The following is a 72,089-nucleotide window of genomic DNA, read 5'->3' as shown; positions in this document are numbered from 1 at the left end:
GTCACCCGTAGGAAGCCACAAGGTACAAGTCTGTCCCGGTGGATGTGGGAATCCCTTGTCTCACAAAAAGGTGGTGAAGAGTACAGCGTCGGAGGAGGACCGGAGGAAGAAGAAGACCAGAGGAGGCAAAAGAGCAGAAGGGCAAAAGAGCAGAAGAGCGGAGGGGAGAAGAGCAGAGAGGAGAAGACCAGAAGAGCGGAGAGGAGAAGACCAGAGCGGAGAAGACCAGATGAAGATTTTTAATAAACTTTTCAAAACGTCTCCTGTCATTATTTACATACACTGCCTTTTATGGGGTGAATGGGTAGGGGTACAATGTACCCCTACCCATTCACATGGGGAGGGGGTCCGGGATCTGGGGGGCCCCCTTGTTAAAGGGGGCTTCCAGATTCCGATGAGCCCCCTGCCCGCAGACCCCCACAACCACCGGCCAGGGTTGTGGGGATGAGGCTTTTGTCCTCATCAACATGGGGCAAGGTGCTTTGAGGTGGGGGGGTGCAGAACCCCCCCTGCCCCAAAGCACCCACACCCCCATGTTGAGGGCGTGTGGCCTGGTATGGTCCAGGGGGGTTAGGCCGCTCTCTCGTCCCCTCCCCTTTCCTGGGCTGCCGGGCTGCATGCTCGGATAAGGGTTTGGTATGGATTTTGGGGGGGACCCCACGCCGTTTTATCAGGCTACCCTCAAATTCCATACCAGACCTGAAGGGCCTGGGGGGGAAACCCGCGCCGTTTTTTTCCCCATTTTTGGCGTGGAGTTCCCCCTCAAGATTCTCACAGCGCAAGTCACACCGCAAGTCGGCGGTGCGTCTTCCATTCAAGTCAATAGGCTCCCATAGGGAACCATTGATTTTGAATGGAAGAAAAAAAACGCATAACGTGGCTTAACGCACGTTAAGCCACGTTATTCAGCCTTTAGCAGCGTCAGACGTTTTTACAGCTTGACGCTGCAGCTCCAGAACGCACAGTTCCTGGGGTTTTTTTTTTGCAGCTGTTAAACGCCTATGCCACTTGGAGCTCCTAAAGCTCTATGTGTGCATGAGGCCATAGAATAACATGGATGGGCGTTCTGCAGCTGCAAGAAAAAACGTTTGACGCTGCTAACAGCAGCTCCAAAAACGTCCAGTGTGCATGGGGGCTAAAACGAAATTGAAATTTGCTGCCAAAATTTACACTGGTCAGGAGGACCAAGACACACTAATCAGAGCAGTAAAGCTGCAAGAGAGCCAGGAGGCTGAATGTTGTGTTGTGTTTATATTGATGGTGAGAACCACCTGCATAGGAAGACATACCTGTATAAAAATTACTTTTACTATTTTTTTTAAATAAAAGTGGGCAGGAAAAGCCCTGAAAACGACTTCTGGCGTGGAGTAAACTCACTGTTTTAGCGCTACCATTGAGCTACAAAACCCCGACATGTCACAATGGTTAAGGATTGGAGTCACATTTTTGCATTGATGTGTTTGCAGGTGTATTTGCAATGCAGTGCAATTCACACTGAACACACATGTACAGTAAAAAAAAAAAAGTCAAATTGTCAAATATAGTGCAACACATTGATAACCTCTTAAAAAATGAACAAGTTGCCCTAAAGCAGTATTGAACCCATAACTAAAAATGTAATATATTGCAACTTACTAATCATTACATGTGATGGCTGCATTACTTTTCTTTGGCCTTTTACCTTCTGTTTCATTTTTCAGTTTTGCATTAATAAAGGAATTTTTGAGTATATACCGTGGTTGCCATGCCCCCTCCATCCCCTATAGAACTGTTTTCACCTGGTGATCAGGCTAGTAAAACACCTCCTATATTGGTGAGACACAACTCTGGAGGAATGAGAACAGGAGGCACAGCAAACATGATCAGTCTTGGGGGGGGGGGGGGTCAAATGTATTAGCAAATTTAGATCCACTAACAAATTAAAGCCAGCTCACACTTCTTTTTTTTTTTTTTAAGCAGTTACAAGAAAGTTTTTTTTTTTCCTTTTGGGATAAAGTTTTTGCATGAGTAAATAAAAGCTGATCATTTCAATTACCTCTGCCAGTGTTATTTGGTTCGTCTCAGCTTTATAAACCGATACGTTCTACGGGAGAGCTTGAGCCTGTGGAAAACAACAGACTTACTGGCCAGATCACCAGATGAAAGTTGAAGAAAGAAAAAGGAAACTAATGCAGCCATCACAGGTAAGAATTGGTAAGCTGCAATATAATAAATGTTTGCTTTTGGGTTTAACCGCTTGCCGACCGCCGCAAGTAAATTTACTGCGGAGGTCAGCCCCTGCTGACCGTTAATTAACGTCACTAGCCTGGGAGGGTCTGGGGAGCGAGCGCGTGCGGAGGCGCGCTCCCGCTCCCGCGCGGTCACGGACCCCCCCCGCGCGTGTGACTGGCGGACCCGATGTCCGCCGGTCACTCGGCGATCGTCGGGGGAGAGGGAGAAAGTCAGGCGGCTTGTGTGTCATTCTCCTCGGTGTAAAAACACTGATCAGACGGATCTACTATGTAGATCCGTTGATCAGTGTTCTTACACCTCAAGCCACAGCCAATCACAGTAGAAAGCACGCCCCTAGGGACACACACAGCCCCTCCCTCCCAAATAAAGTTAACCCCTTCACTACCAGTGTATTTTTACAGTAACAGTGCATATATATAGCACTGATTAGTGTAGAAATGTCACTGGTAACCCCAAAAGTGTCAAAAATGTCAGTCAAGGGTCCGATCTGTCCGCCGCAATGTCGCAGTACCGCAAAAAAAAAATCGCAGATCGCCGCAATTACGCGTTAAAAAAAAAAAACAACAAAAATGACAAAAATCTTTCCCTTTGTTAGTAAACGCGATAACTTTTGTGCGCAAACCAATAAAAATACTCTTTTTGCGATTTTTTTTACCAAACATAGGTAGGATAAAACAAATTGGCCGAAAATGTTAAAAATTTTTGATTTTTACATTTTTTTTTGGGGAATTTCATATAAAAAAATGTGAAAAATATTGTTATTTTTGCAAAATTTATGCTCTTTTTTTGTTTATAGCGCAAAAAGTAAAAAGCGCACGGGTGATCAAATACCACCAAAAGAAAGCTCTGTTTGTGGGAAAAAAAGGACGTCAAATTCATTTAGGTACAGCGTCGCACGACCGCGCAATTGTCCGTTAAAGTCACGCAGTGCCGAATCGCAAAATACCCCCTGGTCGTTTAGCAGGAAAATCCTCCGGGGCTTAAGTGGTTAATACCACTTTAACACAACACACCTCTACACATGAAAACATGTGTTATTACATGCATACATGTAAATGGACCTTAACCACTTCCCGACCACCCGCCGCAGATTTACTGTGGCAGGGTGGCTCTCCTGCGCAAACCGACATAGATCTACATCGGCCGCGTGGTGGAAGCTAGGGGAAGCCAGGGCACGGGGCAATTGCCGCCTGACACCCGCGATCGTTCCCCGCTGAGAGAGAACGGTCAGTTGTTGTAAACACAGCTGACCGTTCTTCTCCCTGGGATGATCATAGGGCCCCTGTGATCCTTCTATATAGGATCACATGTCTCTATGGTCATCTCAGAAGCCACGACCCCCCCCCCACAGTTAGAATCCCTCCCCTAGGGTCACATTTAACCCATTGATCACCCATAGGGTTAACCCCTTCCCTGCCAGTGCCATTATTACAATAACAGTGCATATTTTTAGCACTGATTACTGTAGTAATGTCACTGGTCCCCCCAAAAGTGTCAGTCAAGGGTCCGATCTGTCCGCTGCAATGTCGCAGTCCCGCTAAAAATCGCAGATCACCGCCATTATTAGTAAAAAAATAAAATAAAATTCAACTGACATAAATATCTTTCCCCCAGTTAGTAGACGTGATAACTTTTGCGCAAAACAATCAAAATACGCTTATTGGGATTTTTTATACCAAAAATATGTAGCAGAATACAAATTGGCCTAAAATGATAAAAAAAAATTAGATTTTTACATTTTTTTTATTGGGAATTTTATATGGCAGAAAGTGAAAAATATTTTTTTTTTCAGAATCGTCACTTTTTTTTATTTATAGGGCAAAAAAATAAAATAAGATAAAAATAAAAATCGCAAAATAGGGCCTGGTCATTAAGGGGGCAAATCCTTCCAGTCTTAAGGTGGTTAATGGCTGGAAGTGATAAAGAGAAGATTGAAAAAAGGTTCAAAAGACCATACACTTAAAGTGGTACTAAACCTAAAACAGTAACGTCACTCTGTATATGCAGTAAAGCATGCTTTTTACACTCACTGTGGAATATAAGGGGTTAATCCTCCACATTGTGTTAAAAGGCTGTTTGATCCTGTCTTCTCTGATCCTCCCCTCCTTCCACTGTCCCCAAACCATCTCCTGATAAGACAGAGCCTTTGGAGTCACTCTGCACATGCTTAGTATGATGTGTACAGCTAGAGATTTCTTTTTTTTTCTTAGGAGGGCACATGTGATTAGCACAGGGCCAATCAGCACTGTCCAGAGGGTCAGGGGTCATGCAGCCTCATAGAACAGTCAGAGGAGAATGAAAACTCCACCTACAAGCTTTAACTAGACACTGCTAGAAATAATAGGACTGCTATATACTGATGAGAAAAGGTATTTAGCAGTTTATGTTTACTAAAATAATTGCATTTCCATGCTCTGTGTACTGTTGGAGACCAAATATAGTGATTGCAGGTTCCTGGGGAGACCAGATATAGTGACTGCAGGTTCCTGGGGAGACCAGATATAGTGACTGCAGGCTCCTGGGGAGACCAGATATAGTGAATGCAGGCTCCCGGGGAGACCAGATATAGTGAATGCAGGCTCCCGGGGAGACCAGATATAGTGAATGCAGAGTCCTGGGGAGACCAGGTATAGTGAATGCAGGCTCCTGGGGAGACCAAATATAGTGAATGCAGGCTCCCGGGGAGACCAGATATAGTGAATGCAGAGTCCTGGGGAGACCAGGTATAGTGAATGCAGGCTCCCGGGGAGACCAGATATAGTGAATGCAGGCTCCCGGGGAGACCAGATATAGTGAATGCAGAGTCCTGGGGAGAGCAGATATAGTGAATGCAGGCTCCTGGGGAGACCAAATATAGTGAATGCAGGCTCCTGGGGAGACCAGATATAGTGAATGCAGGATCCCGGGGAGACCAGATATAGTGAATGCAGGCTCCTGGGGAGAGCAGGTATAGTGACTGCAGACTCCTGGGGAGAGCAGGTATAGTGACTGCAGGCTCCTGGGGAGACCAGGTATAGTGACTGCAGGCTCCTGGGGAGACCAGATATAGTGAATGCAGGCTCCTGGGGAGAGCAGATATAGTGACTGCAGACTCCTGGGGAGAGCAGGTATAGTGACTGCAGGCTCCTGGGGAGAGCAGGTATAGTGAATGCAGGCTCCTGGGGAGACCAGATATAGTGAATGCAGGCTCCTGGGGAGAGCAGGTATAGTGAATGCAGGCTCCTGGGGAGAGCAGGTATAGTGAATGCAGGCTCCTGGGGAGAGCAGATATAGTGAATGCAGAGTCCTGGGGAGACCAGGTATAGTGAATGCAGGCTCCTGGGGAGACCAAATATAGTGAATGCAGGCTCCCGGGGAGACCAGATATAGTGAATGCAGAGTCCTGGGGAGACCAGGTATAGTGAATGCAGGCTCCCGGGGAGACCAGATATAGTGAATGCAGGCTCCCGGGGAGACCAGATATAGTGAATGCAGAGTCCTGGGGAGAGCAGATATAGTGAATGCAGGCTCCTGGGGAGACCAAATATAGTGAATGCAGGCTCCTGGGGAGACCAGATATAGTGAATGCAGGATCCCGGGGAGAGCAGATATAGTGAATGCAGGCTCCTGGGGAGAGCAGGTATAGTGACTGCAGACTCCTGGGGAGAGCAGGTATAGTGACTGCAGGCTCCTGGGGAGACCAGGTATAGTGACTGCAGGCTCCTGGGGAGACCAGATATAGTGAATGCAGGCTCCTGGGGAGAGCAGATATAGTGACTGCAGACTCCTGGGGAGAGCAGGTATAGTGACTGCAGGCTCCTGGGGAGAGCAGGTATAGTGAATGCAGGCTCCTGGGGAGACCAGATATAGTGAATGCAGGCTCCTGGGGAGAGCAGGTATAGTGAATGCAGGCTCCTGGGGAGAGCAGGTATAGTGAATGCAGGCTCCTGGGGAGAGCAGATATAGTGAATGCAGGCTCCTGGGGAGACCAGATATAGTGAATGCAGGCTCCAGGGGAGACCAGATATAGTGAATGCAGGCTCCTGGGTTTAGTAACACTTTAAGTTACAATTTGATTGTAAATCTCCTTCACATTACTTAAAACGATATAATTTGAGAGTCTACCTAAACAAACCACTGAATTTTTATTCAATCATATAGGCCCTTAAAGTGGATGTACATTGCACACCAAAAAAAAAAAAAGAAAACCGGGGCCTCCAGGAGCTTTTCACCATAATATATATGCAGAGCATGTTAGTACATTATGGCAGACTTACCCACCCAAAGTGATTCCTTTCACCAGTACGATGTCCGCACTACCCTCTTCCATGGCACTTCTACTCTTCCGTTCTTCTTCCATGTTTAGTCTTCAGCTGCTTGATTGTGTAGCACCCTCCTAGGTAGGTGCTAGAGAGAGAGTATAGTTTTTGGCTCTGTCTGCTTACCAGAGGGGCTGCAGGTAAATCTATATTATTCTTTGATTACCAGAGAGCAGGATCTGTTAGTGAGGTCTGCTCAGTATGTGATTCATTGTGTCTAGAGAGTGTTTCCATTAGGGAGGCATGTTGGACAGTGGGAGGAAATCTGATGAATGAATACATAAGCTTTGATACAGTCCTGGTGATTGGCAGTGGCGGGTCGCCTCAGTGCATTCTGGGATACTGTATAAAAACCAGGAGCACATGTGCTGGGGGGGGGGGTCTTTGGCTGGAGAGCAGAGTAACGGAGGGAGGGGGCAGCTGCCTCCTCCTCTATAGAGGTGTCATGCAGTCGCAGGAGGTTGTCCTGAGGGCCAGAGGAATGGATGAGAGGAGCTGAACCCAGAGGTCCAGGAGAGCTGACTGAAGGGGAGACACTGGAGTGGAGACCCTGGAAAAAAACAGTATCATGAGTACAGGGACTCGTGTCAAGGGGCCTGACCTGAGGGGGGCCACCCCACGTGTAGGATAATCAGTGGATGGGTGTCAGCAGTAAAGAGAGAGAGAAGATGCTGAGGAGAGTGTCCTAAAGATAATTAATAGTTCACCAAGTCGTCTTAGGAAAGAGGGCCAGAGGAATGGATGAGAGGAGCTGAACCCAGAGGTCCAGGAGTGCTGACAGAAGGGGAGAAACTGGAGACCCTGGAAAAACAGTATCGTGAGTACAGGGACTCGTGTCAAGGGGCCTGACCTGGGGGGGGCCACCCCACGTGAAGGGTAGTCAGAGGACGGGTGTCAGCAGTAAAGAGAGAGAGAGGATGCTGAGGAGAGTGTCCTGAAGACAATCAATAGTTCACCAAGTCGTCTTAGGAAAGAGACTTAATTCAAATTCACCTTTAGTGGCAGGATGAATAAACAGCCTGGCTGTACATGAAGATAGAAGTCCTCCAACATTGTACATAGTTAATTCGGAGTATCCCACTATTCCCTTCTCCCATCCCTAACTTATAATAAAACACAAAACAACTAAATACCCCTGGACTGATTATTGGTGCGAGCCAAGGAGGAAAAGTGAGAAACTGTTCATGTCGAAGTTGCTGTTGGTAACTCAGGGGGACCCACAAGTGTGAAATCTGGCAGTCCTTTCGGGGGCAGTGCTTCAATTGGCTAATCCCAGATTAAGTAACCTCCACATGGGCGCATGGTTTTTACTTTGCCCTGGCACAGAACCTGCGCCAAGGCTGTACACTGAGCTGCACATGCCCGGTTCAGTGTACGTTCACAAGGAGTGACAAAAAGTGCTGACAGGCAAGGAGAAATATCTATGATAGACCAGACATAGATAGTCTCTTCTGCCAAAAAAAAAAAAAGGGTCTACTCACTTCTATAAAAGCGACTTTACCTCCACTTTAGAATTGACACACACATTACGATCTGACAATTTACAAACAATTATGTAATGCAAGTGCCTGCCTTACTCGATAAAAATAAATTGGATTTTTTTTTTTTTTTTTTACATGGGTTTGGTAAATCGAAAGAGGACTGTAATGTCAGACTGTATCATGTATGGCCATCTTTCGGCTACATAGCTGTGGGCAGATCCAAAGTGGATTGTATAATTATATTGTAAACTATATAGTCCAGCTATGTCCAAACTATGGCTTTCCAGCTGTTCAGGAACTACAATCCTCATCATGCCTAGTTATGTCTGTGAATGTCAGAGATTTACAATGCCTCATGAAAATTTTAGTTCCTGAACAGCTGGAGGGCCATAGTTTGGACACCCTTGATATAGTCTAATTACCACTCCACCAAACAAGAATGGAAATTTGCCAACAATCCAGATGCTTTTTTCTTTTTTTTTTTACTGTACTGGAGCCCGGTGCATTTGTGATGATTTTTACCACATTCCAGAACAGTTCTGTACAGGAAGAAAGCAGCATGGTGTACTTTTTTTTCTGGAATTGAAAAGCACTGCACTGGTGTGAACAATGCCATTGGAACGCATATAAACTCATTTCCATGCGTCTTTGATGCAGAAAAAAAAGCACTGCACTGCATGTGGTGTGAATGAGCCCTGAAAATTTCAATCAAGTCCTAACAAAAAAAAAGTATAAATTCCAGCGCTTGGCGGGCCTCCCAGCACACACCATTAGCCGTGCATTCAGCACTGGTGCTTATGTGAAGGAGCCCTAAACAATTGGATCGTAACCTGTGAGCTCACGAAGATTCAGCAACCTACCATCGAACATCTGTCATTCTTCCAATCACTCTAAACCAGGGATTATCAAACTATGGCTCTCCAACTGTTGTGGAACTACTCATCCCATGAGGCATTGTAAAACTCTGACATTCACAGACATGATGGGAATTGTAGTTCCTGAACAACTGGAGGGCCATAGTTTGAAGAACCCTTGCTCTAGTTTGAAGAACCCTTGCTCTAAACCAGGGATCCTCAACCTACGGCCCTCCAGCTGTTGCAGAACTGCACATCCCATGAGGCATTGTAAAACTCTGGCATGCCCAGGCATGATGGGAATTGTAGTTCTTGAACAATTGGAGGGCCATAGTTTGAAGAACCCATGCTCTAAACCAGGGATCCTCAAACTATGGCCCTCCTGCTGTTGCAGAACTACACATCCCATGAGGCATTGTAAAAAACTCTGACATGCCCAGACATGATGGGAATTGTAGTTCCTGAACAACTGGAGGGCCATAGTTTGAAGAACCCTTGCTCTAAACCAGGGATCCTCAAACTACGGCCCTCCAGCTGTAGCGGAACTACACATCCCATGAGGCATTGTAAAACTCTGACATGACCAGGCGTGATGGGAATTGTAGTTCTTGAACAACTGGAGGGCCATAGTTTGAAGACCCCTGATCTGAACCAATGAAAGGCATTGTAAAACTCTGACATGCCCAGGCATGATGGGAATTGTAGTTCTTGAACAATTGGAGGGCCATAGTTTGAAGAACCCTTGCTCCCAGGGATCCTCAAACTACGGCCCTCCAGCTGTTGCGGAACTACACATCTCATGAGGCATTGTAAAAATCTGACATGCCCAGGCATGATGGGAATTGTAGTTCTTGAACAATTGGAGGGCCATAGTTTGAAGAACCCTTGCTCCCAGGGATCCTCAAACTACGGCCCTCCAGCTGTTGCGGAACTACACATCCCATGAGGCATTGTAAAACTCTGACATGCCCAGGCATGATGGAAATTGTAGTTCTTGAACAATTGGAGGGCCATAGTTTGAAGACCCCTGATCTAAACCAATGAAGGATATAAACCCAAGCAATGGTAAAGGTTCTACAATAAGCACATCACCCTTATTAGATGAGCGACATTCACAGACATGACAAGGCATGATGGGAATTGTAGTTCCTGAAGAACTGGAGGGTCATAGTTTGAAGAGCCCTGCTCTAAACCAATGAAGGATATAAACCCATGCAATGGTAAAGGTTCTACAATAAGCACATCACCCTTATTCGATAAGCCCAGATAAAAAAATTGTGACCGCTCAGCGACACTTCTAATTATTGATACATAACCCTATTAGGTGACATTATGAAGCCCAGCTCTTGGTTAACAAATCGATACAATTATGATAAAGCAATTAAATGTATCAATTACATTGTACTTTAACCCCTTGAAAAGCTGCGGAACAGCTCCTTGACCCACTTGGCCGATAATGAATCGTCTTTCTCTCTCTCCGGCAGTGACTGCCGGAAAAATGTCAAGCAATGGGGACCCTTTTACATCCCAATGAATGGACAGGAGCCTTTTTAGAACCATGTTACAGCAAGGACTGCAGCAGTGAGGAGGCAGGATGAGGGGAGGGAAGGAGATGAACAAGGCGAATGGGCAGCCATATAGAATGGAGGAGGACATTATCCCAGAACTCGCAGCAAATTCCTCCCCCCCACCTCCATGAAAATGAGCAAGATCCTGGCAGGGGTGACCGGCGTACCACATGACAACTATGAAGGTATAAATCAAGACAACCTGACGATCCTTTACCCTTTTTTTCCGGTAAATCAAGACACTGCATCACGTTCATTTCTTCTGCTACTCGGGAGGTCGGAGAGAATTCGATTTTTTTACCCCACGAAACGCATTGTGGGTGTTTCACCAAGAGCACCGTTGTGCTGCCATAGAAGTCATATTTCTTCAGTCTATAAATCCACCTCCTTGTGTACAGAGGAAAAAAAAAAACACGTCAGTAATGTAAATGGTTGCAAATACGATTTTATTCTCTGAGCTAAGACAATATGGCGGTATTTTTATCCATCTGAGGATTTCATTAAAAAAAAAGTCCATTGAGTTGAACCAAATAGGCAGTGACAGTCATTATGTAAAAAATGTCTGAAGGAGGACCGTACTGCGTACAGCAGCTGATCAAATCCCTCTCAATAACCCATCCGCCTTATAAACGTGGCCAGAAGAATCTGATTTATTCATGCGTGTTGCGGTGATCTCCAAGAGATGATTCATCATATGGTTACGCTCTTTAGGACCTCTCGCACACAAACACAATCATTTATGGATGTTTATACAGAGGATCGTGCTGGCAGGAAGATGCTGAGTAAAAAAACGCAAGTTGTGTTTTGTAAAAACCTTGCGTATACATACATACAGGCGTGCAAACGTGCATATGCACTCATGCACACAGCTGTGTGCATTGTCCTATAGAAGGGGTGTCAAACTCAATTTTATTGCAAGCTGCATTAGCAGTATGGTTGCCCCTAAAGGGCGGGTTGTATCTGGGGTGCGTTATGTACAAAGTGCAGGGTTCAGGAGTGCAGTACATACAAAGTGCAGCGTTCCTGTGTGTGCTGTGTACAGAGTGCAGGGGTGCGCTATGTACAGAGTGCAGGGTTCAGGAGTGCGCTATGTACAGAGTGCAAGGGTTCAGGAGTGCACTATGTACAGAGTGCAGGGTTCAGGAGTGCACTATGTACAGAGTGCAGGGTTCAGGAGTGCGCTATGTACAGAGTGCAAGGGTTCAGGAGTGCACTATGTACAGAGTGCAGGGTTCAGGAGTGCATTACATACAAAGTGCAGAGTTCAGGGTGTGCTATGTACAGAGTGCAGGGTTCAGGAGTGCATTACATAAAAAGTGCGGGGAGCTGGAGAAAAAAGAGAGTGCCAGAGATGGAAGAATAGAGTTCAAGCACAATGCGGCTCCAAATCTGGTGTGAGGGCCACATGACAAGTCCTGAAGGGCCACATTCGGGCTGTGGGCCTTGTGTTTGACATATGCGTCCTATAGACACAAGACACCAGTATTCAGATTCGCAAAAACAGAGTGGATGCCCACAGCAGGCAGACACCTTGTTTTAAAGTGTATGTAAACCTGAACACTAAAATCTCATATAGGGCCTAGTTCATACGGAGCGTATCAATGCATACCTGATGCGAGGGCCATGATTACCTGCACATGAGTTCTGTGCCTTCCCATGCACGCAGTCCCACTGATGTCAATATGGGAACAACAGCTTCACAGGGACATCTGCTGCTCCCATTATGACATCCATGTGGGTGTGGGTCCAGGGCCTCGAACGCAGACAGGGAGAGTTCAGAGTCTCACACCTGCCCCACACCACTGTAATATTGGGAGATGTGGCTCTGTCCGTGCAGCCGCAGCATTCCCATTTGAAATCAATGGGGCTGCCTACATGGGATGCACCGCAGCATTCCCATTTGAAATCAATGGGGCTGCCTACATGGGATGCACCGCAGCATTCCCATTTGAAATCAATGGGGCTGCCTACATGGGATGCACCGCAGCATTCCCATTTAAAATCAATGGGGCTGTCTACATGGGATGCACAGAACACCAAGGCACCCCAAGCAGGTAAACATGGCACCACTGTCATGTGACACTGCGGTCTCAAGCCTTCCCTCCTCTTCTGTTTACATCCGGTGGGATGTTTCCTATTGACTAGCCAGCAGTGGGGTCTTCCCAGGGTCCAAAGAGGTGTAATGTCAGTGTAAGTGGACTGTCGGCGATGGAGCATTTACAGCACTTGATTAGCGGTCTCCCGCACCCAGAAAAGGTGCTCCTGAGAGACCTTAACCATAAAATTACTTTACCAGGTAATAAATAAAAAGAACCTTGCAGGATGTGTTAAGGAGCGGTGGTAAAGGGTTCATAATTTGCCCAGAACGGGGCTTTAATATCAATTTACAAGTAGTTTTCAATCTCTTTTAATGTGTAACTCTGATCAAATAATCCTGCCATGAGGGACCTTGTATAGGAACTTGCTGTTACGGAGTGACTACTAGGAATCAACCAATTATCGGCAAAGCTGATATATCGGGGGCCGATATGCACTTTCCCCGATATATCGGAATCGGCCACCAAGGTGACCAATATTGCCTATATTTCGGGAAAGTGCTTGTACCGGAGTGATGCCTGCAGCTAGAGGTATTACCCCGGTACCGGCGTCCATAGCCGACGGTCGGCTGTCTTGTAATAACAACCAATGCGGCTGAGAAGCCACTCGGCTGTCATTACAAGGAGCAGGAGGGGGCGTCCCCCCCCCCCCGCCACCTTCAGCGGGTCTCCCTTCCTACCGGGAGACCCAGGCAACCAGCCTGAACGGCCGCCGAAGACCCGATCAAAGCCGCATTCGGCTCTGATTGGGTCTCCATGTAGAAACTCGGAAGTGATGTCATGACATCACTTCCAGGTATTCAAAAGAATGACAGCATTACAAACGGCCAAACTTGGTTTAGGGTCTTTTAGACCCCCAGACCCCTCCACAAGAGTACCTGTCAAGTGAACAAAAAAAAAAAATGGCCAAAATATCGGTATCGGCAACAATACTGGTTGATCGCTAGTGACTACACTGACTCCCAATTATGCTTTTACATCGTCCCTGTGTTGCACATGACTCCAGTAAAAGACATTAAGTGGCTATGCCAATGCATATTGTGAAGCAGTGTTTCTCAACCTTTTTTCACTTGAGGCACCCTTTAATATTATAGAAAAACTCAAGGCCCCCTTTAAAATTATGGACGGTCTCGAGGCACCCCATTCTAACATGTAAAAACTATTCTAATAGCTTTACATAATGCAGCAACATCCACATGTAGGACACCCAATGTTAGAGGTGATTTATTCTTCCAAAGCAAAAATGCTTTTAAACACATAATGACTAGTATTCCAATGTTTCTGTTCTCCCTCAATTTATCTCTATCAGTCAGATAATGTCACCCCAGTGCTGAGGAAGAGGGGCACAGGAGGGTCAAACAAGGATGCTGTGGAGGCAACAGACATCCTCCTCACCAACTGATGATGTCATTGGTTGTTAGGATGCCGGTGTCTACAAAGTTGTAATGGTGCACAATGAAAACCCATGGCTTTGTGTAACTAAAAGGCAGGCTTGGTCCAACTGCTGGCTTGTATACAATTTTTAATAATTTTGTTAGGCATTTTGCCAAGGCACCCTGGTTGAAAAAGGCTGTTGTGAAGGCATGTTCCGTCATCACCATCAGGAAGCCCACCATACAGCCACTGCTGCAGGAAGTGGCTGATAAGAAACTGCAAGAGATCAGCAGTACTAAGATGCATACATGGATGAAAAATTGTGGAAACTTTAATTTTTATTAAGAAAACACAGCCATTGTTTATAATACACAGTGCTTTAGCAAACCGAATAGCATCCAGTTATTGTTTATAGCTACTTAAAATAGGTGACTGCTACACTTTTTATGAGCCCTGGGAAACCTCATGAGCACTTGCTCACTATTGTATTTTGACCTCAAGACCGATACAGCTGACAGTGCTTTGTGTCACTTTCATTGCCTTGAAAAGGAAGAAGATGGTTTTCTTTTGTCCTAGCAGCAGAAAAGGGAAAAAGCAGATTGGTTGCTAGGAAGGGAACACAGACACTTGGTATAGGACCACAATGGCTGCTCCCACGTGTGTAGGTAAACGGTAGCATATCTCAATCTGATTTCGGGAGGAAACATGCCATAATAACGCATTATTTTAAAGGAAGCACAAAGAAGGCAATTGGTAGGCAGTTTCAAAATGTGACATGAGGATGTGACAACAGTTCACAATGACATTTTTTTTTCTTGCATACACACCCCGCTAATTATAACTGACAGCAAATTAATTTAATTAGGTACCCCTAGATGTAATAAGTGACATAGAATATAAGGCCGCTAATAAATGAGATGTCCCAGATGTCACCAAACGGATGGCTCTGACCTATTCACACAGCAGCTGCCCTGGCGGTATGGTTATGTAGACATGTCCTTTTCAGAATTTAAGTCACTTTACAAGGAACCGCCACTGGAGCTGATGAAGACACCGTGAAAAATCCCCTCCCCACTTGGAACATCATGATTGGATTAAAGCAAATCACAAGGTCTTCACTATCCTCCGTGTAATGTGGAGATGAATACAATGTTGTCTTGGTCTTGCAGTTTGTAATCCAGCTCACCCTGCAAAGAGAATGACCTATATATGAGGGTGGTATAGGAAGAAAAACAGCAAAGACATCACAAGCGTTCATATAGAACTTCACACAGCTACTGGCTGATTGCTTATTATGCGGCTATTTCAGTTTGGCCATCAAAGTGAACCCAAACCTAAAAGTCACGCTGGGGTAATAAATAAAAAGTAACAGAAGAGCTGTAATACCTTTCCTGGAGAAAACACTGCTCCAGATTCTCTCCAGTTCTGCTTTATAGAGCAGTCTGTGAATTAGTGGCTATAACAAGTATCGATGAGGTGCTGCCTCCAAATGCCTTTAAACATGAACACGTGTTAATTACACAGGTTCCAAGGCTGAATAAGGTGGCAATTAAAGCGGAGTTCCACCCTCAAAATGTACTTTTCACCATCCGCTTGCTTTTTTTTACCTGAAAAAGAATTTGATAATTCCAATTTTTTATTTCTTTCACTTACCTTGTTTTTAAAGAAAATATACTTACCTTCCTTCCTCATCCTCTGCGGACACGGCCTCCGACGTCACTTCCTGCTTGCATTGACTCCTGGGAGATGAACGTCATCAATCCCAGGAGTCAATGCGTCTGCACCGGCCCTGCTTGTCACTTCCGATGCAGGCGCATTATTCCCTGCTGAACAGCTTCTGGGCATGCTCGGGAAGCTGTGCAGGGATGACGCGCCTGCACTGGAAGTGACGAGCAGGGCATTCTGGGACTCCGACATCACCGAAGAGGACGCTCTGGCTTCAGCTGCCCACACCTGAGATGGCAGCGCTGGACAAGACATTTTCAAGGTAAGTATTTCTTTTAAAAGGTAAGTGAAACAGGACAGTTCAGAGGCTATCGTTGCTTAACCGCTTGCCGACCGCCGCACGACTATTTACTGCGGCGGTCAGCTCCTCACAGGTAGAGCGACGTAGTACTACGTCGCTAGCCTGTGAGGGTCTAGGGAGCGAGCGCGCGCCCCCGGAGGCGCGCTCCCGCGCGGTCACGGACCCCCTCGCGCATGTGACCTGCGGACCCGATGTCCGCCGGTCACTTGGCGATCGTCGGTGCAGAGGGAGAAAGGCAGGCGGCTGATGTAAACAAGCCGCCTGTCATTATCCCCTGTGTAGAAATAGCGATCATACGGTTCTACTATGTAGGACCGTTGATCACTGTTCTTACACCTCAAGCCACAGACAATCACAGTTAGAATCAATCCCCTAGGGACACACACAGCCCCTCCCTCTCAAATAAAGTTAACCCCTTCACTGCCAGTGTAATTTTACAGTAACAGTGCATATGTATAGCACTGATTACTGCAGTAATGTCACTGGTAACCCCAAAAGTGTCAAAAATGTCAGTCAAGGGTCCGATCTGTCCACCGCAATGCACCACAAAAAAAAAAAAAAAACGCAGATCGCCATTACGCGTTAAAAAAAAAAAAACAGCAAAAATGACAAAAATCTTTCCCTTTGTTAGTAAACGCTATAACTTTTGCGCAAACCAATCAAAATACGCTTTTTGCGATTTTTTTTTTACCAAACATATGTAGCATAAAACAAATTGGCCGACAATGTTAAAAAATTTTGATTTTTACATCTTTTTTGGGGAATTTCATATAAAAAAATGTGAAAAATATTGTTATTTTTGCAAAATTGACGCTCTTTTTTTGTTTATAGCGCATGATCAAAAAATCGCACAGGTGATCAAATACCACCAAAAGAAAGCTCTGTTTGTGGGGAAAAAAAGGACGTCAAATTCGTTTAGGTACAGCGTCACACGACCGCGCAATTGTCTGTTAAAGTCACACAGTGCCAAATCGCAAAATAGGCCCTGGTCAGGAAGGGGGTAAAATCTTCTGGGGCTTAAGTGGTTAAATGCACTAGCCCTGACTGTCCCCGGGGTATTTTTATAAAAAAAAAAACATTTTTCAGGGTGGAACTCCACTTTAAGCTCACTTAGTGCCTTACCTGCATAAACTAAGCCTCAGAACCTGTGTAATTAATATGTTTGGGATTAAACGGATGAGGTGGAAACCCTAGCTGGATCGGGAGCATCAGACTATAACAGGGAACAATGGCTGTGGTGAGGCACTCAATCAGGAGGACCAGCTTTACACGTACAGTCCAATGAGAGCCCCAAATGGTCTAAAGTTGGGTACACACTATAAGAAAATCGGGCGAACGATTTTCTGATTTTCCTCGTTGTTTCACAGCAAATCGGAACCGATGAAAGAATTTTCTTACGAAACTTCGTACTAAAATTCTCGTACAACAAAAGGCTTTTTCTGTTGTTTATTGTTTATGATCATGCGCAGTCTTTTTTTTCTGATTTTTCTTGTACAAAAATCGTACGAAAATGGTACACATTAAACTAAAATCGTTTGTTTTTTTCCAATACGAGAAAAATTTTGGAGTTTGTCCCTTCGAGAATTTTCGTCTGTAGAAAGTTCTGTACACACTATACGAAAATCGTACGAAAATTCTTTGGACGAAAATGTTCGCCCGATTTTCTTATAGTGTGTACGAGCCTTAAGCGTCGAAAACCCTTTATAATAATATCTGTTCACAAATTACAACACAGAACAGCCAATGCATTTCCGGGGCTCAGAAAGAGACTTCCCCCTTCTTAATTGCTTAAACATTGGTAATCAAAAGAACTTAGAATTTGTACAATTTGGGCGGCTGTTGGGCCCCTCCTCTTTCCTTCCGCACCGGTGGTCAAGTCCTTTCCCTTCCCCTGCCCCCCCCTTTTTTTTTTTCTCCTTCTCTCTCTATCCATATCTCTGCTTCTTTTCTATCTACTACTCTCCTTTTTCTTTTCCTATACTGAAAACACTTGAAAATGTCCATGGTGTGCTTCCTCTTTTTGCTGAAAATGTTTTGAATATGCTTGTGATGTCCCAGATGCATGGGGATTTACGGTCTCCGTACGCCGGCCAGGAGACAGATGCCGGTGGAGGCCGTGGCCCTGCTTGGGGACCCTTGGGTCAGCATCTTCTTTCCACCTATGCATATTACATGGCAAGGAATGTTGATATATGTGCCTGCTATTTCGTACTATATCTCATATCTTGTTTCTGTGTGAATGGGGGGAGGGGGGGGGGGTCTGCGGAGGTCATTACTAATCGGCCAGGGCAGACGTTCCTTCAGGTGTTAAACTTGTAATTTTGTACTGAGATTTATGATCCAGTGTTATGTTACAATAGTTGTATTTTTTTTTTTTTTGGCATACCTTTAAATAAAGAATTTATAAAATAAAATACGTACAAATTATCACAAGTAATTTGTTTGCTGCAAAGGGTTTAGCCAGAATCACATAATCAGCCAAACTACTAAGTCCTTTTGATTACCAATTATGTTAAAGCCCTGAAGAAGGAGGTCTCTAAGCCCCAAAAATGCGTTGGAGGTTCTGTGTTAATGTTTGTGAACCAATACAGGAGGTCCCTGGGTTACAAACAAGATAGGGACTGTAGGTTTGTTCTTAAGTCGAATTGTAAGTCAGAACAGGTACATTTTTTAGGTTTAGCTCCAGCCAAAAGAATCATTTTTAAGTTTTTTGGATAGCATAGGGAGGGGTTAACACCCCTGTGCCATTTGTTTTGCTGTCTGTACCCATGTTTCACCTCACTTTCTGTCCCTAGGACAACTGGATTTTGAAAATTTTGGGTTGTTGTGGAAACAAGGATTAGTGATAAAGCTTCAGTGGAGACACCTTTTTCCAATGAGAACTCTTACAGGAGTGAATTTCTATTCCTAGGGGGGAGATTTCTCCTCACTTCCTGTTGTCTCTCTCCGTTTGTAAGTAGGAGTCGTTTGTAAATCAGAAGTTTGTAACCCGGGGACTGCCTGTACAGCTTTTAAATGTTTCGTAACTCTCAGATGCTTTGGTTCTCTCATTTGACTTCGTATATGAGAACTAGCAAATGTACTTTCTGCATTAATGATCTTCAGAAGGAATCCATTTTTAATTACTGTAAATTGGAACAAACCTTTAAGGAGTTTACAAACGAGAAAAAAACAATGAAGGGTAGCACGTGATATACACTTGAACTGATTTATGTGCCACCACATACCTTCATTATTGTTACCATAGCCCATCTCCCCCCCAGATCTAGGAGCTCTGTGACATGCAAATCTTGACTTTTGCTGGGTATGGTCAAAGACTGGCCTGTCCCCTTCTAAAACTCCCTGATGGCTCTACCTTCATTATTGTCACCATAGCCCAGGTCCCCTCCAAAAAATCTAGGAGCTCTGTGACAAGCAAATCTTGACTTTTGCTGAAAAGATCAAAGACTGTCCTGTCCCCTTCTAAAACTCCCTGATGGCTCTACCTTCATTATTGTTAGCATAGCCCAGACCCCCCCCCCCCCCCCCAATCTAGGAGCACTGTGACATGCAAATCTTGACTTTTGCTGAGAAGGTCAAAGACTGGCCTGGACCCTTCTATAACTCCCTGGTGGCTCTGACTTCATTATTGTTACCATAGCCCAGGTCCCCTCCAAAAAATCTAGGAGCACTGCGACATGCAAATCTTGACTTTTGCTGAGAAGGTCAAAGACTGGCCTGTCCCCTTCTAAAACTCCCTGATGGCTCTACCTTCATTATTGTTACCATAGCCCAGGTCCCCCCCAAAAAATCTAGGAGCTCTACAACATGCAAATCTTGACATTTGGGGAGACGGTCAAAGACTGGCCTGTCCCCTTCTAAAACTCCCTGATGGTTCCTTGGTATGCAGAAGGGGCCAACCTAACTTTTTTTTTTTTTGCAAAGGTAAATATTCATATATCAGAATACCATGGACTTCAGGAGCACGTGATATACAGGCTCCTGAGGTATAACTTTTGTTTCATTATGGAGGAAAGTATTACTTTAAGATCAAATGATAGTTGCTCTCATTTGTTTTTAAGGATGTATGCTACGGGCTGTTTATCCATACCCTTGCTTTACTACCTGGAACATATATTGTGTCTTCTCCTGGGTCTGAGGTACGGAGGACAAGCCCCGGAACCTGCACCAACAAAGCAAACAGCTCCAATAGTCCTATGTGGACAGATTCCTTTTGTCTTGCAGAAACTATGCAAAACAGCACAAATGAAGCAAATGCATGAAAGAGGCTTTACAGGCCTATACAACAATGATTTTGTTAATGTGGGATGTTTTCACGAGCAGGGGGAGTGAAAGCCTCATTGTGTTGTCTTCCTATGTGGCTCACAATGTAAAGTCAATGGGAGGCCTTTCTGCCCTTGACATACACTGTAAACCATAGGAAGGAGCGTGTGCTCAAGCTTGTACTGGACTGCCTCCTGCATAGGAATATGGAAATACTTCCTAGTTTACAAATACAGATAAGGGAAATTAGATATATATATATATATATATTTTTTTTTGCTATAATTTTTAAATAAATACAGGCTTCTTTTTAACATTTTAGTGTCTTGAGTTATTTTAATTATATTACCAGTATTAGGCTAAAAGTGCCCATGGAAAATGTGCTTCTATGGGGCAGTGTGTTTTTGCCCAGCTTTTCATATTAAAGAAGATACTATCTAGATTTTTTTACAAACAGTATCTACACAAAAGTTTTTCCATTACATGGTCCATGTCAGGTGACAGTGATCACATCAATTTATCAACTTTTATCTTTAAATTCTTCCATCAATACAACTGCTGTTAGTATACTAGTCTGGTCACTTTGAACAGTAAGGGGTGCATGGCTGAACTATATTTCTGCAAGAAAGACAGAGAGGGAAAAAAAGAGAAAAAAAAAGAGAGAGAGAGAGAGAGAGGGAGGGAGAGGAAGTGGAAGAGGAAGAGAGAGAGAGAGAAGAGCGAGAGAGAGAGAGAGAGAGAGAGAGAGAGAGAGAAAGGAGACATAGGGAAAAAAAAGAGAGAGAGAAGAAAAAAAAGAGAAGACAGATCGAGAGAGAGCGAGAGAGATTAAGGAGAGAGAGAGAGGGAGGAGAGAGAGGAGAGAGGCGATCGCGAGAGGGATCAAAAGAGAGAGATTGAAGAAGGCAGAGAGACTAAAAGTGAAAGAGATCAAAAGAGAGCAAAAGATTGAAAGAGAGAGATGTTAAAGACAAAACAAAAGTGAGAGAGATTGAAGGAGAGAAGGATAGAGAGACAAAGAGGGAGAGAGAGCGAGAGAGAGCAATTGAAGGAGGGATCGAAAGAGAGAGCGATTGAAGGAGGGATCGAAAGAGAGAGCGATTGAAGGAGGGATCAAAAAAGAGAGCGATTGAAGGAGGGATCGAAAGAGAGCAATTGAAGTAGGTATCGAAAGAGAGAGCGATTAAAGGAGCGATCGAAAGAGAGAGCGATTGAAGGAGGGATCGAAAGAGAGAGCGATTGAAGGAGGGATCGAAAGAGAGCAATTGAAGTAGGTATCGAAAGAGAGAGCGATTAAAGGAGGTATCGAAAGAGAGAGCGATTGAAGGAGGGATCGAAAGAGAGAGCGATTAAAGGAGGGATCGAAAGAGAGAGCGATTGAAGGAGGGATCCAAAGAGAGAGAGTGACTGAAGGAGGGATCGAAGGAGAGAGTGATTGAAGGAGGGATTGAAAGAGAGAGAGTGACTGAAGGAGGGATCGAAAGAGAGAGTGATTGAAGGAGGGATTGAAAGAGAGAGCGATTGAAGGAGGGAGGGATTGAAAGAGAGAGCGATTGAAGGAGGGATCCAAAGAGAGAGATTGATTGGAGGGATCCAAAGAGAGTGAGGGACTGAAAGAGCGAGAGATTGAGACATTGAAAAACAGAAAATTCTAGCCACAAGAAGCTCTTCTTCCAGTGTTTTTAATAATCAGTAAATAGCATACAGTGATGTCTCCAGGAGAGAGAGAGAGGAGATAATGAGAGGGATCAAAAGGGAGAGATTGAAAAAGGCAGAGAGATTGAAAGTGAAAAAGTTCAAAAGAGGGAGCAAAAGATTGAAAGAGAGAGATGGTAGAGAGACTGAAAGAGGGAGATCGAAAGAGAGCTATTGAAGGAGGGATCAAAAGAGAGAGCTATTGAAGGGGGGATCGAAAGAGAGAGCTATTGAAAGGGGAATCGAAAGAGAGAGCAATTGAAGGAAGGATCGAAAGAGAGAGCAACTGAAGGATCGAAAGAGAGAGCGATTGAAGGATAGAAAGAGAGAGCGATTGAAGGATGGAAAGAGAGAGCGATTGAAGGAGGGATCGAAAGAGAGAGCGATTGAAGGAGGGATCGAAAGAGAGAGCGATTGAAGGAGGGATCGAAAGAGAGAGCGATTGAAGGAGGGATCGAAAGAGAGAGCTATTGAAGGGGGGATCGAAAGAGAGAGCTATTGAAAGGGGAATCGAAAGAGAGAGCAATTGAAGGAAGGATCGAAAGAGAGAGCAATTGAAGGAAGGATCAAAAGAGAGAGCAATTGAAGGATCGAAAGAGAGAGCAATTGAAGGATCGAAAGAGAGAGCGATTGTAAGATCGAAAGAGAGAGCGATTAATGGATCGATAGAGAAAGCGATTGAAGGATCGAAAGAGAGAGCGATTGAAGGAGGGATCGAAAGAGAGAGCGATTGAAGGAGGGATCGAAAGAGAGAGCGATTGAAGGAGGGATCGAAAGAGAGAGCGATTGAAGGAGGGAGGGATTGAAGGAGGGATCCAAAGAGAGAGATTGATTGAAGGGATCCAAAGAGAGCGAGGGACTGAAAGAGCGAGAGATTGAGACATTGAAAAACAGAAAATTCTAGCCACAAGAAGCTCTTCTTCCAGTGTTTTTAATAATCAGTAAATAGCATACAGTGATGTCTCCAGGAGAGAGAGAGAGAGGAGATAATGAGAGGGATCAAAAGGGAGAGATTGAAAAAGGCAGAGAGATTAAGAGTGAAAAAGATCAAAAGAGGGAGCAAAAGATTGAAAGAGAGAGATGGTAGAGAGACTGAACGAGGGAGATCAAAAGAGAGCTATTGAAGGAGGGATCAAAAGAGAGAGCTATTGAAGGGGGGATCGAAAGAGAGAGCTATTGAAGGGGGGATCGAAAGAGAGAGCTATTGAAAGGGGAATCGAAAGAGAGAGCAATTGAAGGAAGGAAAGAGAGAGCAATTGAAGGATCGAAAGAGAGAGCAACTGAAGGATCGAAAGAGAGAGCAATTGAAGGATCGAAAGAGAGAGCGATTGAAAGATCGAAAGAGAGAGCGATTGAAGGATCGAAAGAGAGAGCTATTGAAGGAGGGATCAAAAGAGAGAGCTATTGAAGGGGGGATCGAAAGAGAGAGATATTGAAGGGGGGATCGAAAGAGAGAGCTATTGAAAGGGGAATTGAAAGAGAGAGCAATTGAAGGAAGGATCGAAAGAGAGAGCAATTGAAGGATCGAAAGAGAGAGCAACTGAAGGATCGAAAGAGAGAGCAATTGAAGGATCGAAAGAGAGAGCGATTGAAGGATCGAAAGAGAGAGCGATTGAAGGATCGAAAGAGAGAGCGATTGAAGGATCGAAAGAGAGAGCGATTGAAGGAGGGATCGAAAGAGAGAGCGATTGAAGGAGGGATCGAAAGAGAGAGCGATTGAAGGAGGGATCGAAAGAGAGAGCGATTGAAGGAGGGATCGAAAGAGAGAGCGATTGAAGGAGGGATCGAAAGAGAGAGCTATTGAAGGGGGGATCGAAAGAGAGAGCTATTGAAAGGGGAATCGAAAGAGAGAGCAATTGAAGGAAGGATCGAAAGAGAGAGCAATTGAAGGAAGGATCGAAAGAGAGAGCAATTGAAGGATCAAAAGAGAGAGCAATTGAAGGATCGAAAGAGAGAGCGATTGAAAGATCGAAAGAGAGAGCGATTGAAGGATCGATAGAGAGAGCGATTGAAGGATCGAAAGAGAGAGCGATTGAAGGAAGGATCGAAAGAGAGAGCGATTGAAGGAGGGATCGAAAGAGAGTGCGATTGAAGGAGTGATCGAAAGAGGGATCGATTGAAGGAGGGATCAAAAGAGAGCAATTGAAGGAGGGATCGAAAGAGAGAGCAATTGAAGGAAGGATCGAAAGAGAGAGCAATTGAAGGATCGAAAGAGAGAGCGATTGAAAGATCGAAAGAGAGAGCGATTGAAGGATCGATAGAGAGAGCGATTGAAGGATCGAAAGAGAGAGCGATTGAAGGAAGGATCAAAAGAGAGAGAGCGATTGAAGGAGGGATCGAAAGAGAGAGCGATTGAAGGAGGGATCAAAAGAGAGAGCGATTGAAGGAGGGATCGAAAGAGAGAGCGATTGAAGGAGGGATCGAAAGAGAGAGCGATTGAAGGAGGGATCGAAAGAGAGAGCGATTGAAGGAGGGATCGAAAGAGAGTGCGATTGAAGGAGGGATCGAAAGAGGGATCGATTGAAGGAGGGATCAAAAGAGAGAAATTGAAGGAGGGATCGAAAGAGAGCAATTGAAGGAGGGATCGAAAGAGAGAGCGATTGAAGGAGGGATCGAAAGAGAGAGCGACTGAAGGAGGGATCGAAAGAGGGAGCGATTGAAGGAGGGATCGAAAGAGAGCAATTGAAGGAGGGATCGAAAGAGAGCATTTGAAGGAGGGATCGAAAGAAAGCAATTGAAGGAGGGATCGAAAGAGAGCGATTGAAGGAGTGATCCAAAGAGAGAGAGTGATTGAAGGAGGGATCGAAAGAGAGAGTGATTGAAGGAGGGATTGAAAGAGAGTGAGGGACTGAAAGAGCGCATGATCGAGACATTGAAAAACAGAAAATTCTAGCCACAAGTAGCTCTTCTTGCAGTGTTTTTAATAATCAGTGAATTGCTTACAGTGATGTCTCCAGGAGACAGAGAGAGAGGAGATCGCGAGAGGGATCAAAAGGGAGGGATCGAAGAAGGCAGACAGAGAGTGAAAGAGAGAGCAAAAGAGAGAGCAAAAGATTGAGAAGAGAGAGATGGTAAAGACTAAACGAAAGTGAGAGAGATTGAAGGAGAGAGGGATAGAGAGACTGAAAGAGGGAGAGAGATCAAAAGAGGGAGATCGAAAGAGAGCAATTGAAGGAGGGATAGAAAGAGAGAGCGATTGAAAGAGGGATCGAAAGAGAGCGATTGAAGGGATCGTAAGAGTGAGAGATCGAGACATTGAAAAACAGAAAATATTAGTCACAAGTAGCTCTTCTTGCAGTGTTTTTAATAACCAGTGAATTGCATACAGTGATGTCCCCAAACCAAAAACCAAACTTCCTTGACACATTTTACCACACCTGGCTTGCTCACAGGGATGGGGTAAGACTTGCCCTATTCTTGTGAGCAAGCCAGGGGTAGTAAAACACTTCAAAGGAGGTTGGTTTTGAGTTGGAGACACCACTGTATGCAATTCACTGGTTATTTAAAACACTGCAAGAAGAGCCAATTGGAGTGCGATTGATATTTTTTTTTCCTATTTTCAATTAATAATAGTGTGGGATTGTGACGGCCGGCACCCAGGTTGTTCATGTGCAGGAGAAGCCAGTTTTGAGCGGAGCTATGGATCTGTGTGTGCGCTTATATCAAAAGACAAAGATTGAAAAATGGAGAGAAAGAGAAAATTGTCTGCCCAACAGTGACCGCATTCTATCAGATGTAGTCACTGTTCGGGTATTTAATCAGCTACGGGTGCTTTGGATGCTCGAACACAACAGCTGGCAGTGCAGATTCCTTCATCCGTGCTGTTTAGCATGGACGGCGAAATCTATTGGTTTTCTCTCATTCAGCCTGCTCAATGATTGAAAGAAATCTAGCCATCGGAGGTTAGCTATAAGCTGGCCAAGCCATACATTAGAAGATTTTAGTTAGAAAAATGTATTTTCAGGAACGTTTGGTTGATTCTGGAATGGATAGTGGGGTCAATTGGCACTCATTTTGGACCAAAGTGACAAAAAATTTGAAGGCGCAGGATGTACATTTTTCTTGAAGGACCGAATTTCTAACAGTGAAATTGTTTTTTGTTAGTAAAAAAAAAATGAATGTTAAAAACAAATTAAATTTTGAAGCACTTTCGAAGGATGTTTGTCAAGTCATCAAACGTACTTATGAAAATGTTCATACAAATGTTCGATTACTAGTCAAACATTCTAGTGTATGGCCAGTTTTACTTTAGAAAAGTAAATAGTACAAGATGCACTTTCAGTCACTATAGCTACTGCATTTGCTCTTTCAATTATTTTATTGAATGGTCCTACTGTTATTTGTGTTCATTAACCACTTCTGGACTGCCCACCGCATATATACTGCGGCAGGACGGCCCGGTTGCGCAAAATCACGTACATGTACGTGGTTTTGTGCATGAGATGTAGGGGGAGGCGTGCTGCCAGGGCGCCGCTCACAGAGGGGGACAATCAGCGGGTCTAGCGGCAGCGGGTCTGTAAACAAGGCAGACCACTGTTCTGCAAGGGAGTAAAAGAGAGATCTTGTGTTTCAGCTAAGCTCTCTCTTTCGATCCCTCTTTCGATCCCTCCTTCAATCGCTCCCTCTTTCGATTCCTCCTTCAATCGCTCTCTCTTTCGATCCCTCCTTCAATCGCTCTCTCTTTCGATCCCTCCTTCAATCGCTCTCTCTTTCGATCCCTCCTTCAATCGCTCTCTCTTTCGATCCCTCCTTCAATCGCTCCGTCTTTCGATCCCTCCTTCAATTGCTCCTTCCTTCAATCGCTCCCTCTTTCGATCCCTCCTTCAATCGCTCCCTCTTTCGATCGCTCTCTCTTTCAATCCCCCCGTTCAATCGCTTCTTCCATCTCTTTTCCTCTTGTGCAGGGATATGCAAACTGTGGCCCTCCAGATGTTCCAGACCTACAAGTCCCATGAGACATAGCAAGACTCTGAGAGGCAAAAGCATGACACCCAGAGGCATTATGAGACTTGTAGTTTTGCAACAGCTGGAGGGCCACAGTTTGCTCTCTTTTGATCCCTCCTTCAATTGCTCCCTCTTTCGATCCCTCCTTCAATTGCTCCCTCTTTCCATCCCTCCTTCAATCGCTCCCTCTTTCCATCCCTCCTTCAATCGCTCCCTCTTTCCATCCCTCCTTCAATCACTCCCTCTTTTGATCCCTCCTTCAATCACTCCCTCTTTTAATCCCTCCTTCAATTGCTCTCTTTTTTGATCCCTCCTTCAATTGCTCCCTCTTTCGATCCCTCCTTCAATCGCTCTCTCTCTCAATCGCTTCTTCAATCTCTTTTCCTCTTGTGCAGGGATATGCAAACTGTGGCCCTCCAGATGTTCCAGACCTACAAGTCCCATGAGACATAGCAAGACTCTGAGAGGCAAAAGCATGACACCCAGAGGCATTATGAGACTTGTAGTTTTGCAACAGCTGGAGGGCCACAGTTTGCGCTAGTGCAGTGTTTCTCAACTCCGGTCCTCAGGGCACACTAACAGGCCAGATTTTAAGTATTACCTTGGGGAGATGCAGACTAGAATACTGCAATCACTGATCAGCAAATGATATCACCAATGATGTATTTCAGTTTTCTTGCAAACCTGGCCTGTTAGTGTGCACTGAGGACAGGAGTTGAGAAACACTGCTCTAGTGCATCCACTCCCCCTACAGTTAGAAAGCAGTCCCTAGGAGCACACCTAACCCCTTGATCTCCCCTGGTGTTACCCCTTCCCTGCCAGTGTCACAAACACTAACAGTGCATTTTTTTTGAGCACTGATCACTGTATTGGTGTCACTGGTCCCCAAAAAGTGTCACATAGCTTCAGATTTGTCCGCCGCAATGTCCAAGTCCCGCTAAAAATCGTTGATTGCCGCCATTTCTAGTAAAAACAATAATAACAATAAACATTGGGGCACCGCGCAATTGTCAGTTAAAGCAACGCAGTGCCGTATCACAAAAAATGGCCTGGTCAGGAAGCTGAAGTGGTTAAAGCGGATTTCCAGCCTGTATTAAAAAAAAAGTTAGCAGCAACAAATACTGTAGCTGCTGGCTTTTAATTAATGTAAGGACACTTACCTGTCCAGGTATCCCACGATGTTGGGATAGCTGATCTGTCAATCGCCTTCGGGTGCAGGCGCCGGCATCCTTACTAAGGGAAACAAGTGAAGCCTTGCGGCTTCACAGCCTGGTTCCTTCTGGGCATGCACGAGTCGGGCTGCGTTTTTTGAATGGTCCCACTGTCTTCTGGGACCTGTGGGTGTCTCCCAGAAGGCAGATGGGTGAGGGGTCGTAAGAGACGTAGATCACCGCGGTGACCTTACACGGAAGTGGGAGTAGGCACCACTCCCCTCTGCCCCCTGAAATGTGCCAAATGTGGGCCACTTTTGTGTGGAACTTCGCTTTAAGAGCTAACCTGTGCATGAGAACAAGAGACTTATGTATTTATTATTTGCTTACCATCAATTCCCAGTCTGCATCATTAACGAGAACCAGAATCCCCGGTCTCCTACAGGAACAGAAACACAACCATCATATTTCAAAATGGAGAGAGGACACTTCTTGGTTTGGACTTTCATCACTGAAGATACTAAACATCATACACTGCTCAAAAAAATGAAAGGAACACTTTGAAAACTAGTCAGATCTCAATGGGGAAAAATCTCATGCTGGATATCTATACTGGTATGGACTGGGTAATGTGTTAGGATCTATACTGATATGGACTGGGTAATGTGTCAGGATCTATACTGGTATGGACTGGGTAATGTGTTAGGATCTATACTGGTATGGACTGGGTAATGTGATAGGATTTATACTGGTATGGACTGGGTAATGTGTTAGGATCTATACTGATATGGACTGGGTAATGTGTCAGGACCGAAAGGATGCCACATTGTTTGATGGAAATGAAAATGATCACCCTACAGAGGGCTGAATTCAAAGACACCCCGAAAATCAAAGTGAAAAAACGATACAGCAGGCTAGTCCATTTTGTTGAAATTTCATTGCAGCAACTCAAAATGGTACTCAGTACTTTGTATGGCCCCCCACCCTGCTTGTATGCATGCCTGACAATGCCAGGGCATGCTCCTAATGAGACAATGGACGGTGTCCTGGGGTATTTCCTCCCAGATCTAGACCAGGGCATCACTGAGCTTCTGAACAGACTGAGGTGCAATCTGGCAGCATGGGATGGACCAAAACAATGTACCAGAGGTGTTCTATTGGATTTAAGTCAGGCGAGAGTGGGGGCCATTCAACCGTATCAATTCCTTCATCCTCCAGGAACTGGCTGCATACTCTCACCACATGAGGTCAGGCATTGTCGTGCACCCAGGAGGAACCCAGAATCCACTGCATCCGCGTAGGGTCTGACAATGGGTCCAAGGATTTCATCCCGATACCTAATGGCAGCCAAGGTGCCATTGTCTAGCCTGTAGAGGTCTATGCGTCCCTCCAAGGACATGCTTCCCCAGACCATCACTGGCCCACCACCAAACCGGTCATGCTGAAACAATTTTACAGGCAGCATAACGTTCACCACGGCTTCCCCAGATCTTTTCACATGTGTCAAGGGCTCAGATTGAACCTGCTCTCATCTGTGAAAAGCACAGGGCACCAGTGACAGCCCTGCCTATTCTGGTGGTCAACAGCAAATGGCAATCGAGCTCCACGGTGCCGGGCAATCAGCACAGGGTCGACTAGGGGATGTCAGGCCCTCAGACCACTCTCATGAAGTCTGTTTCTGATTGTTTGGTCAGAGACATTCACACCAGTGGCCTGCTGGAGGTCATTTTATAGGACTTGGGCAGTGATCATCCTGTTCCTCCGTGCACAGATACCGGTCCTGCTGATGGGTTAAGGACCTTCTACGGCCCCGTCCAGCTCTTCTAGAGTAATTGCCTGTCTCCTGGAATCTCCTCCATGCTCTTGAAACTGTGCTGGGAGACACAGAAAACCTTCTGGCAGTGGCACGTATTGATGTGCCATCCTGGAGGAGTTGGACTGCCTGTGCAACCTCTATAGGGTCCAGGTATTGCCTTATCCTACCAGTAGTGACACTTACCCTACCCAAATGCAAAACTAATGAAAAGCAGTCAGAAAAGATGAGTAGGGGAAAAAATGTCAGTGACCTCCACCTGTAAAACCATTCCTGTTTTGGGGGTCATCTCATTGTTGCCCATCTAGTGCACCTGTTAATTTCATTAACACCAAAGCAGCTGAAACTGACTTTCAACCCCCTCTGCTACTTAACTGGCCAGATCAATATCCCAGAAGTTTAACTGACTTGATGCTATACTCCAGGGATCCTCAAACTATGGCCCTCCAGCTGTTGGGGAACTACACATCCCATGAGGCATTGTAAAACTCTGACATTCACAGGCATGACTAGGCATAATGGGAATTGTAGTTCCTGAACAACTGGAGGGCCGTAGTTTGAAGACCCCTGCTATACTCTGATTAAAAAGTGTTACTTTAATTTTTTTAAGCAGTGTATTATCATAACAAAAATAATCCTATACAAACTCCCCCTGACATGGAGATCTATTTGTATGGCAAATACTTGTGTTTGGTGTTATTCTCAGAAATAATTCTAGCCTTTTATGGTACAGATAGTAGAATTCTGCTAATAAATAGCACATTTTGTTTAATGCAGTGACTGATTTACCAGTCCCCGCTGGTATCCGGTACCAGTGCACTAGTGCTGGTACAGCCTTACACTCATTGAGTCATAAAAGACATCCTCACACCCGGAAAGCTCACTCTACAATAATACACAATACTTACACTGTATCTCCTTGTATGAACAGCTCAGGACGTTCCTTCAGCAAATTAGCTTTGATCCACACCAACAAATGCTTGATGTCCCCTGGCAAAAGCAAATAATATGGTTATGCGGCAGTCAGTTAGGTTCATAAAGACCATGTAAGGGGTACTATGGGAAAAAGGGATAATCTGCTGAGCTGTGGATCAGATGGATCCGGAATAAGCAAATATTGTCTAAATACAAGAGTCATGTGTATTCTTACTTTAATTTTGGTGTGCTTTGTGTATTTCTTCCAGATCTGTGCAGCAATCCAGGGTAAGATTTTCCCTCTGTGCGGGAGCTTCCTGTAATAAAGACTGGTCACTGCTGCTCTCTTTCCTTGTGCAGGGTGACTGGTCTTGTCTCCGCCCCCTCCTGTTTTCTGTAGGCAGCCTATAGTGGGTGGAGCCTGCTGGATCCCTCCCACAGCTCTACTCTCTGCACAAGCTATGTATAGCACAATGGTAATTTTACCACTACATTTATAATGTAATATCTAGGTTCGTAAACACATTTGGTGTACACAAAGTGGATTTATATCCTTTGTAGCTCTTGACGCTTTGTGCCCAGTATTCAGCTTTAGAAAGCAGAATCAAAAGGCAGGGGTCTGCAAACTGCGGCCCTTTGCTATCCCTTTTCTAGCCCTTGGGGTACTATTCCAATGATATGAGGCAATATTCCTCTTACTTATACAAACAATGGGGCACTATATCTTCCACTGATACTGATGATGGAGTAATATTACTCCCACTAATACCAATGATGGCGTACTACTACTCCCCCTACTGTCCTATTGGCCACAAACCCTGAGGCCAAGCTTAGTTTCACTGATGCTGGGCCCGGGACATTTTCCACCTTCACTGGCCACAATCCAGCCCCCCTAAAGTCTGAAGGACAGTAAACTGGCCCTTTGTTTGAAAAGTTTGGAAACCCCTGATCTAGGGCCTAGCATGGTCATCTAGGTCACCTAGCATAGAACCGCCACAACATTAGCTAATTTAAACTTTTGGTTTCAATCAGTTAAATATGTTCACATTCCTACTGGCCACAAACCCTGAGGCCATGCTTAGTCTCACTGACGCTGGGCCCGGGACATTTTCCACCCTCACTGGCCACAATTCAGCCCCCTAAAGTCTGAAGGACAGTAAACTGGCCCTTTGTTTGAAAAGTTTGGAAACCCCTGATCTAAGGCCTAGCATGGTAAACTAGGATGGTCACCTAGCATAGAACAGCCAAACATCAGCCAATTTTAACTTTTGGTTTCAATCCGCTAATTACGTTTGTTTGAACATCTTTTGTGTTAATGCACCTCAAACGTAATTAGCTGATTGAAACCAAAAGTTTCAATTGGCTAATGTTGTGGCTGTTCTATGCTAGGTGACCATCCTAGATGACCTTGCTATGCACTGCAACTGTTTGAACATCTTTTGCATATGCACCTCAGTTACAGGGCCTAGCATGGTCATCTAGGATGGTCACCTAGCATAGAACAGCTACAACATTAGCCAATTTAAACTTTTGGTTTCAATCAGTTAAATACGTTTACTGTCCTACTGGCCACAAACCCTGAGGCCATGCTTAGTCTCACTAATGCTGGGCCTGGGACATTTCCCACCCTCACTGGCCACAATCCGGCCCCCCTAAAGTCTGAAGGACAGTAACTGGTCCTTTGTTTGAAAAGTTTGGAAATTTGATATTTCAATCAGTTAAATACGTTTGAGGTGCAATAACACACAAGATGTTCAAACAGTTACAGGGCCTAGCATGGTCACCTAGGATGGTCACCTAGGATGGTCACCTAGCATAGAACTGCTACAACATTAGCCAATTTAAACTTTTGGTTTCAGTTAGCTACAGTATTTCACAAAAGTGAGTACACCCCTCACATTTTTTAAATATTTTATTATATCTTTTCATGTGACAACACTGAAGAAATGACACTTTGCTACAATGTAAAGTAGTGAGTGTACAGCTTGTATAACCGTGTAAATGTGCTGTCCCCTCAAAATAACTCAACACAGCCATTAATGTCTAAACCGCTGGAAACAAAAGTGAGTACACCCCTAAGTGAAAATGTCTCCATAGGCAACAATTTAAAAAATGTTAACGGTTACCAGTTTAGAGTTACAGTGGAGGTCTTTTGCTAGAATTATTTCTCTCACTCTTGACGATTCGTGGCGATACCTCACATGTGTGATTTGAACACCATTTACATTTGCGGGCGTGACTTACATATGGCTTTTCTTTGGTGCGTGAGCACCCGGGGACGCTTTAAAAAAAAAAAAAATTTCCCTTATTTAATTTTTTTACTGCTCCTTTATAAAAAACAAAAACTGATCACTTTTATTGCGGTCACAAGGAATGTAAACATCCCTTGTGACAGTAATTGGCAGGGACGGGTACTCTGTATGGAGGGATCAGGGGTCTAAAAGACCCCAAATCCCTCCACTGCACTTCAAAGTATTCAAAACGCCAAAATCAATGTTTTTGAATACTGTCATTTTTTTTTAAATGGGTGCCATTTCCAGCCGAGCAAACTGGATGTGACATTGTGAGGTCGCTTTCGAATTACTTTATCGGAGACCTGATCGAAGATGAATTCGGCTGGTCGCTCGGGTCTCCTGGTGGGACAGAAGACCCAGGCGGATCGGCAGAAGGCGGTGGAAGGGGGAGGGGGTAACGTCCCCTCCCGCTCCCTGGGATAACAGCCGAGCGGATGCTGAGCCGCTTCTGTTATCATCAGAAAGCTGACTGCCACCTCTCAAAAAATACAGTACAGGGTGAGGCCTCTAGCTCCAGGCATTACCCCGGTACAACCACTTCATCAAGCCGACATACGGGCACGTCAGTTTGCGGGAAGTGGTTAAAACAAAAATCATTCATTCTGTTCCAATACAGGAAAAATTTGGGAGTTTTGTCCCTTCGGGAATTTTTATACGAAAAGTCTGAATCAGCTGTCGAAAGTTGCGTACACACTATACGAAAATCGTTCTTAAAGTGTGTACGAGCCTTAACCACTTGCCGACCAGCCGCCGCCTGCAGGTCGGCAGTTTCCCGCGAGTCACGGTACCTGTAAAGGGGTTCGCAAGAGCGCTCCTGGGGGGCATGCACGCGCCAGCAGGGAAGTCGATCTACGGGGCCGGTGGCCACAATTGCTGACGGGCACCCGCAAAAAGAGAAAGGCGGTCTGCTGTTCCTCCCATTTAGGATCACAGGTCTCTGTGCTGATTTCATAAGCCCATCCCCCACACACTTGGAAAACACTTCCCTAGGCTCACATTTAAACCTTTGATTGCCCCTGGGTAACCCCTTCCCTGCCAGTGTCATTATTACTGTAACAGTGCATATTTTTAGCACCGATTACTATAGTAATGTCACTGGTCCCCCCAAAAGTATCAAAAATGTCAGTTAGGGGTCTGATCTGTCCGCCGCAATGTCGCCGTTACGCTAAAAATCGCTAATTGCCGCCATTACTAGTAAAAAATAAACAAAACTTTTCCGCAAATCAAAATACGCTTATTGGGATTTTTTTTACCAAAAATATGTAGCAGAATACAAATTGGCCTAAAAGTTTTTTTTTTTTTCGGGAATGTTATATAGCAGAATGTGAAAAATATTGTTTTTTCAGAATTGTCGCTCATTTTTTCTTTATAGCGCAAAAAATAAAAAAATCGCACAGGTGATCAAATACCACCAAAAGAAAGCTCTATTTGTGGGAAAAAAGGACATCAATTTTATTTGGGTACAGCGTTGCACGACCGCAAATTTGTCCGTTAAAGTAACACAGTGCCGAATCGCAAAAAATGGCCTGGTCAATAAGGGGGTAAATTACAGCTATCAGCGGTTTTTAGCAGGACTGCGACATTGCGGCAGACAAATCGGACCCCTGACATTTTTAACATTTTTGGGGAGACCAGTGACATTACTACAGTAAACAGTGCTAAAAATATGTACTATTACTGTAATAAAGACACTGGCAGGGAAGGAGTTACCCGGGGCGATCAAAAGGGTTGAGTGTATGCCTAGAGGGTGTTTTCTAACGGTGAGGGGGAGGAGCTTGTGGAATCAACACAGAGGCCTGTGATCCTAAATAGGAGGCTCACAGACGATCTGTGCTGATTCCCGAGAGAACAATGGTCAAGTGTGTTTACAACAGCAGACCGTCGTTCTCTCTCCACGGGGAGCGATCGTGGGTGCCGGCGGCAATTGTGGCTCCATGAGTCAGCTTCCCCGCTGGCTAATGGGGGCTCCCCCAGGATCGCTCCCGTGGATCGCTGTACAGGTACAGCGATTCGCGCACCCAAGCCAGTCTGGTGCAGTATATATGCAGCGGTCGGTCGGTAAGTGGTTAAAGTATAACTAACGGAAAAACTGTTTTGGATAGAGTAGAGATAGATTAGGACCCCTGTTAGTTTTTATTGCTCTCTGTACCCCTAATAGGGAGATTCAACCTCTCTATTTGTCCTATTTACCATTATTATTGAAAGTGAAAGTAAAAGAAAAACCCCCAATTTTGGGTTGTCCCCAGAAAAGTAATGGAGGAGAAATCTTCCAATGGGGACACTAATTCTGGTGACTTGGGGGTCCCCAAGGAATTCCCTTAATTTGCAGGGATTTCCCCTCACTTCCTGTTTGGCTATGGGACAGGAAGTAAAGGGAAATCTCTGCAATGGGACACAGATGGGGAAAATAAATCTGACGGGTATTTCTCTATCCAAAATGAAAAAAAAAAAAAATTGCCTATAGTGCAGAGCCCCATAAATGCATGTGCTTCCATTGTTGGAGACTCACAGAATTTAGAGTTAGGACCACAGATAATGGGGTGCTTTGTTGGGGCTCTGTGGCTTACGGATGTATTTGCAAATGTGTGCTAACTAAACCCCTGTTTTTAACGCATACTGTTGGACAGGTCAGTTCGGTTGGTCGCAGACTGGTCGGTAAGGAGAGCTTGGAAACTTTTTGTATCTTGTTAAGTGGGGCCCCCGGGCAACTGCCCAGCGTGTCCATTCGGTAAGAAGGCCCTGGGGCATCTGCAGTTATGAGAGTGAGAAAATTAGCAATGTCTGACTAAAGAACTGTGTAGGTTTCCACTGCTAGCCTATCCTGAAAATGTTAGCTAGCTCTCATGCTAATCCAATGACATCAATAACTCACCGTCCCAGAACAAGCATGCAAACCAGGAGTTCTCACTTTACTTGGTGCATGCTTGTTCCTGGGACAGCCAAGTAACTAGCAATTTCAGGAGATCACCAATTTCCATATTTTTCTAAAAACAGGGTTCTTGTCATGGGTTACATTTGTATATACAGTACATTTGGCAGCTTCACCGGAGTTCAAAGCATGCCGTGTCTTATATCATGGGATGCTGTTTCTGAAAACCAGCGGCAGGTGGCAATAAAAAGGAACAGAGATTATTCAGTACTGTACAGCGAGCTGCCAGAATGATGAAGGCTGCTACTGTAAATCAGATATCATGGCTCTGCCGTTGAGAATCCTACCATTTCTTTGTTAGGAATGGGCTGCATGGGCCTGTACACTTGTACCAGGTTTTAATAGCCCTCTGGTTACTCATTAGACAGAAGGAAAGGCCCCTTCCCAGACTGGGAACAATGGGGATAGCGAGCTGATGCTGGGCTCTCCATGGTAACTGCCCTATACAATAGCTTCCCTGGACAGAGAATGTGGGCGGGTGGGAAGCAGGCACAACTATCTGACCTTCCTGAGTCAGGCTGATAAACGAGCCTTCGCATCCCTGCACCTGACCCTGCAATGACCAGCGCCGCTCTCCGTTACATGCAGCAGCCATGGCTCTCTGCCCTTCCTACGCAGTGGGCGTCATCCCCCCCGTTCACCATATTGTCGGGGCTCAGCAGCGTCTACAGCGATCTCTGGCGTGTGAACCAAATGTAAAGATCACTGCTGTACTAGATGCTGGATTTGCCAATGTAATTTGACCGCTTTCTAAAATTACATTATTATTTTTTTATCTGAGGGGAATGCTGGTCTTAAGCCCTTTTTATAAAATTGTTCGCATTTTTTAATAAGCCCTATTGAAGAACAATTGCAGCCAATAAATACATATTACCAACAATATGCTGATTTATCCAGATAATCCTCCAATGGCACTTTTCCACTGCAAGTACCGGCTTGGCTCCACTCGGCTCTGCTTGGCTCGGTTTGGTTTGCCACTGCATGGTACCGCATGGTACGGTGTTGGAACGGTTCGGTACGGTTTGCTTTTCCACTATAGTACTAAGTGGGTGGGATAACAACGATTCTCTGACCAATAAGTGGCTAGTAGTGTCAAACAGTCAAGGCTGCATGCAAAGGATTGTGGGATATGGTACGGCCCTCTTGGAACCACAACCGAGGTGGTACTGTTTAAGCGAGCCGAACCGTTTGGTTCCATGCAGTGGAAAAGCGCCTCAAGTGTGCTAAAGGCAGAAAGTGCACTCAAGGTAAAACCCAACTCCATATTTACTGTTCCTATAGTCTGTTGGGGCCTATTCCCTTTACTGAGATTCTAGGAATACAAAGCTTCTTCGGAGGCTGGGTTCACACTTATGCGTTTCTCCGCATCCAATTCGCATGACAGGAGATTACGACCTGCTCTTAAACGGAGTTCCACACCGCCTCCAAAAATTAAAAGTCAGCAGCTACACATACTGTAGCTGCTGACTTTTAGTATTAGGACACTTACCTGCACCCGCCCCTGAAGCCGCAAGGCTTCACTGCCTGGTTTCCCTTACCAGGCAATGGCGGCGGCAGCACCCAACAGCTGATGGAAACATTGGCTGTGGTGCGGACATCGCTGGACTGACCAGCGATGTCCGCACCACAGCCAATGTTTCCATCAGCTGTTGGGTGCTGCCGCCGCCATTGCCTGGTAAGGGAAACCAGGCAGTGAAGCCTTGCGGCTTCAGGGGCGGGTGCCTACTGCGCATGCGAAGGGCGCTGCGCATTCCTATTAACTCGGCGGCAGGGGAAGGAGGAGAGGGCCAAACTTCTGAGAGACGGCGCCGCGGCACCATATCCCGGAAGTGGGTACCCCCCCTCCCCCCTTAAAGGTGCCACATGTGGCACCGGAGGGGGGTAGTAAACAAATGAGCAGAAGTTCCACTTTTGGGTGGAACTCTGCTTTAATTGAGCTGGTTCACACATCTCCGTGGCTGCTGCAGAGCAGATTGCACAGGGGTCCTGTGCGTCTTTGGCTCCATTTCAGGTCCGAATTGAGGCACAAAATTTGGGCCTGATTCGTCCCTGAAGCAGAGAACAGGGGCGGACTGGACCCCTGCTGTGAGCCGAATCTTCATTAGATGTGAACCCAACCTGATTGGCTGAGACAGAATTTGTAACATCATCTGTCCTCCTCTCTGCCTCAGCCAATCAGACGAATCTTTGCATTCATTCATAGAATACAAAGCTCCCTATGCATTATTGGACAGCGCTCAGCCCGATTCGATTTTGTTCCGTGAAACGGATTGGAAAGTCTTCATTCCACAGCCTGAATACATCGCTGTATACTGTATGTAGATGAGGTTACACACACTTTATACAGCGCGCACAGTCGCTGCATCTCATTGGAGGAAATAGTTTGTGGCCCAAATTATTATTTAAAGGCACAGTAAACATGGAGTTAGGCTCTACCTAACTTTGCATTGTATTAACAAAGTTCCTCACATGTTCAGTGGGTGTATCTGCTACCGGAAACCTACGTTGTATAACCTACTTTCATTCTGCTTCATGTATATTTACCTAGACTCAGGCAGCCAAGGTAAGTAGGATCTATGATTAGTGGCTACAATGAAGTTAGATTGTGGATAAGGCTAAAAAGGACACCAAGTCAATCCTGGAAAAACCGAATGTTCATAGAAATCAGAATTTCAGTGGGCAAGATACAGTAGGGAGCCTAGTGTTGGCCAATCTGGAATTCCTATACTGCATTATACACAGGTGAGCAAAAAAAAGCTCCCAAATTACGAAAAAAAACGGAAGCAGTACACCTGTTCACTATATTTTATTCCAGTTCTGGATAAAGTGGGGAAGTGTCAGATACTTTGCCAGAATTTTACTGCTCTGCTCCTGTTGGAAGAAATCAACCCTCACTACTTGTCCTGGTAACCATTATCCCTGAAATGAAAAGGAACTCTGAACTTTAACAGTTGTCAAAGGAACAGGGGGAGAAGAGCTTTCCCGCAGCAGTGAAAACTGTAAAGCGTGGGGGTTTCCCAGACTTTAGGAGACGTCCATTCAAATGATATCATTAGCTGGGCTAGTTTGGTAATATCCAGATTAGCTGATGTCCTCCGTCAGACTTGCAGGACAGACTGCTGTTTGTGCCTACTTGGCTTTAAGATCAGTAAGACAATGCAGTGGCTGGCCTCCAATACGTTACAGATTTGAGCTGTAATCAAATTAGTGTAAATGGGCATTTGTGATCAGTTTGTGGAGCATTTCTCAGAAAAGTGTGAATGCAGTATTTGAATTTTAAACTGTATCTTATGGAACAGTGGTTACTCTAACCCTAAAATTATCTTAAATGACTGCGTACACTAACAGCTGAAATAAGAGGACCAAGGCCAGCCATAGATGGTTCGAATGTTGGCCGGTTTCTGCCGAACCATGTATGGGCAGGTTGATCGATCTATCAACTTTGTTATAACCATCCTGCCGGATATTACATGCAATTATCGCTAGCGGCTGGTATAGCCGCTAGCAATAATCCACTGAATTCTCCCGGCAGGGACAGCTTCCACCGACATCTCCACTGGAGAATACAATGACTTTGCGGGAGAGATTCCCGTTTCAACATTGTCTGTGGAATCCGTGGTTGCAGGAAAGAAATTAACTCCGTGTATGGCCTGCTTTATACTTACCTGTCGTTGACTGCTTATGGAACCACAGAATGCAGCAAGGCCCTACACATACTTACATAGTATTTGAGGTTGAATAAAGACAACAGTCCATCCAGTTCAACCTGTGCAGGTGTGGGTGTGTCAGAGGTGTCACCTCTGGGTGAGTCTAGGATGGAAAAGGACCTGGGGGTACTGGTAGACAACAGGCTTGGCAGTGGCATGCAATGCCAAGCCGCTGCAAGCAAAGCCAACAGAATACTGGGATGTATAAAAAAGGGGATTCACTCCAGAAATAAAGAGATTATTCTTCCACTCTACAAGACTCTGGTCCGGCCACATTTGGAGAATGCTGTCCAGTTCTGGGCACCGGTCCTCAGGAAGGATGTGCTGGAACTGGAGAGAGTCCAGAGAAGGGCAACAAAAATAATTAGGGGAATGGAGGACATCAGCTATGAGGAAAGACTACAAGCACTGAACTTATTCTCTCTGGAGAAGAGACGATTGAGGGGGGATATGATATCAATGTACAAATACTGTACTGGTGACCCTAGCATATGGAAAAACCTATTCAGAGAAAGGGAATACAATAAGACACGTGGCCACTCACTAAAACTAGAGGAAAGGCGGTTTAACCTTAAAATACGCAGGGGGTTCTTCACTGTAAGAGCAGTAAGGATGTGGAATTCTCTTCCACAAGCAGTGGTATCAGCAGGAAGCATCGATAGTTTCAAAAAACTATTGGATGGACACCTTAAAGACCACAACATACAGGGGTATGCAATGTGCGGACTGATGTATTTTTTTCAACCTCACTAACTATGTAACTATGTAAGTGATGATATTCATTTCTCATATCCCTGAATATTGTGTCTTTGAGATGCACGTCCAAGAGTCTTTTAAAAGTATCGATACTGCCCGCTGATACCACCAATTGTGGAAGAGAGTTCCACATTCTTACCGCCCTGACAGTGAAAAAAAACCCTACGCAGCTTAAGGTTAAACCGCTTCTCCGCTAATCTCATTGTGTGGCCACGTGTCCTCTTACACTCTCTGAGACTAAATAGTTTATTTCCTATGCTGGGATCGCCATTGAGGCATTTGTAAATCGATATCATGTCCCCTCTCAGGCGTCTTTTCTCCAGGGAGAATAAATTAAGCGCTTGTAATCGCTCCTTGTAATGAAGATCCTTCAATCCCCTAATCAGTTTAGTTGCCCTTCTTTGGACTCTCTCTAGTTCCAGCACATCCCTTCTGAGGATTGGTGACCAGAACTGGACAGAATACTCCAGATGTGGCCGGACCAGAGTTTTATAAAGTGGTAGGATTATAGTTTTATCTCTGGAATACATCCCCTTCCTTATGCATGCTAATATTCAGCCGGCATTGGTGACCAGAACTGGACATCTAAAACACTCAGAAGTATAGAGAGATTCTTCTTGGAGATTCTTTGTGTGGCTTAGCTCCTCAAGAAAGCAAAAGGTCAGAGACACAGGTATTAGTCCTCTTCTTTTACAGGGAGCTCCGTTAACTTTATACAGTGATACCTTGGTTCACAAACGCTTCTGTTCACGAACAACTCGGTTCACGAACAGAAAAGTTCATAAAAAAATGCTCCGGTTCACGAACTCCGCTTCGGTTCACGAACAGGAGCCATGGCCATTTTAATGCTATTTCCAGGCTGTCACGTGGTCGTGACTTCCTGTAGGAAGATCGTGGAGAGAAGAAGAGACACAGAAAGAAGTACTGTGAAGACACTTTTTGCTTTTTAGTGTGCTTTTTAGCACATACAGTACTGTGCTGTATTGTATTTCACAGCCTCCCACCTGCCTTCCTCCATGCCAGAAGTCATCTCAAGCAAGGTTAGTGTTCTCTCTTTATACATTACTATACTGTACTAATGTGTATTGTAATTTGTTTCATATTTTTGTGCTTCAGAAACCCCAAAAAAAAAGAAGGTCAGAACGGATTAACTGGATTTACATTGAACCCTATGGGAAAATGTGCCTCGGTTCACAACCAATTTGGTTCGCGACCAGAGTCAGTTCACGAATTAATTTCGTGAACCGAGGTATCACTGTATTATAGGATGACGGAAACCCTCCCAACACAAATTCAAAGGTTTATAGAAACTATCGCTATAAAAAAATAAATGAATACAACAGCCTCTGCTATAATGGCTGCTGACCACTTTGGTATGAAGCCCCAACTTGGCAGTCTAACCAAGACATGTGAAGGACCTGAGCTGCTCTGAGTCGAAAAAAACTCCTCAGTGTCTATTCAGTAGGTTCAAAAAAGGAAGAAACATTGGTGATACACAGGACCAACCTTAAGTGGAAATCTAGTAGAAAATCTGCCGAAAATTCCCGTCCGAGGTAAAATCGTACGATTTTCGGCTAGTGTGTACACAACTTTCAGCAGGCGATGCCGACATTTTCAACTAAAAAAAACAGAGGGACAAACACCAAAATATTTTAATCGTCCGTCCCCAGACGACCAATTTTCGTTTAATGTGTATGCAGTACGTCCACGAAAAATCGGATACGAAAGACCGCGCATGATCTGAAGTTGCTGACGACATGGACGTCTAGGCACAAATGCCCCAAAAAAAATAAATAAAAAAATTGGAACGAGAAATTTTGTGAACATTTATGCACGGTCAACTAAAAACGGTTATGAACGCTGAGCAAGAGAGAGAAAAATCGGAGGATATTTCGTCCAATTTCCGTCAAGTGTGTACGGGCCTTTACAATGAAGGTGGGAATGGTAAGTGGGAGATTACCACTATCCAATGCTATGGTGAGCCCTATTGTTTTTTTTTTTTTTGTTAAGACTGATGGGATTTGATTTTTCTTGTGTTAGTTGTAGGCATACTTTTTATTTTACCTTTAAACATAAAGCACAACATTTTCAAGCCTTAGCCCTGTAGGAGGCCTGGCCACAGGTAGCCAGTGCATTTGATAAGTGAACAGTCTGGGACTCTGGGTGGGATTGAGAGGGATCAATATCAAGATAATGGGGTAGCAGGAAAACTTCACAGATGTGTTGACTCTCTGTTTAATTAAGCAGAAAGTGGTCCTTTTGAAAAGCAATTTCGCGCAGGGGGCTCAGCGCTGAGCAAACAGTGGCGGTCAGTTAGCAGGAGGGGGGCAGAGGGAGTGGGAGGAGGGCACTAGAACAGCTGGCATCATCTTCTGTGTGAGCTGCATCCTAATCAGTTTAAAGAGTTCCCAGCATAGCCAACCCCCCACCTTATGCAGTATCCTGACAATAAATTCCATAGAGACATAGGCTGCTCCTAGACTGTCCCCCATGTAACACTCCTAATCACTCGTCCCAAATAAATGGAACTGTAGCGAGAGGCCATATTCCCTAACTTCAGTAATGAATAAACTTAAAGCAGTATTAAACCAAAAAGCAAACATTTATTCATTTTGCAGCTTACCAATTCTTAGATGTGATAGCTGTATTCGTTTCCTTTTTTAGTCTTTCTTCTATTTTTATCTGGTTATCCAGCCAGCAAGTCTGTTTTTCAAAACCACAAGCTCTCCAGCACAATGTATCAGTTTACACGGATGAGGAAATCCACTTAATACTGCCAGGGGTGACTAAAATGACCAGCTTTCATTTATTTGCATAAAACCTTTATCCCAAAAGAAAAAAAAAATGTTTGCTGTAACTGCCCATTAAAGCGGAGTTCCACCCAAAAGTGGAACTTCCGCTCATTTGCTTCCTCCCCCCTCCGGTGCCACATTTGGCACCTTTCAGGGGGAGGGGGGGGGGGAACGGGTACCTGTTAGAGGTACCCTCCCCCACTTCCGGGATACGGCGCAGCAGCCCCGTCCCTCGGAAGTTTGGCCCCCCCCTCCTCCCCCCCGCCGCCGAGCCAATCCAAATGCGCAGCGCGTTTCGCGCATTAGGGACCCACCCGTGAAGTCGCAAGGCTTCACTGCCAGGTTCCCTGACCGGCAATGGTGGCGGCAGCACCCGACAGCCGATGGAAACATCGGCTGCGGTGCTGACATTGCTGGACTCCAAGACAGGTAAGTGTCCTAATATTAAAAGTCAGCAGCTGCATTATGTGTAATTTTTTTTTGGGGGGGGGGGCAAAACTCTGCAGAACTCCGCTTTAAGTGTGAGCTGGAGTTTGGCTTCAATTTGTTAGTATATTTACATCTGCTAATGCATTTCTTCTAGATTGTAAGCTCTAACGAGCAGGGCCCTCTAGTTCCTCCTGTTTTGAACTGTATTGTAACTGTATTGTCTTCCCTTCCATTGTAAAGCGCACCGTTTTCTTTCTAAAAATAAAAGCTAAAATAAATAGGAAAAAAAAAAAAAGTTAAAGCGTCCCATCCCGGTTAGCTCACACGAAGAAGCGAACGCATACACAAGTCACGCCCACATATGTAAAAGGTGTTCAAACCATACATGTGAGGTATCGCCCCGATCGTAAGAGCGAGAGAAATAATTTGACCTCTTGACCTCCTCTGTATCTCTAAACTGTTAACCTGTAGAAATTTGTAAAGTGTCGCTTATGAGGATTTTTAAATACCAATGTTTTTTGCCATTCCGCGAGCGTGTTTTCCATTCCACAAGCGCAATTTTGAAGCATGACATGTTGGGTATCCATTTACTCGGCGTAACATTATCTTTCACATTATAGAAAAAATTGGGCTAAATTTACTTAATTGCATATAGAAAAGTAGTGCGCTCAACAAAATCGAATACATAAAAAATGCATAAGTAGAATATATATAACAATATGACAACGTGAATAGTGTAATAAACATAAACCACAAAAATAAACAGTGTCGCAATTGTGCAAAGAAAGAAACTTCAATCAATAAAGTCTCTCAAAGGGATACATAAGTGTGACAATGCACCAAACTCATGAAATCAAGTCTTTAAATGAAATAAAACGGATAAAGGTGATTTCTTCGAATCTTGCAAATGTGAACCCAATAGTCCGTGAGACAAAAACAAGTGAAGTGGCCCCTTTGCAAATTCCTCTAGACATCAAATAATGTAGTGACCACACATTCCACTCGCAGTGATGAAAACATGTCCGGTGTCACCCAAGTGATAATGTAGGCTTCTTACCAGAAATACATGGAGGGTAAACTTTAAACTAATGTTGGTTTATGGATTCCTATATACAGATGGTGCACAGAAACAACACATGGGACATATGAAGCTTTTCCATTCCCAGGGGCGTATCAGGCTCTCATATGTGAATGATGGTATCTGTATTACTCCCCCAGAAGTAGGAAAAAATAAAGTGCCAATAGTGCATTACCCTTGATAACTAATTTATTAAACGAGAAATAACACTTACATGGCATTAGAAGAAAACACGCAAACAATGATTCCTGTTGAAAGACGTGGCCGCCTGCAGTGTGGACCGCGTGGTGTGACAGGGTGGCATCTCCCTCCGACGCGTTTCTCCTCTCTAGGCGTCAGCTGGGACCGGAGATTTATCTATTTATTTCATTTAAAGACTTGATTTCATGAGTTTGGTGCATTGTCACACTTATGTATCCCTTTGAGAGACTCTAATAATTTATTGATTGAAGTTTCTTTCTTTGCACAATTGCAACACTGTTTATTTTTATCACATTATTCACGTTGTTATATTGTTGTATATTCTACTTATGCATTTTTATGTATTAGATTTTGTTGAGCGCACTACTTTCTATATGCATTTCTTATTTTTACACTGTTCTTTTTAAAAAAAAAAAAAAGTTTTGATCACTTTTATTCCTATTACAAGGAATGTAAACATTCCTTGTGATAGAAAGAAGCAGGACAGGGCCTCTTTAATGTGAGATCTGGTGTCAAAAAGACCTCATATCTACACTAAAAAAAAAAAAAAAAGTAATTTTTTTTCATGATGAAAAAAATGGGCTTTTTAAATCCATTGCTAGGACGCTCCGGTCCTCCCAGGCCATAGAGTTGACCATCTTGCCCTCACTCCACTTCCTGCCTGAGGGGACAGTGGACCGGTTAGTTTTCCCCGCTCGGCTGTCATTACAAGGAGCGGGAGGGGACGTCTCCATCTCCCGCGGCCCACCGGAAGACCCGGGCAACCAGCCTGCATGGCCCGCCGAAGACCCGATCAGAGCCACATTCGGCTCTGATCGGTTCTCCATGCAAAAAGTGATGTCATGACTTGGCGTTTTGAATGCTTTTTAGTGCAGAGGAGGGGTTTGGGGTCTTTTACACAAGAGTACCTGTCAAGTAAAAAAAAATAAAAAAAATAATAAATAAAATTTTATATGTACGAAAATATTGGCCGTATCGGCCGATACTGATACACGATGACCAAAATATCGGTATCAGCATCGGCAAATGAATATTGGTATCGGCAATGAAAAAAAACGATATCGGTCGATCCCTAGTGCTTAGTCCAGTGATTACAATGCAGGTGAGTAAAATGTTCAATGTGGGCGACACCTCTGTGTTCAAGCCGCTCACCTTACTGCTGTAAGGCACAGCATGAGAAAAAAATTCCTGGGCTGCAGCTTCTATTTTGATAAAGTGTGTCCCCTATATTCCACGTCCTCTAATTGTGGTATTCTCCGTGTTGTATATGTAAAAGATGATATTGGAGATCCATAGCATAATTCCATTTATATAAATGTGTGTTTAATAGATAACGGCAGGGTACTCACTTTTTACAGCGTTTAAAATAAGATAACACCACGAGCGCCGAGCCCGTTCTCACATCCCTTCCGGTATTCTGGTGCCCTACGCGTTACGTCACAGCACGTGACTTGTTCAGGGGATCGCCATAGCCACCTAGGGCAGCACTTTTTTACATTTCTACTTCTAAATAGTTTGGGTATACTATATCAGTGCTGCTCGCTACACATAGGCTATTGCTCTTTCTCCCATTTTTTGATAGCGCGGGAGGCACACACTTTCCAATACTGGTGACTAGTCCATTGCCCGTAATCTGGCTTTTTTTGGCACCGCTTTTCCAGTATAGGTCCTCCTTAATGAAATGATTGAACATTCAAGTTGCCCGTTTGTATAACTGTGTGTTTAATAGAAACTCACTTTTTACAGCGTTTAAAATAAGGTAACACCACGAGCGCTGAGCTCGTTCTCACATCCCTTCCGGTATTCTGGTGTCCTACGCGTTACGTCACAGCACGTGACTTCTTCAGTGGATCACCAGAGCCACCTAGCACAGCAATTTACATTTCTATTTCTAAATAGTTTGGGTATACTATATTGGTGCTGCTTGCTACACATAGGCTATCACTCTTTCTCCCATTTTTTGATAGCGCGGGAGGCACACACTTTCCAATACTGGTGATTAGTCCATTGCCCGTAATCTGGCTTTTTTTGGCACAGCTTTTCCAGTATAGGTCCTCCTTAATGAAATGATTGAACATTCAAGTTGCCTATATACAGGCAAGGGATAGGACAGATTTGAGCACAGCTGGAGATGACCAGGCCATGTGAGGCTTTCCATCACAGCAATAAAACTTTAGACTTCATAAACACGACACTCCGGCAACCTTCCTTTTGACAATCTTTTGTAGCCGTTTACTGCTGAACCTATGTGAGCCTCACATAAAATTCCATTTCATCCTTAAGGGAACTCATCGAGACAGAAAAATCAATGGAATCTGCCACTGCTGACTTGCTTTTGAATGTGCATATTCCTGGACGTTCGCCACTATCCTTTTTTCCACTGTAGCCAATGTGTGACCAGGAACAGGCATAAGAATGCACACCTATGCAAAGACAGCCCTTGCAAAGGTGTACGCTTAAGTACGCCCATGCAAATGAGGCCCAAATTTCATAATAATAACAAAAAAATGAACCTACATCAACACAATACAGTGGTCTGATCGAAAGCCTATGAAAAAAGGTTATGTGTGTGTGTATATATATATATATATATATACACATAACCTTTTTTCATAGGCTTTTTAGGCTTATTAAGAGAATCCCTTAAATAAATGAAAAAACTGTGGATGACCCAACCTACCTAGAACTAAAATACAGATAAGGAGGGAGGTAGGTATAAAAAGACACACACGAATGCACCTCCGTAACTATTCATACATCAGTAAATTAATTCTGTAAATGAGAGTGGTGTAGGTACCTGATTGTGACCTGATATGGGCAGCACAGTAGCTAAGTGGTTAGCACTTCTGCCTAGCAGCATTAGGGTCGTTGGAGGAGGAAGGAGCGAACCAGGTATGCTATAGTGCAAGGGGCATGCTGGTAGGGAGAGAAAGCAGGGTGACAGAGATGAGCTCATTAATGTGCCGCTTGACCTTTTACTGTCGTGTCACATGGAAGGGGCGGGGAGGAGACCTGTAAGTGAAAATTAAACTGCAAAAGAGAAAAACCAGGTCCCCTCACCCGCTAGCTACAGTTATGCAGTATGGCAGAGCTGTGTAAATTTCAGGACTGGAAGGACAAAAATAAAAACCCTTTGTCGGGTAACACAGTTTCCATATACAGTATCTCACAGAAGTGAGTACATCCCTCACATTTTTGTAGATATTTTTTTATATCCTTTCATGTGACAACACTGAAGAAATGACACTTTGCTACAATGTAAAGTAGCGAGTGTACAGCTTGTATAACAGTGTAAATTTGCTGTCCCCTCAAAATAACTTAACACACAGCCATTAATGTCTAAACCGCTGGCAACAAAAGTGAGTACACCCCTAAGTGAAAATGTCCAAATTGGGTCCAATTAGCTATTTTCGCTCCCCGGTGTCATGTGACTCGTTAGTGTTACAAGGTCTCAGGGGTGAATGGGGAGCAGGTGTGTTAAATTTGGTGTTATCGCTCTCACTCTCTCATACTGGTCACTGGAAGTTCAACATGGCACCTCATGGCAAAGAACTCTCTGAGGATCTGAAAGAAACAATTGTTGCTCTACAAAAAGATGGCCTAGGCTATAAGAAGATTGCCAAGACCCTGAAACTGAGCTGCAGCATGGTGACCAAGACCATACAGCGGTTTAACAGGACAGGTTCCACTCAGAACAGGCCTCGCCATGGTTGACCAAAGAAGTTAAGTGCACGTGCTCAGTGTCATATCCAGAGGTTGTCTTTGGGAAATAGACGTATGAGTGCTGCCAGCATTGCTACAGAGGTTAAAGGGGTGGGGGTTCAGCCTTTCAGTGCTCAGACCATACACCACACACTGCATCAAATTGGTCTGCATGGCTGTCGTCCCAGAAGGAAGCCTCTTCTAAAGATGATGCACAACAAAGCCTGCAAACAGTTTGCTGAAGACAAGAAGACTAAGGACATTACTGGAACCATGTCCTGTGGCCTGATGAGACCAAGATAAACGTATTTGGTTCAGATGGTGTCTAGTGTGTGTGGCGTCAACCAGGTGAGGAGTACAAAGACAAGTGTGTCTTGCCTACAGTCAAGCATGGTGGTGGGAGTGTCATGGTCTGGGGCTGCATGAGTGCTGCCGGCACTGGGGAACTACAGTTCGTTGAGGGAACCATGAATGCCAACATGTACTGTGACATACTGAAGCAAGCAGAGCATGATCCCCTCCCTTCGGAGACTGGGCCGCAGGGCAGTATTCCAACATGCCAACGACCCCAAACACACCTCCAAGACGACCACTGCTTTGCTAAAGAAGCTGAGGGTAAAGGTGATGGACTGGCCAAGCATGTCTCCAGACCTAAACCCTATTGAGCATCTGTGGGGCAACCTCAAAAATAAGGTGGAGGAGCGCAAGATCTCTAACATCCACCAGCTCTGTGATGTCATCATGGAGGATTGGAAGAGGATTCCAGTGGCAACCTGTGAAGTTCTGGTGAACTCCATACCCAAGAGGGTTAAGGCAATGCTGGAAAATAATGGTGGCCACACAAACTATTGACTCAGTTTCAGGGTCTAGGCAATCTTCTTATAGCCTAGGCCAGGGATCCCCAAACTACAGCCCTGCAGCTGTTGCAGAACTACACATTCCATGAGGCATTGTAAAACTCTGACATTCACAGACATGACTAGGCATGATGGGAATTGTAGTTTCTGAACAACTGGAGGGCCGTAGTTCGGGAATCACTGGCCTAGGCCATTTTTATGTAGTGCAACAATTCTTTTTTTCAGATCCTCTGAGTTCTTTGCCATAAGGTGCAATGTTGAACTTCCAGTGACCAGTATGAGAGAGTGAGAGCGATAACACCAAATTTAACACACCTGCTCCCCATTCACACCTGAGACCTTGTAACACTAATGAGTCACATGACACCGGGGAGGGAAAATGGCGAATTGGGCCAAATTTGGACATTTTCACTTAGGGGTGTACTCACTTTTGTTGCCAGCGGTTTAGACATTAATGGCTGTGTGTTGAGTTATTTGAGGGGACAGCAAATTTACACTGTTATACAAGCTGCACACTCACTACTCTACATTGTAGCAAAGTGTCATTTCTTCAGTGTTGTCACATGAAAAGATAGAATAAAATATTTACAAAAAACGTGAGGGGTGTACTCACTTTTGTGAGATACTGTATGTATTTCATCCGTCTATTTAATTCTTTGGCAGGAGTTCAGTTTTAGACCCCGTTCACACAGGGGCGACGCTACTTGCTGGGGCGACCTGTGAAGTCGCGGTGAAGTCAATGCAGGTCGCCTCCAGGTCGCCCCGAAGTAGTACAGGACCCTTTTTCTAAGTCGGAGCGACGTGTGTCGCTCCTATTAGAACAAGACAAGTCGCGCTAGTGTGAATGGAGACTTAAAGGTGGATTGCCCCTTAAAAGAAATAGATATACTTTGCTAGTAACTAAGTAGTGATTTATACACACAGCTACATTACAATTAAAAAAAAATATAGTGAATAAAAAAGGAGTCTACCACTCCGAAAAAAACGTCACATTTATAGGTGTGTAAATAATTCACATATTCTGGTTCGAGGATCCCCAGCTAACCCATAAAACGTGTGCCGAGCAGGTGTATGAATGACCTGCACCTACCTCCAATCTCATCGTAATGGGGTAACCCTAAAACATCATTATGAAGGATACTCACAAGGATCTGGCCTGCTAGGCAAGGTCACCTGGTGTTTCTTGATCCCGTCAAATAGCAGCTCTGCGCCACCTCTGAAAAGAGATAATAAATACATGAGATATGCTGACATCCCCGCCACAGTGGAGGGGCTTTAACACACACACAGTAAAGTGCCACAACAGAGCCAGCAGCAGACAAAGGTTTCCCCGCAGGCTCCTGCAGGACACGGGCTACTCATTAGCATCTCTATGTCAGGCTCTCTTGGGTACCAACGAAGCGCTGGACAAGCTCAGTCCACAAAGATGACAGAAAACGACAGGAAGGTTTTATTTACTCCCATAGATGGGGGATGAACAGAGCATTTCCTACAGCTGAATTATTAAAACCAAATACAGGAGGTCAAAGAAATAAAACTGGCGGGGGCACATGACTAACCCGCTTCATTAAACGGAGTCTACAGTCTGTCCATTATTTTCCCAGTATATAGGTCTGGGAGATCAACCCGGATAATACAATGATCAATATGTGTTACAGTTTTTTTTCTAAATATAATGTAGTCATGTATTACATATGCAGATTTGGCTTCCTGCTTTGATTTGCAACACAATGGCTGTGCTTTGCTGCTCCTTTCACAATACAAGTCTTATGGCACTTTTCCACTGCAAGTACCGGCTCGGCTCTATTCGGCCCTGCTTGGCCCGGTTTGCTTTTCCACTGCTGGTACCGCATGGTACGGTGTTGGAGCGGTTCGGTACAGTACGGTATGGTTTGCTTTTCCACTAATGTAGTACTAAAGTTAAGTGGGTGGGATAACAACGGGGGGGGGGGATTCTCTGACCAATCAGTGGCTAGTAGTGACTGCATGCAAAGGATTGTGGGATATGGTACCGGGTATGGTACCTCTTGGAACCACAATCGAGTAGGTACTGTTTTTGAGAGCCCTACCGCACGTTTCCATGCAGTGGAAAAGCGCCGCTGTACCGTACAGAACCGTTCTTACACCATACCATTCGGTACCAGCAGTGGAAAAGCACAAAAGCGAGCCGAACCGTTCGGTTCCATGCAGTGGAAAAGCGCCATTAGGATAGCCATACAAGTTAAAGATTTTTCTCATTCAGAATATCCAAACAGGGGCTGCATCTGATTGGTTGCAGTCATTGTACAGCCGACAATTCTCTACTTGGCTCAGTTGACTTTCAGATCGAAGATTGCTGAGCTGGATGGTGCCAACAGGGCCACCCCCAGCTTAAATTTTGGGCAATTTAGTCAGAATTGGCGGAAATTCGAACTGTATATGGCCAGCATAAGAGTCATCTGACTCATTGAACAAATGCGCTGTGTCGCTGATATTTTATCTCAACAGTTGTTAAGCAGTATATTGTAGTGCATAGTCTGAAAACCTCTACACTTAAAGCTGAAGAGCAGGAATTGCAGCAATTGGTAAAGGAGAAGTTCACATTGCAAAATCTCTACCATCACACTCATCCAACTGCTTCCGAGGTTTCCCAGATTTGGGCAATATGAAACATATATAGTGGACCTGTCCTAAAGTCCGGAGGTATGGATTAGGGCAGGGATTCCCCTAACTACGGCCCTCCAGGTGTTCAGGAACTACAATTCTCATCATGCCTTGTCGTGTATGTGAATGTCAGAGTTCTACAATGCCTCATGGGATGTATAGTTCCGTAACAGCTGCAGGGCCGTAGTATGGGAATCCCTGGATTAGGGTATACACTTTGGTCGATACGGTTCTTCACGTGAACATACGGAGAGACCCATGGGAGTCACTATCGCAGATGCTACTTATCTAATCACTCGTATCTTTATGGCGACAAAGCAAACTATAGCGCGGTCATGGAAGACACCACTTCTTAGCTTTGAAGAGGTTAAGAACCGGATTCATGGTATGTTTAGTAATGAAAGATTGACAGCGATCCCTGAGGACAAGTATGACAAATTCCAATGGAATTGGCAGCCATGGATAAGCCATTTCCCGCCTTCTCAAAGGACCTCCCGATTTTTAGAACTGTAAGAGTTCCATGTGGAACAGCTCGAAATCCCCTGGGGTACCAGTCTTTCTCCCTTCTCTATTTCCAATCCCTCTCTCACACTTTTTTTCTTGCTGACTGCTCTTCTGTGCCTCCCTCCCTCATCATTGAGCTCCTGTAGGCTTCGGATGAACAGTATAGGCCGTGGCTGTATATATATTACTCCCCCCCTTCCCCCCCCCCTTTTTGTTTTGGCCAGGCCTCCCACTCATATCTTCCATTTGTGCCGCAGAATCGTGAAGATATCAGTGGCTCAGACTGCTATTGCCTCCATTTCCTGAATGTTGTTCTTTTGCCATTTTCCGTTAACAGATTACCCTTATGTCTTAGACCAGGGTCTTCTCCACCAGGGTTCCGTGGAACCCTAGGGTGCCTCCTGAGGTTGCTAGGGGTTCCTTGAGAAATGGGCAATTTCTGCCTCTCAGATAAGTTCCCAATGACACCATTGTTCCTTTTAGCTATCTGTAAAGGGGTAATTCTTCCCAATGATGACAAGAGTAAGGAGCATTCTTCCCACTGACTGTCACACTAATGTATCAGGAGTTGTAGATTTTTAAATTTTCAGCAGGGGTTACCCGAGACCAGAAATTTATTTCAAGGGTTCCTCTGTGTTGAAAAGGTTGAGAAAGCGGTCTTAGACGCTCAACTTATTCTCACAAATTGATGCCTTGTCTTATACATGTTCTGTTACAGTAGTAGATTGTTTCCGCTTTCATTTTGTTTTTGGGGAGCAATACTTGTCTTGTACAAAGTGTACTATTATTTTTATATTTTACACTTCGTCTTTGTACTGCCTCATTTCTCTTGTTATACTAAAAAAATTTTAACAAAAATTTCAGTGAGAAAAAAAAAAAAGGAGAAATTCACCTTTGGGAACGTTACATGTTCCACTCGTTTTTAGGGTGGAACATGTAACATGTTCCCGCTGTTGCAGCCGCTCCCTAATCCCTTCACTCATTGTGACAGCAGTATGGGGAGACTTTCCCCATATTGGCTGTCACTTTTTGACACGCCCACTTCATTCATTCACACAGCTCTGTGTGTGAAGGAACTACAAGCCCCAACATCCTTTGCGGCTGTCAACTTGTAGTTCTCAATGAACTACCATGGCACAGTGAAAAGAAGTCTGTGTTCAGGGAATTCCTCACTGGCAACTGGCATACTGCCCTAAACGCATGTACCACACGATGTACGGTCCAGCCGCATCAGCTGTCAGCCTCTCATAGAGTTTAACAGGCTGCCGATGCACCTGTACCCTTCGCCGCAGCTAAATGCCAAATGCCCAATGTGCAGTAGGGCCTTAGAAAAAAAGAGAGGCTGGTCGCACCCCTGGAGAAAGGAATAAAGCAATACTTCTTATTCCTCTACACCTAGGCAAAAAGAAACTTTTATCCACTTAAGCCCCGGAAGATTTTTCCCCCTTTCTGACCAGGGGGTATTTTGCGATTCGGCACTGCGTGACTTTAACAGACAATTGCGCAGTCGTGCGACGCTGTATCTAAACAAATTTGATGTCCTTTTTTCCCCCACAAACAGAGCTTTCTTTTGGTGGCATTTGATCCCCTGTGCGATTTTTTGATCATGCGCTATAATCAAAAAAAAAGCGACAATTTTGCAAAAATAATATTTTTCAAATTTTTTTATATGAAATTCCCCCCCAAAAAAATGTAAAAATCAAAATTTTTTTACATTTTTGGCCAATTTGCTGCTACCTAGGTTTGGTAAAAAAAAATCCCAATAAGTGTATTTTGATTGGTTTCCGCAAAAGTTATTGCGTTTACTAACTAAGGGAAAGATTTCTGTCATTTTTGGTGGTTTTTTTTTTAATGTGTAATGGCGGCGATCTGCGATTTTTATTGCGGGACTGCGACATTGCGGCGGACAGATCGGACCCTTGGCTGACATTTTTGACACTTTTGGGGGTATCAGTGACATTACTATAGTAATCAGTGCTATACATATGCACTGTTACTGTAAAAATGACACTGGCAGGGAAGGGGTTAACTTTATTAGAGATGCAGTGGCTATGTGTGTCCCTAGGGGCGTGCTTCTTACTGTGCAGGGATGAGGCTGTGTGTGTAACAGCACAGATCAACGGGTCCTACATAGCAGGACCGTTAGATCAGTGCTTTTACACAGGGAAGAATGATAGGCGGCTTTTTTTACATTAGCCTTCACAGCGGACGATCGCGAGTGACCGGAGGAACATCGGGTCCGCCGGTCACACGCACGGAGGTGATCGTGAACGAGCCGAGGCGGGCGCACACCTCCGGTGGTGTGCGCTCGCCCGCTATTGGCTCCCAGGCTAGTGACGTACCGGTACGTCACTTTGCCTGGCCAGGGCTGACCGCCGCAGTATATGTACTTGCGGCGGTCGGCAACCGGATAAAGTGACATGAAACTCGGTTTTTAAAAATAAATCCTATTCAAGCATGTATTCCGAACTCAAAAAAGTCCCTTCTTTTTCTCTCAGCCTCCTCCAAATTCAATTTCTTTTGTTGCTGTGATCCAACTTTCTGTTAGAGGGTGGCTATATTTGTTCTCCATGGTTTCCACTGTATGTAGGAATGTAGCCATCCTCTCTTGCTTGCTCCCGGGATGGACTATGAGATGTGTGGTGTGCATAGTAAAGCTGACCATTCTCATCGGGCTGTGGGGGGGGGGGGGGGGGGGCTCAATACCTTTCATGACTGCTCTGCCCTTAGAAAGTGGCTCCCTTCCTTTATGGGGCGATCCTCGTGAACAATCCAGGGGTGCACTTTAACAAATCTACACGGCAACGATAACACCCACCTGGAAGCAACATCACTCTGATACAATGCATTTCCATGCAAGTTCTGTTATCTTTGAAAACTAGGGCTAATATATTAGCTGGCTTTTTAACAAGAACCACCCCCCCCCTCCCTCCCACATATTTGTTTAGATGGCTTCCCAGGGGCCTACTCTTTGAATTTTATCGGATCGATACACTTAATGACACACTCCAATGCTAAGAAATATTTTCGTGCTTTGTCCTTTCCCCCTGAAGAAGAACCAAGATTTCGAAACATGTTGGGATGTCTATGTGAACTACTATCAGTATGCTCTCACACCCATGAGAACTGTATATTTCTTGTTCTAGACCCTAGCACAACATTCTATACCAGTGGCAGCCGGTCTATTGGGGGCGCAGGGGCACGGCCCCCCATCCATGCGTCCTGTCCCCTAATCTACATGCAGGACGTTGGACGCATGGATTCCAATAGGGGATTTTTATATTTTAATAGGCTTTGAAAACGGGTGGGCTCGGGGCACAGAGCACTGCGCCCTGAGCCAACCCATTTGTTTGACAATAGCGAATGAATATTCGCTATTATCCCACTGATTTGCCTCCCAGCCAATCAGTAAGCGGGTCCTGAGACCCCCTTTCCTGATTGGCTGAAAAGAGAAGCAATTTTACTGGCCATTGGCCAGGAAGAGGGAGGAGATGTATGGCTGGAGGAGAGTCACAGCCACTCGGGGAAGGAGCAGGTAAGGATGCTGGCTGTCCGGCTAGGCAGCCAGCCATCCGTCCCGGGAGGGGGTGGGCGATTTGATTGCCGGTGTTCTATCAGATCTCCCTACCCCATCAGAAATCCATACCCTCGTCATTTCCGGTTCAGAACCGCTGTGGATTTGTAATAAATAAGCTGTAGCCGCGTCACACGTCCTAGTGCGCATGAGAGCAATAGGGAGGGAAATTTCATAATATCGCAGCGGTCGGGCACACGTCCTAGTGCGCATGCGCGGCAACGGGTCGCAGGGAGATCTCTTATAACAAATATCCATCCGATCTCCATGCACCACACTGCACCGACCCAACAATGGGACAATATGTCCACTGTCCATTTGATGGCTATGTCCCATTGTCGGATCTGTGCAGTGTGGGGAATGGAGATCGGATGCATATTTGTTATAAGAGATCTCCCTGCCCGACCCGCATTCGCACTGACGTGCGACGTGGCTACAGCTGATGCAAGACGAATCCACAGCTGTTCTGAACCGAAAATTACGAGGGTATGGATTTCTCATGGGGTAGGGAGATCAGACAGAACACGGGGTGGGGTGTTGGTTTTGCCCCCCCCCCCCCAATTTTCATTCTCCAGCCGCCACTGTTCTATACTGGTACTGTTTCATTTTGACTGTTTTTGAGTGAAATTGTATCTTTCACTCTTTTTATAAAACTCTTTTTGAAATAAATTGTAAAATTTTATCCCTTTTTCACTTTTCGTTACTTTTCTACAAGTGTGTGCCTCGTTCAAACCCCGATGGGATTGGTTTGTCTATTTGTTATAGTAAAGTATACATAACCGCAACTAACTTGCACTGCTCGTTCAAAACAGGCAGAGGTAAAGGGAGAAAGTTAGAGGTTTGGGAGCTCATGGAAAACAATACAAGCAGGCAGAAAAACACAGCAAGAAACAATTTCCTGAAAATCAGATTACAGGGCCATTAAGTAGTGGATGTGATTGGATCATTTTTTGGAAAATAAGGATATTGTTTAATGTCACTTTAACCCTTGTAATGCGGGGGCCCCCAGGGTACAGGTAGTTTTTTTTTCTTGTGCCTGGAGTTCGGCTGTAAAGGTGACATCCCCAATGAACAAGGAGAGTGAGTAGTGCAGCAAGTGGGCATTTACTGGAACCCATCCCCTATATGGGTCTCTCTGCAGTAGCTGAAAGCTGGCGGGAGGACGAGAAGGAGAGGCCGGCTTTCAGCTGCTTCAGAGAGACCTATACAGGGGATGGGTTCCAGCTGTGGAGTACAAAATGAGGATGTAAATACAGCAATGGGGTTGTAAAAAAAGAGAAAAGGAAGAAGAGAACAAAAGTTTAGAAGGGGGGGGGGATAGGGGGTGGCTGACAATGCTAGTTGGAATTTCAGTGCAAGTAGAGGCGCTGTGATGTTGGCAGAGTGTAGGGTTAGACAAGACATACATGATTTGATTTTCTTTCCTTCCACCATGGTTGCTTGATTCCTCCATCAGCACATTCAGTGTTGATAGAGGAATGCCTCTTGCAGCGCTATTGTGTTCTGCCAGCAGGGAGTCTTCCTGAGCAGCAGCACACAATGTTTACTGCTGGCGGCTATAGCTGCCGGCTGTAATCACATAACAAAAATACGACAGACTGGTTGTATCCAAGTTAATTGAAAGATCAACTTGGGTACAACCAGCCTGCCTGTGGATGGATCGAATCTTGGCTGGTTCCTGCTGCACCAACCGAGATTCGATCCATCTATTGCTCATGACTGCAATATAAGCCATATTATTTATATTTCCTTTACTCACTGGACTTTGCACTCTCTTTTACATTTGTATGTGCACTATGTACATTTTATGATGAAGTTTTTTACAAGTTGTTTGTCCATATGTACACATGATTTCATCTTGGTGATTTATGCACGGCCGCCCGTGCCGTTTCTTTAGAGCGCATGCACCGATGACTTCATCGGCACAGTATACATTAACCACTTAAGCCCCCGGAAGATTTTACCCCCTCCCTGACCAGGGTTTTTTTTGCGATTTTCTACTGCGTGACTTTAACGGACAATTGCGCGGTCGTGCGACGCTGTACCCACATCAAATTGACATCCTTTTTTTCCCACAAACAGAGCTTTATTTTGGTGGTATCTGATCACTTGTGTGATTTTTACTTTTTTGCGCTATAAACAAAAAAAGAGCGACAATTTTGAAAAAAAAATATTTTTCACATTTTTTTATATGAAATTCCACCCAAAAAAATGTAAAAATCAAATTTTTTTATCATTTTAGGCCAATTTGTTTTCTGCTACATATTTTTGGTAAAAAAAAAGTAATAAGGGTATTTTGATTGGTTTGCGAAAAAGTTATTGCGTTTACTAAGGGAAAGATTTCTGTTATTTTTGGTGAGTTTTTTTTAACGAGTAATGGCGGCGATCTGCAATTTTTTTTTGCGGGACTGCGACATTGCGGCGGACAGATCGGACCCTTGACTGACATTTTCGACACTTTTGGGGGTACCAGTAACATTACTACAGTAATCAGTGCTATATATATGCACTGTTACTGCAAAATGACACTGGCAGTGAAGGGGTTAACTTTTTTGGAGAGGGAGGGGTTAAGTGTGTCCCTAAGGGCGTGCTTCTAACTGTGATTGGCTGTGGCTTGAGGTGTAGGAACAGAGATCAACGGTCCTACATAGTAGAACCGTATGATCACTATTCTTACACAGGGAAGAATGACAGGCGGCTTGTTTACATTAGCAACCTGCCTTTCTCCTGCTCTAACGGACAATCGCGAGTGACCGGCGGACATCGGGTCCGCCGGGCAGCTGCGCGGGGGGGGGGGGGTCCGTGACCGCCCGGGAGCGTGCCTACGGCGGCGCGCGCTCGCTCCCTAGACCCTCCCAGGCTAGCAACGTAGCCCTACGTCGCTTTGCCTGTGAGGGGCTGACTGCCGACGTAAATAGTCGTGCGGTGGTGGGCAAGCGGTTAATATTAGCTTACCTATGGGTGCAAACATTTGAATGAAGTTTACTTCCTCTTTAGGCCCCTTTCACACGGGCTTTCCGATCCGGTCCGCCTGTCAGTTTTTCAGGCGGACCTGATTGGACGCTCTATGCCGGCCCTATGGAGCAACGGATGTCAGTGGAGACATCTCCGCTGACACCCGCTGCTATCCGATCCTGTCTATGAAATCCAGACGCATGGAAATCCTATTTTCCATCCATCTGGAGGATCGGATTGGATGGGATCGGATGAAAATGGACAGTCGGTACGTTTTCATGCGATCTCCCATAGAGGACAGTGGGGATCTGACAGCTCAGTCTCTGAAAAGTAAGCGGAGACGGATCGGTCATCCACCTGCTCAGCGGGGATCGGTGGATCGATCCCCAGTGAGCAAAACGAGTCTGCCCGGGCGTGTGAAAGGACCCTTAAATGGTTAAACAGGAAATGGGATTTCTGGCAGGATCAACTGGTATTTTCCACTATCTCCTGCATGTTTCTTGAGACAAAACATGAGAGAGGTTTACATATTGAACAGATGTGCCTTTGTTTTATGAATATGTGAGATACTAAATGTCTATACCAGGGATATGCAAACTGTGGCCCTCCAGATGTTGCAGAACTACAAGTCCCACGAGGCATAGCAAGACTGACAGCCACAAGCATGACACCCAGAGGCAGAAGCATGCTGGGACTTGTAGTTCTGCAACATCTGGAGGGCCACAGTTTGCATTTCCTGTTTGCATTTCCCCTAACCCCCCTCCCCCATGGTGTTCTATGGAATCCTCTTGTGGAACACAGATGCTGTCATATCAGATCTCCTCTCTCATGTATTCAGGTATTGTGTGTACACCCCTAAGCCCCCCCCCCCGCCCCCTCCATGGTGTTCTATGGAATCCTCTTGTGGGACACAGATGCTGTCATATAAGACCTCTACTCCCATGTATGCAGGTATTGTGTGTACACCACCCTGTCTGATGTATATAGTAATGAGTTACAGAGCCCCCAACCTCTCCAGATGCCCCCCTAACACACAGCACTCTCTATATATCGCTAATATCCCCCCATAGCAGACAGAAATCCTAAACTCCCTGCTCACCCAAACTCCAGCTGCAGACATATGGGCGCCGCCATCTTGCTACTCTCACCGGAAGTGCCCCGCAGCGGAGGCGGAAGTGAGGGCCGTCATGGGTTGTTATGGTGACGAAACAGAGACAGTCCCAAGTTCCGTATAGAATAAATGTGCTGATGTCATATAACAGCTTAGAATGTCAGCTGAATGACTGTACTACAGTGAGAGAAGAGCTGCAGATAGTCTGCACACTGAGGGCTGTCATGGGCTTTGTTCAGTTCTTGACTTTATAAATAAAGATCATTGACAGGAGTGTGCAACCACATGAGCTTGCAATCTAATGCAGGGTCTCTCAGCCAGAGATCAGTGAGTTCTGGGAGGGCACATTAACCACTTCTGGAATGGAAGGATTTACCCCCTGAATGACCAGGCCATTTTTTGCGATTCGGCACGGCGTTACTTTAACAATTGCGCGGTCGTATGACGCTGTACCCAAATAAAACTGATGTCCTTTTTTTCCCACATATAGAGCTTCCTTTTGGTGGTATTTGATCATCTCTGTTTCTTTTTTTTGCGCTATAAACAAAAAAAAGAGCTACATTTCTGGGGGGGGGGGGGGGGGGGGAACACACAATATTTTTTATTTTCTGCTATATAACATTCCTAACATTCCCAATAAAAAAAATTGAAATCAAATTTTTCATCATTTTAGGCCAATTTGTATTCTGACACATATTTGTGTTAAAAAAAAAAAAAAATCCCAATAAGTGTATATTGATTGGTTTGCGGAAAAGTTATAGCGTCTACTAACTAGGGAAAAGATTTAGGTCTTTTTTTTTTTTTTAGTAATGGTGGCGGGACTGCGACATTGCAGCGGACAGATCGGTCCCCTAGCTGACATTATTGACACTTTTGGGGGCACCAGTGACATTACTACAGCAATCAGTGCTAAAAAATATGCACTGTTACTGTAATAATGACACTGGCAGGGAAGAGGTTAACCTAGGGGTGATCAAAGGGCTAATTATGAGCTTAGGGGAGTGTTTTCTAACTGTGGGGGGAGGGATCATTTCAAAGAGAACAACGGTCAGCTATGTTTACAACAGCCGACCGTCCTTCTCTTTCAGCGGGGAGCGATCGCGGGTGCCGCCGGTTCCAAGGATCGGCATCCCCGCTGCCTAGTGGGGGCGGGAGTACGGCGATTCGCGCAGCCGAGTCAGCCTGCCACAGTATATATGCGGTGGGTGGTCGGCAAGTGGTGAAGGGGTTTAGGACGCCGGGAGGCAGGTCGGAGTTTATGATCATGTGACCGCCATGATTGGCTGTTACAGTGGTCGCATGATCGGAAAGCTCTGGATTGCAAGCAGCAATCGTAAGCTATCCATTAGCCACAGGTAACTGTGCCATCAGTGTACAGGGCGCATTCACGCTCTCAGGAAAGCTGTATCCTACCAATTCCCGCAAATATGTAGCCGCTTGGCACCAAGGCCCACCCACCTTGCGTGTAGCCGGCCCCAACCGGTTAGGTAATAATTTTTTTGGTATACACAGGAGGTGTGTCCTATGTCTACATACTTTTGCTAATAGGGGTCCCTCGTTCCCATCTCAAAAAGTTGGGAGGTGTGGCCGTGTGCACCAACACAGATACATTGGGAGCAGAGGCTGTGTCCCAACTGACAAAAATGGGATTACCTGTATGGGGGTGCATGGATGACCTGTGCACCCCCCATCAAGGGTAAAAACAGCCCTATCTTGGCATGTGGTTATGTATGCCCCACATGAATGAGGTGAAAGAGTTTCATTTTAGGCACAGTTCACATATGCCACAGCCGCGGTTTACAGCATGTAGCCTGATGCGTCCCTGTTCAGTTGCGATTCAGATCCGAATTGTTGCCTGAATTCACACCTGAACCGGACCCAAACACACACAGGACTAGGGTTGCCACCTCATCCCATTAACCCCGAACACACATGAATTACACAGGTTCTGTGGCTGAGTAAGGTGGTAATTAACCACTTGCCTACTGGGCACTTATACCCCCTTCCTGCCCAGGCCAATTTTCAGCTTTCAGCGCTCTCACACTTTGAATGACAATTGCGCGGTCATGCTACACTGTACCCATATGAAATTTTTATCATTTTTTTTTCACACAAATAGAGCTTTCTTTTGGTGGTATTTTATCACCTCTGGCTTTTTTATTTCTTTCTAAAAAAGAAAAAAGACAGAAAATTTTGAAAAAAAAAAATAGTTTTTCTTATTTTCTGTGAGTAAATTTTGAAAATAAATTAATTTTTCTCCTTCACTGATGTGCGCTGATGATGCCGCACTGATGGGCACTGATAGGCTGCACTGATGGGCACTGATGAGGTGGCATTTATGGGCACTGATGAGGTGGCCCTTATGGGCACTGATGAGGTGGCACTGATGAGGAGGTACTAATATGCCGCACTGATGAGCACTGATAGGTGGCACTGATAGGCGGCACTGATGAGCACTGATAGGCAGCACTGATGAGCACTGATAGGTGGCACTGCTGGGCACTGAGAGGTGGCACTGCTGGGCACTGATGGGTGGCACTGATGGATACTGACGGGTGGCACTGATGGGCAGCACCATCAGTGCCCACACCCAGTGCCCATAGTGCTGCTAGTCAGTGCCCATCAGTGCCTAGATGAGCAGGCACTGACTGGCAGCACTATGGGCACTGACTGTGGGCACTGATGGCGGGCACTGTGGGCAGACTGTGGGCAGTTGTACAGAAGATTACCTCTTCTGTAATCAGGGCACTGGTGATCAGTGCCCTGATTACATTCCTTTGTGTCCCCTTACCGGTGATCTGCTCTCCTCTTCTCACACTGCAGTCTCTGTGTGAGGAAGGAGCGCTGGCGATGAGAGATGATCTCATATGTTTACATATGAGATCATCTCTCATTGCACGGCCGACACAGATTTTCCCCGATGCGCGCTCGCGGGAGCGCGGGGAGCCTGTTACTGGGAGGCCGTATAAAGACGGCCTCCCGGAAATTAGAGCCCGCGCTGTGGCCGTCTTTCGGCTATAGCGCGGGCCGGAAGTAGTTAAACTCACTTGGCGCCTTTTCTACATTAAATTAGCCTCAGTGTAATTCATACGTATTCAAGTTTAAAGGGATGAGGTGGCAACCCTACACAGGACCCTTTTGGAATATGGACCGTGGCCACCCTGGAGCTGCGTGAACCGACTCCATTGAGAGCCGGTCACACTCGCCTGTCATGCAAATTGGATGCAGTGAAACCATCATCCAATTCGCATATATGTGAACCCAGCCTTTGGGTCCTTTCACACGGGCTTTCCGCCCAGCAGGGACCGATCCGCCAATCTCCGCTGAGCAGGCGGTTGACAGGTCCGTCTCTGCTTACTGTGCAGAGACAGAGCTGTCAGAGCCCCGCTCTCCTCTATGGGAGATCGGATGAAAATGGACCAACCGTCCGTTTTCATCCGATCCTATCCGATCTGATCCGATCCTCCAGACGGATTGAAAATAGGGTTTCCATCCGTCTGGATTTCACGGACAGGATCGGATAGCACATGAATGTAGACTCTGGGATGCGCTTGGAGCTCATGCCAGGTCCATGCTTCTGGCTGCCTGTCATTGATTTGAACAGGTTGCCTGCATGCCCCTGCACCGAACACTTGTGCATCCTGGGCGAGTGAACGGATGTACAGATCACTAAGCCAGTATGAATGAGGCCTTAAAAAAAAAAAGCAGTTTCCTCCATCTGCTAGGACCCAGCGCTTTCAAATTGCACAATTGTCAGTTAAAGAAAAGCAGTGCCGTTTTGCAAAAAATGGCCTGATCATTAAGGGGGTAAAACCTTCTGGAGCTGAAGGGGTTAAACTTTTTTTTTCTATCGCATATGAGACCAATTTTTCCCATGTGATAATATAAAGATTGTGACACTTTCTCTTTATGAGACATCAAGAGTCTATTCGATCCCTGAGGTCTGCCCTGTACTCCTCTGCAGCTACTGGAGTGCAGATCATGCTCCATTAGCTGCTTACTCAGCCAATAATGCTGGTGAATGAAGGTTCTGTAGCAGGAAGTAAGGTAATATATGTTGCTTCCTAGTTCATTTATCGGAGGGAGGATCAGTAAGTGGGTGTTCACTAAGCTTCCTCTGCCCTACCCAGTGACACCTACCATGCCACTCCCAGACTGACAGGTGGGGCAGCAGAGCCAAGATACTGTACATGGCTGGACCTTTCTCTCTCCTCTCAGGACACAGAGGCAGCAGTGGGAGCCATTGACTCCTGCTGTTCTCAGTCAAATCCTGCGGCACCCGACACTTCAGGAAGTGATGGATTCTGAAGACACCTATACAGGAAATGGTGCGGTAGTCAATGGGGCAGGAAAGCATAAACAGAAATAAAAAAGCACTGCCAGCAATTCTAATGCTTCCCCACGCTGCTAAAAATGTGTTTCCTGACGCCAACAGAACATGGCAGCATGCATGTGATATAGCTTTGCCCCTATATCCACCCACAGGACCCGTTTAAATCTATAAAAGAAGAGCAAGAGCTCTCATTCTCCTTTCTGTCCTCAAGATCTACTCCTGGAAGACCATGATGTTGTGATAAGTCCCTACCTTCCAAACTGAGTCGGAGTTTGTCTGAGTTCAGCCTCTCCTAGATGCAGTCCCACATCTTAGGTTGCTAAACGCACCAACAAGGTGGGAAGCCCCTTCTGGTGGTCTTTTAGTGCTGAGGAGTTCTCTAACTAGAGATGTCAGAACCTCATGTGGTGCACCTGAGCTGGTGTTTGGTTGCTGGAGTCAATGCTACGTGTCTTTCTCGGCACACCTGAGCTGGTGTTTGGTTGCTGGAGTTCATGCTGCATGTTTCTCTGCACACCTGAGCTGGTGTTTGGTTGCTGGAGTCCATGCTGCATGTTTCTCTGCACACCTGAGCTGGTGTTTGGTTGCTGGAGCCCATGCTGCATGTATTTCTCTGCACACCTTAGCTGGGGTTTGGTTGCTGAGGTTCATGCTGCATGTTTTTCTGCAGACCTGAGCTGGGGTTTGGTTGCTGGAGCCCATGCTGCATGTATTTCTCTGCACACCTGAGCTGGGGTTTGGTTGCTGAGGTCCATGCTGCATGTTTATCTGCACACCTGAGCTGGTGTTTGGTTGCTGGAGCCCATGCTGCATGTATTTCTCTGCACACCTGAGCTGAGGTTTGGTTGCTGGGGTCCATGCTGCATGTTTTTCTGCAGAACTGAGCTGGGGTTTGGTTGCTGGAGCCCATGCTGCATGTATTTCTCTGCACACCTGAGCTGGGGTTTGGTTGCTGAGGTCCATGCTGCATGTTTATCTGCACACCTGAGCTGGTGTTTGGTTGCTGGAGCCCATGCTGCATGTATTTCTCTGCACACCTGAGCTGGGGTTTGGTTGCTGGGGTCCATGCTGCATGTTTTTCTGCAGACCTGAGCTGGGGTTTGGTTGCTGGAGCCCATGCTGCATGTATTTCTCTGCACACCTGAGCTGGGGTTTGGTTGCTGAGGTCCATGCTGCATGTTTATCTGCACACCTGAGCTGGTGTTTGGTTGCTGGAGCCCATGTTGCATGTATTTCTCTGCACACCTGAGCTGGGGTTTGGTTGCTGGGGTCCATGCTGCATGTTTTTCTGCAACCCTGATCTGGAGTTTGGTTGCTGGAGCCCATGCTGCATGTATTTCTCTGCACACCTAAGCTGGGGTTTGGTTGCTGAGGTCCATGCTGCATGTTTTTCTGCAGACCTGAGCTGGGGTTTGGTTGCTGGAGTCCATGCTGCATGTGTTTCTCTGCACACCTGAGCTGGGGTTTGGTTGCTGAGGTCCATGCTGCATGTTTATCTGCACACCTGAGCTGGTGTTTGGTTGCTGGAGCCCATGCTGCATGTATTTCTCTGCACACCTGAGCTGGGGTTTGGTTGCTGGGGTCCATGCTGCATGTTTTTCTGCAGACCTGAGCTAGGGTTTGGTTGCTGGAGCCCATGCTGCATGTATTTCTCTGCACACCTGAGCTGGGGTTTGGTTGCTGAGGTCCATGCTACATGTTCTTCTGCAGACCTGAGCTGGGGTTTGGTTGCTGGAGTCCATGCTGCATGTGTTTCTCTGCACACCTGAGCTGGGGTTTGGTTGCTGAGGTCCATGCTGCATGTTTTTCTGCAGACCTGAGCTGGGGTTTGGTTGCTGGAGTCCATGCTGCATGTGTTTCTCTGCACACCTGAGCTATATCCTGGTGCTAGAGTCAGTAATGCCTTTTTTTTTCTACCACAGCTTTGTGCTATCCATTTTTGTTTTTCCTCCCTTGCCTCTACTTTTATTAGGCTTTCTCATTTTTCCTTTGTGGGCAGCTAGGTGTAAGATTCTGGTACCTTCGGTACCCTTCCAGCCCATTTCTTCCGCATATAGCTACTGTCCCTTTAACTTTCATGACGTCATCACTAGGCGCCGCTCTGAGCGGCTATTTCAATCGCCGGCTTTCACTCACAAGGTGTTCGTGCAAACCGCTTGTTACACAGCTTGTCTGACGCTGCCGAAGCCTCCAGCTATTTCCTGTATCTCGCTACTGATCCTGTATCTCGCTACCTGATCCTTATCTCATTACCGGACCCCTCATCTCTCTAAACCAACTAGTGATAAGTACCCCACAGGGGATTCCTTCCTATCAACTTACACTATCTACTCTTGCATACTAAAGACTGTTGCTATCTATGCATTACTATTTCTATCATCTGCACTGTCACATAGATTGCTAGCTCTTGAGTCTACTACCATCTATATCCTTGCACTGAGTTAGCAATTCCTGTACACTTCATCTGCTGTCCCCTACCACCTGTTATTGTACATGATTGCTAACCTATCTGCATACTATCTATCACCATCTGCTAACACTCCAGAACATTACTATTGAGTGCCTATCATTGCTATCACTACTCACGCCAGTCCTTTCAGTACATCACCTCTATACTATCGTATACAACCTATCACTCCAGGAACATCTTATCTGAGTGTCTGTATATTTGCATGGTGAGGCAGGCTGGGCCACAATGATGAGTCTGGAGAGTTGGATATGGTAATTCAACACATCTCTACACGACTACTGAGTGGAAATTCTGCAGCTGCAAATCCAGTTCACTAAACAAACGCCAAAGCGTTACACTAGGCAAGAGCCTCCTGAAGTGGTAGAGGCTCATTCAGCTAGGTCCATCACTACATATTTAAGTTAGGGCAATGCATGCAAAATGTCTATGGAGACATCCGCAAAGCAGCAGGCTGGTTGCTGCAGTGCACCTGCCTCAGGCACTACAGGGAAGATCCAGGGGCACGTACGTCAATGGACTTAAATGGAATGATGGTCCAGACTTCCATGTCAACTGTAATAAAATTATATATTTTCAGCCCCCCTGTTTAGCTTGTTATTTATCACATGTATGCCGCCATGTCTGCATCAGGAAAATGGAAAATTGTATTAAATACTTACCATAATTTTCCTTTCCTGATGCAAATGCAAATAAACCCTCCTTTTTTTTTTAATCTTGTTATTTTTATAGAGCTTTTGGGAGGTTGCTTTTGCTTTCCTTTTACAGATTTAAACAGGTCCTGTGGGTGGATATAGGGGCGAAGCTATATCACATGTATGCTGCCATGGATTGGCATCAGGAGAGGAAAATTACAGTAAGTATTTGATACAATTTTATGTTTTTTTGTCTCTGCCATTGGAGAGATTTCCGATCACCTCCTGTCCAATCCAGTAAGGACCCAGACCACAATAAATATTGTTTCCACTATATTTCATCCTTTATTACATCTCAGTGCTGTTGATCTCCTGCAGCATCTTTGCGGCCACTTCCTGCCTACTTTATCTAGGGATGGCATGGTGACAACAGTGGACTATACCTATGTAATGTGTGTTGGAAGGGCTACTTGTGGTCTCCTTTGCGTTTTAGTGATTTTTATCTACATATGCAGTATATAAATCTAAATGTCCATTGTAGACACACCTATTTTATTGTTATTTTTTGTCCTAGCTCTTGCCACTGTCATTGAACAGCTTCATCTGCATGTAGGGGGTCATTCACACCAGCTTTCAGGTTTGAATCATCTGTTAGGGCTAGTTCAAAACACAATCCCTGTGTTCAGTGTGCTTTTAAACCACTTGCCGACTGCCAGCAGTGCATATACTGTGGCAGGTCGGCTCTGTCCCACGAAAAGATGTACCTGTACGTGACTTTGCGGGACCGCTAGTGGGGGTGCGCGTGTGCTCCCATTCGCCACAGGGGAAGCTGATCTGTGGGTCCGGCAGTCGCGACTGCCGCCGGGCACCCGCAATCGCTCCCCGTGGAGACAGTGAAGGGAACTCCTAAGGCGTCAGCATACCAAGACATTTTGGACAATTTCATGCTCCTAACGTTGTGGGAACACTTTGGGGATGGCCCCTTCTGTTCCAACATGACTGCACACCAGTGCACAAAGCAAGGTCCATAAAGACATGGATGAGCGAGTTTGGGGTGGAGGAACTTGACTGGCCTACACAGAGTCCTGACCTCAACCTGACAGAACACCTTTGGGATGAATTAGAGCAGAGACTGTGATCCAGGCATTCTCACCCAACATCAGTGCCTGACTTCACCAATGCACTTCTGGAAGATAGGTCAAACATTCCCTTAGACACACTCCTAAACCTTGCAGACAACCTTCCCAGAAGAGTTGAAGCTGTTATAGGTGCAAAGGGTGGGCCAACTCAATATTGAAACCTACAGACTAAAGCCCCGTACACACGCACAGATTGTTGGCCGTAAATTGTCGGCCAACTTCCGATCTGCCGATTGTAGGCTTGTTAGTATGATGCTTCCGACAACCACCGGCCGAAAAAAATCTGGTGTGCATGCTATAAAATTTTTGTTGGCCAACAAAGAACGGTCGATTGTTCGTCAGTCAGTACAGATTTCGGCAGACAAAAATCAGATGAGCAAGACTGGGCATGCTCAGAGAAGAAAAAACACAGGGAAAGTAAACCAGCACATGACATCACTTCTGAAGTTGGTTTTTGTTGGCCAACAAAAGTCCAGTGCAAGTCTAGAGCACATTTCAACCAACAAACAACACTGGACAAAAGACGGCCAATCGGTTGGCCAACAATCTGTGCGTGTGTACGGGGCTTAAGACTGGGATGCCATTAAAGTTCATGTGTGTGTAAAGGCAGGTGTCCCAATACTTTTGACAATATAGTGTACTTTTCTAATGTAAGTTTAGTTCTGCTTGATTACAAAGAAAAAGGAATTCATATATTGAATACTAACATTGCAGGTATTAACCCCATCAATATACAATATTTTTTAAAACAGCGATCCGTACCTTGTCCCCGGTCAGTGTTGGATCTTGATAAAATAAAAGTAATTATATCGTTCTCATTGTAGAAGTAACAATCTTAAAAGGAGATGGGGAAAGGAAGGGGATTCATTTGAACAATGAGATTCCTGATATTCCCCAAATCATTTACATAGATTGTTTCTGCACAGAGAATAGGATGCTGCTGATGCAGAGGAAAGTTCTGACAAAAGCCGGCCGAGTCAAAGAGAAGATAAAAAGATAATGCATTCTCATTTAACACTTACACAAAGCAAGAAATAATTGGCAATGGGGTGATTAGAGCCAAGAATGTGAAGAATGCTTTGGGATGACTTGTGTTTTTGCCTTAGAATAGACTTTGTGATCCCAGCTTTGAAACAATGACATTATTAGTGCACAAATAGATGTCATGCAGTGTGGATGAATGACCCCCTCCCATCTCTGAGCTGGGACCATTGGCACCTGTTGTTGAGTTAAAGAGAAAGTTTCTTGGTTTCGGCTACCCTTCATTTTACAGTTTCAAACTTTGAACCTGAATTAAAAACTTGTAAAAAACTTTTGTACAAAATTGCATTTTCTGAAATAATCGATTTGAGTGGCAATCAATATCTGTTTATTGGGGTGACCCAGTAACACTCAGTGGGGTGATCCCATCACACATACAGTACTATTAAAGGCAACCTGTCATAATGGAAATGGAAAAGCTGCCATTTTTCTCTCCTAAAGCTGGATACACACTATACAACTTTTTGTTGTTAGATTTAGGTTTGCAGGGTCGAGTTTGGCAACTTAGTCTGCTTATCAGGTACTCTGCCAGCACGTAGGATAGCCCCTGCACTCCATCTCACACCGGCGAGGAGGAGGAGGCCGGGGCCATTGATGTAGGGTCACCCAGTTTCCAGCATCAGTGTGGGTCCCTGGAATAGGGAATTGATAATTGGAAGTCTGAAGTGGAGATTGAGTGAGACTGGGGAACTGAGGAGAGAAGCAGCCCTGTGAGTCCCAGTTCGCTCAGTGAAGAGACTGAGGCAGCCGTCGTCCGCATGCAGCGAGCGAGGAATTCAGGGTTCTGTGAGGTCTACGCCACTAGGGTCCCAGACCTGTTCCTACCTCGCATTTACGCCCGGGCCTGGGTTCAGAACCACGCCTATGGCAGACTAATTTAGAGAGTGGAGACCCTAAACACTCCACCTTGGAGAGGAGACAGGCAGAAACTTTCCAGGTTCTCTCGCTTTCAACGCCTTGTTCAGAGGAAGGTGGCCATGGATATGACTATCTGTTTGCTCCCTGGGAAATAATGGAGGAGATTGAGGAAAAGAGAGGGGCTTGGTGTGATGAAGTCACCTGGGACTTTCTCTATGTCCCTAAACCATACTAAAACAAGACCAAGCCACAGCTATGGGACACCTTTTAAGATGTGACCCCTGATGATGTCGGACGCTCTGACGAAACGTGCGTAGGGTAATATCACGTGACACGTCACTTCCTCTACTTGGAACGCAGGTGGAACGCGGAACAGCATCGCCACTGCACAAATGGCTTTTTTTAGCCATTACGATCTCGTACGTGTTTTTAATATTCTGTATTAACAAAATAAACGAAAATACTATACTATGAAGAGCCGCCTGTTATTTGCATTCCATGGCATAAATCTTGGAGCCTAATTGGATTAGTGGCTCTTGTGGCGGATACCTAGTATCGTGGGGGAGACCTCATTGGCTGGATATGCACATATTTTATTTTTGGTGAGTAGGCATTTTATATATTGGTGGTGGAAGATCACTCATCACAGCTCACGGTTCTTGATGGAGTTGAAATTCTTCATAACTACGTCCCCAATTTAGTTCACTGGTGTTGATGGAGTGGAAAAGGCCAAGCCTGGGCCGTCAGCATTGGAAATTGAGGGAAATATCGCATCCGCATCCTGATCATTACACTTTGCAAAGATACTTTGTTTAAAGGACACTTTGTGAAGATCCCTTGGACCAATGGGCCATAGAAATGCTGAAGGAAATTTTGTGCGAGTTGCCACCTTGTGGGAGAAGGGTGGCGGCTTACTGTTTTTAGTTTTTATTGGTTGAGCCAGATCAGGGGCTGACTGGCAACTTTCAGGGGGGAAGTACAAACCAGAGGTGCAGTCCCACCCCCCCCCCCCTCACACACACACACACACACACACACACACTCTCTCCTGGGCTGCCTCCTGACCCCCATTCCAGGGTAATGCTCCACTTCAGATACTCTCTACTCACCAGCCGAAACCGGGTTCACGACCTGGCCAGCAGGGGGTGGTTGGGGGAGCTGGGACAGCTTGGTCGGGCTTGCCTGGGAGAGAGTCTTCAGTGGGGCATGGAACCGGCCTTTGCTCAGACACAGTTTACACCATCTATCCTGGAGGGAAAGCCTGCGCTCTGTCCTTATCTTTATCCCGCACTCAGCGGGGACTTTTTAATTCTCTTCACCAGGAATCCTTTAGGCATATCTGTGGCAAAAGCGGTGCAGCCTTTTTACAGGGCA

The 72,089-nt window shown here is 45.3% G+C and overlaps 1 protein-coding gene across 2 annotated transcripts; it reads right to left on the bottom strand.

Annotated features, from left to right (window-relative positions):
• Nucleotides 1-14,701: 14,701 nt before the first annotated feature.
• Nucleotides 14,702-60,314, bottom strand: URM1 (ubiquitin related modifier 1; the record flags this gene model as incomplete). 2 transcript variants are annotated; one of them, XM_082264513.1, is made up of 5 exons in its annotated part: nucleotides 14,702-15,090; nucleotides 28,373-28,421; nucleotides 30,704-30,785; nucleotides 50,601-50,671; nucleotides 60,231-60,314. In XM_082264513.1, 5 exons carry the CDS (start codon nucleotides 60,263-60,265, stop codon nucleotides 15,022-15,024), a joined length of 306 nt encoding a protein of 101 aa, XP_082120639.1. In that variant the 3' UTR covers nucleotides 14,702-15,021. The 2 variants fall into 2 exon arrangements, with proteins under 2 accessions (XP_082120639.1, XP_082120638.1); XM_082264512.1 differs by lacking the exon at nucleotides 60,231-60,314 and having other exon boundaries at nucleotides 50,601-50,709.
• Nucleotides 60,315-72,089: the final 11,775 nt, after the last annotated feature.

Source organism: Pelophylax lessonae (genome assembly GCF_965119305.1).
Source record: "Pelophylax lessonae genome assembly, chromosome: 7".
Classification (NCBI taxonomy): domain Eukaryota; kingdom Metazoa; phylum Chordata; class Amphibia; order Anura; family Ranidae; genus Pelophylax; species Pelophylax lessonae.
Note: the sequence above shows the minus strand (reverse complement) of the source record. Positions and strands in the feature narration are given on the sequence as shown.